Source organism: Calypte anna, chromosome 6 (assembly GCF_003957555.1).
Source record: "Calypte anna isolate BGI_N300 chromosome 6, bCalAnn1_v1.p, whole genome shotgun sequence".
Classification (NCBI taxonomy): domain Eukaryota; kingdom Metazoa; phylum Chordata; class Aves; order Apodiformes; family Trochilidae; genus Calypte; species Calypte anna.
Window position 1 is genome coordinate 28844276 of NC_044252.1, and position 61116 is coordinate 28905391.

At 42.3% G+C, this 61116-nt stretch overlaps 2 protein-coding genes across 2 annotated transcripts in view; both read left to right on the top strand.

Moving 5' to 3' along the window:
• KCNK18 (potassium two pore domain channel subfamily K member 18) overlaps window positions 1–730 on the top strand; it is a 5518-nt gene extending 4788 nt beyond the window's left edge. Inside the window, exon 3 of the mRNA XM_008490112.1 lies at window positions 1–730. This exon is cut by the window's left edge and continues 82 nt beyond it. Coding sequence (XP_008488334.1) covers window positions 1–730 — 730 coding nt within the window.
• Window positions 731–31526: 30796 nt separating this feature from the next.
• On the top strand, window positions 31527–58962 carry SLC18A2 (solute carrier family 18 member A2). The gene is made up of 15 exons (XM_008490111.2): window positions 31527–31647; window positions 33665–34016; window positions 40670–40728; window positions 41973–42056; window positions 44816–44908; window positions 45353–45442; window positions 45542–45585; window positions 45661–45721; window positions 50416–50511; window positions 53950–54028; window positions 54266–54317; window positions 54917–54980; window positions 55907–56026; window positions 56573–56706; window positions 58801–58962. The coding sequence occupies exons 1-15, from the start codon at window positions 31527–31529 to the stop codon at window positions 58903–58905; spliced, it is 1554 nt and encodes a 517-aa protein (XP_008488333.1). The 3' UTR covers window positions 58906–58962.
• The last annotated feature ends 2154 nt before the right edge of the window (window positions 58963–61116 follow it).

Sequence of the window (61116 nt, forward strand, 5' to 3'; positions counted from 1 at the left end):
CCTGGTCCTGACAGACATGGGAGACATCCTTGCCACTGTTTTATCCAAGTCATACAACCAGTTCAGAAAACTGCAGTCCAAAATTCTAGCCTCTAAACTCTGCTCTAGATTCACATGTAGAAAGGGAGATGAACTAAAATCCAGGGCACAATCTACAACAGCCATCAGTGAACGTTTGAATATTATGGAGGTGCTGAAAAATCAGCCAGGAGTTAAAGGGAAACCAATCAAATATCGCAATGCTGAAATCTTTGAAATGTTAATTGCCAGGGAAAATGAACACACGAGGCCAGCAAGAAATAAAAGCATTGAGAGATGGAGTTCATGTCCTGAACTAACCAGGGGAAAGACAATGTCCCAAGTAATCGAGAATTTTGACAAAATTGGGAAACAGTTAGAAAAATTGGATGTGCCCATTGTATTAATGGTGTTGGTTATCTTTGTGTACATCTCCTGTGCAGCTGCTATTCTTCCAAAGTGGGAAACCAGGATGGACTTTCAAGAAGCTTTTTATTTCTGCTTTATCACCTTGACAACTATTGGATTTGGAGATACGCAACTTGAACATCCCAAGTTTTTCTTGTTTTTTTCCCTCTATATTATTATTGGCATGGAAATTGTCTTCATTGCTTTCAAGCTGGGCCAAGACCGGTTAATTGGTTTGTATAAAAAGGTGATTTCATTTTGTGGGAAGAATAAGATGCCATCAAAGAAGGTGTATCCCAAATAAGAGCAGTCATTTCTCCTCCACTTGTAAGAACTGCCCACTGCAATGGTATGAAACTGTTCCTGTGCCTTTCTGCCTTGGGCTGGCAGGAGGCATATTTTATTCTCATTTCCTCTGAGAAGCTGCTGTAAAATGGCTGAAGACCTCAGGAGACACTTGCTGAAGTCATCTCCAGGGAGTACTTTCCATCTCCTAAATACCAGAAGAAGATGACACATGATGCAGAGGCAGGAGGCTCTTCCTGCTGCTGCTCCTGAGCATCTTTTGCAAAGCTCTGGCTTTCTTTCTGTCCTTTCTCCCACAGTCAGCCAGTTTAGGATTCTGTTTTTCAGGACTGGTCCAAGCAAGACCCAGATCATTGTCTCACCTTTGTCTGCAGCCAGGGACAGCGTGGTGGTGGCTGTCAATGCTGAACTATGACAACAGCCACAGGGTTCATCAGCAGAGAGCGGGGCAGAAGAAATGTGAACCCAGCTGCTCTTCTGCCACATAGGCCAAAAAAACTGTAAAATGAAAAGAAGGATACCCAATCTTCACCTTTTTTCTCTGTCTCCTGTCCAGAAATTAGTCAGGAAATTGCTCATCTCTCCAGGGCTGAAACCACTCCATTTGCATTGTGATTTACTGTACTTGTCCTCAGCCCAGATGTGTCTCCTGGTGGGTAGCTACAGATGTGCTCTTGGGATGGGGGAAGGCACCTAACAAACCTGAAGGTGACTCCAGCTGTGAACCACAGCTACATCTCTTTGCTGTTGGAGGAGTTTGATGGTCTGGGGACACCAACACCAAAAGAAATAACTCCTCACTCCTCATACAGGTTTTACTCTGCACAGACTGCTTGACTTCTGAGTGTTCCTTGGCCCTCTCTGCTTCACTGGGTTGTGGTGAGGATCCTGTACTCACGGAGCACATCAGTACGTGGTTTTGCTTATATTATTCATAATCTGAGTCAAGCTATCAACGAGAGATATTTTTTTTTTATGTCCAAACCTCCCAGCATACACACTCTATAAAAGAAATCACTGACTAATTAACTGCCTCTTACCTTGTAAATTATATGCGTGCCCACTGAACATGAGCAACATTTCTAGATATTAAAGCATGCTTAATTATGGCAGAATGTACAGTGTTCTCCATAGCAAATTTGCCATTCGAAGCTGAGATTTTTGGAATATTTACATGGCATCTTATCTCTCTTACACTCCATGTACATGGTAATGTGTATTCAGTCCTTGTTGATAATTAGTTGCAGTGATGATATGAAAACCAGATAATGACTGATGGTATCTAAGAAAGTGCTTTATAAGAATAACAATAAAAAATACTGTAGTCAGATGGAACTCTGGTTACATTTTTCATGTTTGCCATGACTTTGCCTTCACACAGAATTTCTCTCCATTCAGACTGCTCTTGTATTACTTTATTTTATGTTTTTGGATTAAAATCAGGGTACAACTTTAGACCCATGCCAGAGTTCTCAGATCTCCATGAAAACTCAGATTATTTAATGGGCTTTGGATCAGAGAACCACACTTCTTGCTCTTCAGCTTTTTTCCTTGTGATACACCTAATGCTGCCACTATTTGTAAGAACTGCTCTTTATACCATTTCCCTATCACTTTCATATCAGTGAGATCTTATTTATGCAGAGGGGTTAATCCCAAATCCATCCCCTATGGACTGCTCATTGATGTGGTACCTCCACACCTTCAAATCTCCTTTATGGATTTAGATAGGGAATTGTTGCTGGACTTGCAGTAAGTATTCTGCACTAGAACATTCAAGTGACAGCCAAGGGATGGCAGTAAACAGCTTTCTTTCATTTCTATCAGTTATGATGGATTAAAGTATATTTTATAGGAGACAGAACCCATCCCATCACCATGACCCTCTGTACAGTGACAGTGCACCTGCCTCCTTAACACAATGCACAGCTCTGGCCCTTCACCTCCCAAAAGATGTCTAAAATTGGAAAAACTTTATAGGCCAGGGAAAAGGATGAACCAAGATAGGGAACAACTTCCACCTGAGAAGAGTAGCTCCTTAGTCTGGAACGAGGTGAGAGGCAAAAGGAGAAGTGTGTAACATTATGAGAGCAGAGAGGAGGGAAATATGGAATGATGGAATGATTGTTAAATGCCTTTTCTTGTGAGAGATGGGGCTGCTGAATGAAACTAGCATATGGCAGGTTTCAGAAAAGAAACAAAAAGAAGAGAAAATGGTACTTTGCACAACATATAATTATGATGTAGTTGCTCCTTGTCATGTGAGCATGTGGTGTTTACAAGTTCACATTAGATCAATGGGAGATGGGACAAAACCATGAAAGAAAAACCTGACAAACAATGAAATAGAAAGACATCAGTTCTGGCTCAATAATCACTGAGTCCTAATTTGTCAGGTGAGGACTTAGAATACCAACAGACTTTCCTGTCCTTGTGTTCTTCGGACACCACTATCTCTCAGAACCAGATTATAGGTCTGCAGGATCTTGTTCTGACCTGGTTTCAGAGTCTGTAATGCATTGAAACAGATTGTTATATAGCTAAGAAAAATCTGCAGCAGGTCTGATTTCTACAGAAATGCTTAGTTTCACATTTGAGTCCAAGGTAAAATAAACCAGCATGCTCTGATCCTGCAAAACAGATCACACACACACATACAAAGGGATTTAGGAGACACAACCAGCAGCAAATGTAACATGGTCATTTTCACTGCATTGTGGGCCTTAAGGAAGGTGGAGAGCTGAATGCACCCTCAGATTTCAGTGACAAAAAAAAGGAGTATCTGGCCTTGATTTTCTTTGCTATTGAATTTGGAAAACAGTCTCTCAGGTGACAGAGATTGCAGCTTGTGCTGCCCATGATCATGGTGGATCTGCACCCAGCTCAGCAAATACAGCAATATCATTAATGATAATGAAACCAAGAGTGAGTGGTGCTCATTTAGTGAGCCTCAGGTGTAAATATTCATGAGCTGACTGCTCTTACCAGGGTCTAAATCCTAGAAGAATTCACAGTTGTTGCCCCCAGAACTTACTATTCAGCAGACTCACCATGGAAATCAGCTTTGTTGCATGAGAGCAACTCAAAATTCAGCTTTTCATAACTTCTTCCATCACATGCTGCATGAGGTGGTGGCTTTGCCATGTGAAGGGCTTCGTGGAAGAACTTTTCTATCAGGAAAGATGTGACAACTGGGGAAAGAGTTGCTTGATGTGCAACCCACAGAGGATGTGAATTATTATAGACCCAGCTGGAGAGCTTTATAGATCAAATGCATTTGGTGCTGCTGGATCAATCACTCCTGATTGGACCAAGATGGCAGCTGTCACGAATACTTAGGAGAGGAGAGTATTCCTGGTGTGGGAATTACATAGGGATGGATGGATGGATGGATAGATAGATAGATAGATAGATAGATAGATAGATAGAAGAAAATAATCAAATAATCTTTGGGCAGAAGTGTTAGAGGGAGAAAACTTCAGCCTCAGTAGAAGAAGGAGCTGGTTCATGTATAGACATCAATATGGTGAAGGAATCGGTGAGATACCCTCAAAATATGGTGAGGGTCTTTTCTTCTGGCTTGAGGAGGGTTTATGCAGTCAGCCCATGGCTGGCTAGGTGCTCAGCATGGTGGTCATGGTTTGTGGACTCCAGAGCAGGCTAGGGGAGGGCAGAAGAATCTGTGCAAAGAAGCCTCTTGAGAGATGAAACAGTGACAGAAAGAAGATAGAGGCACTGGACTGAAAGGCCATTAATGAAACCATCAGAAATATTCCTCTCATTCTCTCCTGTGTCATTTGAAGAGTGACAAACCCATTTAGAAACATCTTTTACATGAATAATACATCTGAGGACTCAGGAAATTCTTACTGGGATGTAGGACTTCTCATCTGTGTGCCAGTAGTTCAGATGCAGCCCATATTTTAGCAGACTAAGTGTTAATAACATCTGATAGCATTTGTGATGGGTTTTCTGCTTCTGCAACTCATCCCAGGTGGGGATGCACCCACATCACAAACCCATTCTCAGATAATGAATGCTAATAGCAGGGCTGGGGTCAGGCTCAGCAGAGGCAAAGGTTGGAACTCTAGCTGAGAGCAGTCCCCACAGTCTCCTTTGCTTCCAGGTTCCCAGTATATCTTGTGATCCTCATTTCCAGACCACAGGGTGCAGCAAATGGAGCACGTGTGGCTGTTGCATGCAATATGAATGCTTTGGGAACACAGAATGATGGGTCTGATTATTTTCCTTGGGTTTTGCAAATGTTATTGTTATTCTTTATAATATATATATTACATATATATATATGTATATATCATTATAATATTAATAATTATGAATCATTATTTAAAAGCGTCTTCACAGGATGTACTCAGCTGTCCTACAAACTTATGTTATATCCTAAGAGAAACTTAAAGTATTTCATTAGGCTACTTTTCTTCCTTATTCTTGCTCCACATGTCTGGTAGATAAAAGATCCAAAAAAAGAAAAAAAGAAAAAAAAAAAAAAAAAAAAGAAAAAGAAAAAGAAAAAAAAAAAAGACATCCAAAATGATGACCCAAATTACACACAGAGCAAGGGAGATCAAGTTTCTCAGGATGAAATTCAATTATCTTTGTTAAAGTCCGTAGGCACAGATGATGACAGAAACTCTAGGAGCTTGCTCCATCACTCATAGCAAGTTAGAGCTGGGTGTGGACAGCAGATCCCTCATACAGGAGGCCAATATTTTTGGGAAAGAGGCCCAAGGTCGAAGTGCAAAGCTTAATGGTCAATGGAGCCCCTGAATGCATCACTTGTGCGTGCCAAGAGCTGGTGGAGCTGCACGTGGAGCTCATTAGAGAGTTTTAGGAAGTGCCTGGATGAATGTGAGTTGGTTTTGTGTGCTCACTGCTTTGCATGTGACTGAGCACATTTTTTTTTTTTTGCTTTGAGTTAAAAATTCAGTCTCTCAGTAGATAAAATCTAATTCTTTTGAGGTTAGTTCAGACTTTTTTTTTTTTTTTCTCAAGCTGATGAAGCTCTCAGTGTCTTGGCACAGCCAGAATCCTCCTAGCACTGAATGTGTGCATAAGACTTCATGTCCCTGCTTTTTTAGGGTGTATCAAAGGCCAGAGAAAGTGGAAGGAAATGGGCAAGAAGAGAAGGAAAAGCAAAGCAAGACAAAGAGATTAGAGACCTGGCAGTGAAAGACTAATTGCTGTGTTAAGCATCTACTGATGAGAAATCAGAGTTACAACCTTGTCTAAAACATTCACACGTTCCATCAGCTGCTTCCATGGAGCCCTGTGTGAACAGGGAAGCTGTGAGAGAAGACACCACAAAATCAGTGTATGAAGCTGCCAGTGTATTTGATGCAGGGAGTTATTTGATCTGCTGGGTGATGCAGGCTGTCATCATGCTCCCAGCAGTGCCCTGCAGGGGAAAGCCACCCCTTTGCTGGTTTTTGTCACATGTGACAAAAAGATTTGAGGAGCAGTGCCTGAGCTGGAGCTTGGGGCTCTGGCTGGGGGCATAAGATGCCCAAGTGCTGCCATTTCCCCACTTTTCTTATAGAAAGCAGTAGAAGTTGCTGCTGCTAAAGGGGTTTGGGGAAATCAGTGTATGGATGAAGCCTTTTGCCCACCAGCTTGATGTAACTCTTGGTTTTGGCTTCTTTTTCTCTCACACATCCAGCCAAAGTCACAGGAGAACACTGCCTGTCTGGGTTTCACCAATGCTTAATGGATGGTTTTCCACATACACTTGGCAGCCCAAAGCACACAGTGATGCTGTGATTCCTGGGCACCAGATCTGGCTGATGCCTGGATGAAAACTTTTGATGACACTTCAAGGAAGATGGAAGAAAACAGAAGCTTTGGATATATCACAACAGCATTTTCACCAAATATTTTCAAAGCAAGCCTGAACTTGTAGGAGAACTTTCAGTTGAACAACACGCTGATGTTCCAAAGAGGATTGGTATAAAGTTTTTAGCAATTTCATCTCCCTAAGAGAAAACATTCATTTGAGAAGGGAAGGCCCTGAAAGATCAAGCTCTCTGTGATGCCCCATGCTGTGGCTATCACTCCAGATCCTCCCACAGAGGTGGTGATGTGTGAAGTCCCTGCTGATGAAAGAGGACTGCCTTTCTCCAGGGTTGGTTCCAAGTTTTTTCTATATATCCCAGGAGAAGAGCAAACTCTGTTATAATCCACTTCAAACAAGGCAACACTTGGTGTTCTTGTTAAAAGAGTTTAAATAGCCCTAAGTTCAGACAGCTTTGGAGTTACTGGGAAGAAAAAAGCAAATGAAGTCTCATGAACTTTGCTTGGAGTTTAAGAGCAGGGCATGATTTACTGTACTGAGATTTACTGTCTGGGCCTGTAAATAAGAAGTGAATGCTTGGGCTAACATTTGACAGCCAACAGCACTTCTTTCCTGTCTGCTCTGCAAGAGAAGTTATGGTGCCAAATGTACTTTACAACAATTTGCTATGCCAGCTGAACAAGTAGATTGTGTTCTCAAAGAGATTAAGGACTGGCCCATATATTTGTTTTAATTGTATTTAAAAAGCCACTTCTAAATGCTGCCTAAGAAACAGAGGGATGAATTCAGATCTTCTTGAAATCCATGTCAAGACTCACAGTGTCTTAAACAAAACCAGGTATGGAAACAACTGACAAAGAGACAATGTGTTGTCATTGATCCCTTTGATCCTGGTTTTAGGAGAGCTCTATCACTCCTAAACTGCCATCTCATGGAAAAGATTTTTGTACACACAAACTAGTGAAACTCCTGTTGGTTGTGGCTTGGCTTGGCTTTTTCCTATTAAAAGGGTGGGTATGTTTCTGCACTATCAGCACTGACTTGGAGGATCTGAAGGCAAATTCAAAATTCAAAATTCAAAATGAAATAAATACAAGGTTTTCTTGGTAAAGAAAAGGAAAACATTAGAATGTATCTTATACCTGCATCAAGCACTCTTGTGGTTATTAATTATTTTTCCTGTGGCCATGTTTTGTCTTTGTTTTGGGGCAATGGTCCCCATCCTGATAATGGCCCGTCATGTCCTTGGATCTCTAGACAGGACCTAAGACGTGTGGGGTGCTCCCTGGGACACTGAGGTGACCCCATGATGGGCCAGAGGTTCTCTTCTTCCTTGGAGAAGGATGGAAATTCCCTCCCTTGACCTTGTTTTCCATTAAAAGAGAACAGGGAAACAGAAGCACCAATATTAACCATGCAGTGAACAGAGCAGCTGAGGAAGGAGTTTAGCTCAGTCTCCAGGAGATTTTAAAGTAGATTTTTAGGGATGATATTTTGATTAACCCTGGAGCTTAATTGAAGCACGGTGTTTTGAAAATCAGACATTTTATTTTTATTTCATTTATAAGATTTATCTGATGGAAACAGGAAACCAAGTTAGAAACTGTTCTCAGTATTTTTGCTGTTTGGGAAAAGGGGTCGTAAAAACCATCGGGGAATCTGTTCCTGTAAAATTATCCAGCCTTCCACTTCAGACAGAAGGACTGGAAGTAGAGATGTTGGCAAAAGCTTCTTTGATCTAAAAATCTCACATGCTTTTTATTCAGAATAGCATCACTGAGGAGCGATGTTACAAATAAGGGGGAAGAAAAGATTTAAGCCCTGATTTAAGTTGCAGCAGTTTCAGAGGGAAGCAGTTCTGCCAAGCCAGCAAAGGCAGTAAATTACAAACCCAACACGGGATTAGGATCAGACTCCTTGAATTCTGTTAATAATTATTATTGCTGGAGTTTATTAATCTTATGACAGCAGTCCTTTGGAGCATCTCAGATGAGGATGTTCAGTAACCATCATCCCCTCTCAGAGAGCCTGGAGCCCCACGCCTGCTGCAGCACGCAGCTCCCTGGAACTGAAGCAGACCTTAGCACTTCCTGCCTCTGCTGGCTGAGCAAGAAAGAAAAAAGCTTTATGGCCAGCAGACAAATATGTGTCAGGGAGGTAATTGAGTAGATCTGTGAAGCAGCTGCAGTGTATTTCCAAAAGGAAGAAAAACCCCTAATGAACTCGGAGCCTCCTGCAACACAATGAAACCTCGTGACAAGGAGAGCATCTGCATTGCCTGGGTGTCCTCTTCCAGCTCTGCCACTTTGGTCCCACTCGTGGGCACTTGATCTGACCAATCAATCCTTTAGCTTTAGTGTCAGTGTTTATAAATACCTATTCTGAGCTCTGTGTGCACCTCTTGGGTCACCCCTCTGACCCTTGGGCAAAGCACGAGTGTTCAGCCTACAGATGTTCATTCAGTGTTCAGCAAGGAGCTGGTGGCTCTCATTCCAGGTGCTTCCAGCTGCCTGGAAAGCTGGAAGAGTGGGATGGTCCAACAGAGAACCAAATTTGACAAGTATGAAGTGTGTAGAACACTTGTCCTCCCTCCAGAATGGGGAAAGAGAAATGTGATGAACTTGCAAAATCCCAAATCATCGAGCACCTCTTATGAAACCATGATTATGAAAGAAGTGCTTATATAGAAGTGTTTATAGTTGTATTATCATATCACCAAGCTTATGGGCTTTATAGTAAGAGAATCTGTATTTAAGAATCTGTGAGTATCACTTGTGCACAGACAAGAGTTACTATTGAAGCAAGCTGGAAGAGGTGCAGAAAAGAGACCAGCCAGGAGAACAATCCCACTTAAATGCTTGCTGTTTGGTGAGAAGAGTTTGAGAGAGACTGATAGATCCTAAGGGGAGAAGATGTGGTTCAGTTCAGAGTCTGCCTAGCTCACTCTCTGGTAAGTATGTCAAAACTGTGCAGGAAGATGCTGAACTGGGAGAGATCTTCCCTCTAAGCCCCAGAGCCTTTTAAACCTAATAGACTCACACAAATCACAGAATGTTAAGGGTTGGAAGGGACCTCTGGAGGTCACCTGGTCCAACCTCCCTGCCAGAGCAGGTTCACCTAGAGCAGGTTGCACAGGATGGTGTGCAGGAAGGTTTTGAATATCTCCAGAAATGGAGAGTCCACAACCTCTCCAGGCAAACCTCTCTGGTTCTACCACCTCTCTACCTCCTCACTACCTCCCACTGGTGCCAGGTGCCTCTGATCTCTGCAATTTCTGTATCTATAGATATTAAGCATAAGCTCTATCCACTTTTATAGGTTTTGTCACTATAAGATTGGACATGTCTTCAGTTATTTATCAGTACCCTGTCCTCATGGGTGCAGGAACTCCTCTCAGTTCCATGGAGAGGAAAACGAGGAGCGGAGAGATGAAATCATCTTGCTTAGGGTTTGAACATAAATGTGCTGAGTGTTCATGGGGGCTTTTCCGTTGTGATTTCCCCCTTCTGAAAGAGAAACCTACACATGAAAAACCTCACATGAGTACCTGCAACTGGAGCTGGGGTCTTTGATGACAGGAGGATGCTCCCAGCCTTGCAGGTGAATTGCTGCCATGCCTTGCCATCATCCTCATCTTCATCAACTCCACCATTTCTCCTGCATCAGCCAGTTTAACTGCTATTCTTACAGCAAGAAAAGCTGAGGTGTCAGAAGGTGCTGTTGAGCTATTAAAACATTCTAGCAATGTCACATTCATTATTCTTTCAGCTGAGGGTTCTTAACTTCCATAGGGCAACCTTTAGGATCACAGTCAAAACATGGCAACTAGGACGTGTTTATGTTCCTAAAAAGGCTGAGTCAGGATGCACTCGTGCTCTGACATGATCAAAGGCTATTTGGAGTGAAAGATGCAATTAGCAAAGAACTCAGTCCAGGTGATTCATCAGGCCATGTGTCTGGTTTGCAAAATAAATGAAGTCGTAATTATTAATAAGCATCCTGAATCCTCACCTAACAAGTCTGTGTTGGGAACTACTTTTTTGAGCTCAGCTTTTTAGATTTTTTGTTTTTTTCTTTTTTTCTGGAACCAGAAGACTTTGGTGGAGGCATTCAATGAGGAAGAGCGGGCAGGTTCTTTGGGGTACCAACAGCTGTTTACAGACACCATTACTAATTTGATGGCTGCGCTTTGAAACTCATCCACATGTGGTCATCATGAAGATGCAAACCTCAGCTATTACATCTTCCCCCCTCTCCAAAAAAAACAACAAACCCAAAAAAACCCCCCAAAACAAAACAAAACAAAAAAACCAGAACAACTTCTTTTTGTCCTAAGGGATGCAACTTTTTTCCTAATAGCTGAAGCTTTACTTTATATATACACCATACTGTCTTGATGAATGAATTGTTAGCATTTAAGGAAGTCTATAGGCATTCATAATGTATAACCTGAAACTCCACAGACAAACACTTCTCTCAGTGTTCCCTGGATGCTTTACATCCTCTGCAGATGGATCTTCATGGTGAGAGGACAAGGTGCTTCATCACCCTGCTAAATTCCCAAACTTGGAGCAAAGCACTCCCCAGTTGCAAAACACTTTCTTCAGAGGAAAAACAAAGACCTTAAATTTGACCCTATCCCTGAATATTGCAGTTCCAGCCATTTTATCTGAAGTCCTGGGAGATGCCTCAGTGCATTTCAAACAAAATACTGCCATTCAAGCCAAGGGAGGTATTGACTCAGTAAAGCCTGTGGAGTCAAGGCCTTTAATTCTCTTCTTCTCTGCAATTATGTGTACAAAAGATTCCTGGTGATTCCCAGCTGTGGGCACATTTGCCTCAGTGGCCATTGAAACATTAACATGGAAAGTCACTCACCAGGAAATAATACATAACAGTAACACTTGATATTTCATACAAAGTCTAGAAAGAATGCTCTTTATTATTTGCTCCTAGATAAAATGTGTGCTCCCTTACCCTAGGCAAGGTTAAAGGGAAGAAAGGAGGGGGATGAGAAGTCATCTCCCATTGAGTTGACATAAGAGTAGTCTGGAAAGATGCAGGATGCTGGGAATTTGCTCGCTTCAAAGGAGAACAGTGCTCAAAGCCTTCATCCTTGTCTTCAATAGAAGGGACCCAAGCACCAGGTGCCTGAGTCTGGGTGTCACAGAGCTACCAACCATGAACAGGAACATCTCTGCTGTGGTGCAGGCAGCTTGTTCTCTGACTTCTCTTCCCTGGGCATCAGGTATGAATCCAAGTGAGAGAAGAAGCAGGGCAGGACTGTCCATCCTAAAGTTTGCTCTGCAACCTTGGGTCAGAGACCAAGCTGTCTCCTGCTGCCCAGGACTGTATTTTGGTATTTTGGCTTTGGCTATTTGTACCTCTCAGGGTTGGTGCTGCTACTAAATCTACCTCTTCACTGCTTCTCTTTGGTAGCACTGGCATAAGCAAAGGGTGAAGCAAGCACTGACATCAGTAAATATAGAAGTTTTTACACTGTGACAGCACATTTGGGATCGGTGAATGCCTCACATTTGTGCTGGGCACTTGCTTTTTATGTGGTGTCACAAGACAAGCTGTGTTGCCACAAGGGAGTAGGTGTAACACTCCCAACACAGCAGCAGGGTTTGATGGGGGAGAGCTGGGAATTTCCAAAATGCCTTGAGGAGTCTGGGAATGAACTCAGCCACTGAGAGGATGCATGGAGTGCTTCATCCTGCCACACAAAAACTCCTCTTACTGGCGTGGGGCTGGTCCAGGACCTGCTGAACATTGCAGAATTGTTATGCTCTGCCACGTGCCTCCTCCAGCTCATAATCTGCTTGTCTGAATAATGCTGAAGGTTTGGACTTTGGCCTGTGGAGCTTGCAGAAATAAGGAAGTCCTGGAGGTATTTACTTCTGGGAATACTTAGGAAAAAAAAATCAAATTATTTGTTCCCAACACAAGCCATTCTGGGTTTGGGCTATGTTTTTTCAGTATTATGGTTGCAACTTGAAAATAGTAAAAATGTATTTATGGACACTGAGCTTTTTCTTTAACATTTCTTCCTAGATACTTCCCTTTCTTCCTATTTGTCACTCAGTAAGAGTGACAAATTTTGCAGCATCCCTGTCACAGCTCTACTTCTCTCTGGAGGAAAGCAAAGCTGTTCTGAAGCAACTGCAAAATGAAGGATGTGTGATAACAGCTACAGTCTGACATCTCTAAGTAGAAGTGAGGCTGGACTGATGTCTTTTTGGTAATATTGAGGAAGAACAGTCAGTATTTTCTTACTCACAGGTTCTGCTTTTTGGTCCTTTAATGGTGATAATAGGAAATAAAAATTGACAGCAAGAGGAATTTATTATTTTAAAAAAATCATTAAATAATTATCATATTAGGTGAGTTCGCTTTTTCTACTTCCTGTATTCTCTTTGAGCTGCCTGTAGCTGCAAGTGCCTTGCCTCTATTTTTATTATTCAGGTTTTTTGGTGATTTGGGCTGCGAATAGAACACCCCTTGCACTTGATTACTTGAAGCCACTAGATGGTGACACCAGCCCTCCTTCCTGCGGGAGGCCAAGCACCAGCAGATGGCAGGGCTGAGGGCTCCGGGATGCAGGGATGTGGCTTCAGTCAAGCTTTCCATTTAATTCGATACCGAGAGCCCTTTGACACTGCCTCGGGCACTGGTCCTGCACTGCTGGGGTTCATCTGCTTGAGGAACCAGAGGATGACTCTTAGGATGTCCAGAGGATGCAATGTTAGGGACAAGTTTGTCTGAGTCAGAACAGTGACATTTGTAGGTGGAGACTTTAGAAAGAGTGGCAGATGAATAAAGTTTAGGAAGGAAAGGATAGCAAAATGCTTAAACCTTAATGGAAAAGTCCATCTGCTATTATTTTTTAAGTGAGACCACAGAGATCACTTAGGTGGATGCCCAATGCACAGAGAGAGCACAGACTGCAGGATGCTCCTCAATCAGTTCTTATTTTAACCTTCCTTTTAGACAAAAATACATAAATTGTATCAAAACTCCTCAAATTTCTTAACCAGGGCCATACAAATGGGTAAACTGAGGCACAGAAATCCTAAAGCTCAGGGTCAGACCAGGAACTGGGGCTGCTGACTGCAGGGCTGCTGTCCTGTCCCCTGCCCCAACCCTCCCCAGTTCCTCAGAAGGGGCAAAAAGAATTTCCACCAGAGGAAGTGCTGAAGGTCCTGTTCCTCAGCCAGCAGAACCCAGACCCCTGTGGGAGGCAGCCAAGGAAAATGGAAACCTTTGCAACCTTTTTTCCTGGATGAGGAAGGCTGGGAAGGGTTTTTCCACTGCCCACTGGCTGTGCCAGTCACTAGGGAGAACCACAAGCTGCTGGGATGAAAATGTGGTACAGGACTGGGCACTTACTGCTCTATTTTTCATTTCTTCATCACTTTCAATAAAAAAAACTAAAGCAAATTACAGCCTTCCTTGGCTTCATTTCCCCTCATCCATTGGTGTGTGGGGATAACATCTTTGAGGACTCTGGCAAGGCCTAATGTGTCTTTTTTTAATTAATACTGGAGGGGGGACTAGAAAATGATTCTTTGTTCTCAGAATTGATCTCTACAGGACTTTCTTGAGTTATAAAATGAACATATAAAACTTCTCAGACTGAAATATTTACTTTGAAGTTTTTCTGTCTTCAAGTGGCAAAAAGAAATCACTGGACACACACACACACAAGAAAACATAAAAAAGGCAAAACAGATGCCCACTCATTACACTAAAATTAAACTATCAGTCAGAACAAACCCTCACAGTCAGAACAATGTTGGATTCAGGGTGTGTTGAAAGAGAGGGGACCTCTGGGAAATCATGTCAGCAAGTGTAGAACTGGTGGTACAAGATTTATAATCACTTCAGAAGCTCAATTAAAGGTGTTATTCACTATTTCAGGAGTAGAAAATGAGCAAGAAAGAATAAATAATAGAATACTATTGGAGGCAAGATCCAGAAAGATGTCCTCTGAAGATGATTACAAATGGTGACAGTGACCCTACCTAACTGGAGTGCCTGGTGACAGACAGACACGCAGCCTGAGCCATGTCAAGACCTCCTTTGTGGTCAGGGAGGAGAATCAGGCATTTCCAGGCACCTTTTTAGCACTGGTGAAAGAAGGAACCCAGATGTCTTCTTTCTTCATGGGTAAAATCAAATGAGATATTTCTGTTGGACTCCAGCAACCACCTATGGTAAGGCTGTGATTTGGTGTTGTACAGTGAGCACTTGGTATCATGACACCTAAGGTCTGGTCTTTTCCTCCCTTTCCTTTCCATCCCCTGGTCCTTCCAGCCCACCCATGCCCAGCTGCTCATCACAGCACTTGTGGGGCAGAGCTGGGAGCCAGGTTAGGGCATGGAGCCAGTTGAATAGCATCCTGAAGTTTTCTTTTTAGACAGATCAGTTCCTCACACCATGCCCATGGAAACATCTGGGGATGGGGAGGATGCTCTCACAACGACCCCTTCAGCTGGTGTCACCACTGGGAATTTCTCAATGTCACATTGCAGCCTGAGGGTGAAATCTCCACTCAGACTTCACACTGAAATAGCATCCCCCTCAATGCACACAATGCCTTTTTTTTTTTTTTTTTTTTTTGCTCTGGAGTCCTGGTCTTTGTTGGAAGCCTCCAAATGTAATTTTTTTTGCTTTATAGGTTATCTCTGAAGCAAACTCAACCATTTCCACCCCACTGCAAGCAGTGATTTTCCTATTCTGTAGCTGGTCAATATTTGAATTGGCAAGAAGGTGGGTGTTTCAAAGGACAGATAATCTTTTGTTTGTTCTCTCCCAACCTTGCTCATGCTCAGCCCAGATTCCTGCTTATATGTCACTGTTTTCTCTTATTATTACTATTTTTAGTGGAATTTAAGTTGCAGTGGTAGAGGACATGGGGCCTGAATCCTTCCAGCAGGGCAGCATGGCTGACCATAACTGCAGGAGGCAGATCTGATGTAAATACACAAAATGTCAGCTCCTGCACCAAACCCCCATCACACTGCCCTTGCCACCCCTTTAGATGCTGCTTCGACCACTGAACTTTTCCTGCCCTGGGTGCAGGAGCAAATAAAAGGCATGGGGAGATACACAATGAATACACTCTGGGTGACTCCACGGAAACTGGGAAAGGAAAATGAGATGACAGGAGTGACAAGCTCCCTGGTGTCATTCCCAGATCATGGAGTTCAGTGTCCCTTTCTGAAAGGAGGAGGAAGAAGGGCAGATCCCTGCTGATGGCCCTGTGCTGCCTCCTTTGCCTCCCCCCTAGCCCTGAGTGTTTTTTCTGTGTTTGCTTTTGAAGAGGGGTGGGGATGGGGCAGGTGCTGAGGGTACAGAGCAAACACAGAGGCCACCGTGACCTCCCCATGCACCCGTCCTCCCCCCCTCTGTTTTTTCCCCTCTCCCTTCCCCCCACCTTCCCCTGAGGAAATCTCAGAGTCACACAGACAGAAATCCAGGCAGAAATGAGTGTTGCTGAGAGCAGGGTGAACTTGGCAGCAAATCCTTTGGAGAGAGACAGGGAGGGATGGAGACCAGGGCAGCTTGAGTGCCGTGCCCATCAGGATGCTGTGCAGGGCCAGGCTTCTGCAGAGGTGCTCAAAAGGGTGCAAACTGACCCAAAGTCACCTCCCTGACACCGGTTTAACCTTCTGGGCTTTGTCAATGTCCTCTCTTACGTTTGCACCAGCCATGCCTGTGAGTCCATGGCTTGGAGCTGCTGTGTTCTTCCCAGAGGTGGTTACTGCCAGATAAGGATCAGAGAAAGCAGAAGCAGAGCTCATAGACCGAGGGAGATGGTGGCTGTACCTGGATGGAAAATAACTATTGATTTTGCTATCTGCTCCTTCTGTTACAAAGGAATGACTGGAAATCACTAACACACTTAAGATTTATACCAGAGCAAGCAGATTATTTTGGTGAGCATTTGTTAACATTCATCAATTACTTTGCTTTGGACAAACACATATTTTAAAAAGAGTAAGATCTGTTCCATAAAGGTACCTTTTGAACATCTGTTATCAAGGCATCATGCTTGAAATAGTAGCATATATCAGGTATAGTAGATAATACCTGAAAAGGCTTACATGACACAGAAAGGGAAAGTTTAAGGTTTAAAAGATTTAATTTTTTCTGTTTATTGATCTCCCCTACACCCTTCAGAACTGGCTCTCTTTCTGGTTCTACACATTCTGTGTATAGAACTGACAAATAGAAACAGAAGGATGTTATCTGTGAAATCAAATAGAACTACATCACATGGAAAAGGTTTTCTAATATTATCAGCTGTTCGCAATGGATGGCTTGCTGTCTCATAAAGAAATTGAAATTAATATATTTACAAAATGCCCTCTGCTTGGGCAATATCCACAAGTTCTAATTACAAGACATTGCTTTTGTACACACTTTACATGTAGCACTGCCAAATGGTTAACAGAAGTGCTGTTTGGACCTGAGTGGTTCTGTTCAGTCTGTGGTGGAACCAGCTACTCAGTTGGGTGCTGTCTAATAGAGGGGTGTTGTTAATAGTGATGATAAAACCCTACTGATGTACTGGTATCTGTATGGAGATAGCGTGTTGTCCCAGTCCAGGGCTAGAAGCCCTTTCTGCTCTGAACTTCTTCAGTAAATAATAGAAATGAAATGCCTGCCCTGAGCAACATATAATCCACATCACATGGAAGGGAGAGGTGCACAAGGGGAGAAGGACATCACCTAAAGCTCAAGCAGGCAGCAATTTCTATCCTGCCAGCTGTCCGGCTGCTTGCCAAGATTTTTGTACCCACCCTGGGCTGAAGAAGAACAACAAAGTTCTTCTTCAGAGAATGCTTTTGCTGTCAAGGATAACAAAAGCAGAAGATATTTCTGAAAAACTTAACAAAGTCAGAGCATCAGCCAGGGAGCGGAAGCATCCTGGCAGCACAGTGGTGCCCAAGGACAGACCTTCAGCCAGGCTCACTGCCTGCTGGGAGCAGAGTGGTTTTACTTTGCTATTCATGGACATGGCCACTGCCCTTTCCAGCAGGTGCAGGAAATGCAATTAGTTGCTATGGATATGGAGCCTGCCTTTAGAAGAGTCTAACTTTGAAGTTGGTTTGGGTTATCAGAAAAACAAAGATGAAGCAGGATGCTTTGCCTTAACCGCCATTGCAAATCATTTCTTTTATCCTTGGTTTTCCCCTTCATTACTTTGTTTTCTCTCTTTTATTTATCCTTATGAAGAGAGGGGCTGTGCAAACAGTGTGATTGGAAAATACAGGCATGGAGGCAGAGTGCTGAAAGCTCCTTTCATGTAGATGCAGGCTCCAGCAGAACTAAATTATCTGTCATTTCTGCAGAGAGTGGAAGTTGGAATACCTGATTATTTGTGACTAATAAGCACATGGGAAGCAAAACAGAGTCTGTAAGGAGAGGTGGAATCAGAGAGATGCTCAAGCAACATTTGGATTCAGAGGGAGACAGGGAACAATCCAGATTTCAGAAGATGTCCTGCTATTAACAAAAGCAAGGCTGTTTACAAATGCCTAGATGTGAGTTTTGAATTTCCATAACTCCTGAAGATCACAGGAGCTTGATTCTCAGATCCTTGCTTTGGGTGTCCTGTGACAATCTAAGATGATTCAGGAAGATAATTAAGTTTCTAGAACAGAGTTACTCGTTAGGTTAATGGAAGAGAAGATGCAGTGTTCCCTGAGATAATTTTGCACCCAAAAGCCTCACAAAATTACCAGCCCTGCACTGAGTGACTGCAATCCAACCAAAATATTATTTCACTAGAGCCAGATGGCTGACAGTATTGCTTAATATTTAACCCAAAATATAGCAGAAGGATGTGAGGGCTCTTTCAGTTACAAAGACAGAAGGAAATTTCAGTATTTACCCCTAGCCTGATCTATCATCCTCCAGAAAAAGAGAAAAGCCTCTTCAGAAATGATGCAGTTTCAGGTTTTGTGTGCTGTAGGTCTGTAGTAGACAATTGCTGTTGTCCAACAGATAGAAAAATGAATAGGGGAATGCTGGAGATATAAACAAAGATGTGGGCAAAATATAAGCTACATTTTGAAAATCAATATGTAATTTTTGAAACTTATCAGTTGGAGTTATACTGTGTTGAACAACTGTGTTCTCTTCATGTTTTGATGCTTTGTATTTTTTTACCAGAAGCTTTTTCTTACCATGATTACAGCTTCCAGTGGAAGCTCATCGATTCCTCATGAAAAAGGCACAGATGGAAAAGGAAAATATTAATGCTCTGTCCAATTCCATTTAAATCCAGAGGATGCCCTCAAAATGGATGAAATAGGATTTGTGCTTGAAATCTGCACATCATTGTGGGAAACACCAATGAAGTCCAGAGTTCATGACATTATCAGCAGTTGTTTCTGAAAATGCAAAGCTCACTTTCTTTATGTTATCAGTTTATTTTGATAAAAACAAACAAATGTAGCCTGTAAGCCTGAAAGTGCTTATCTATAGAGCTATTCTTGTCCCTAAACTCCAGCATATGAAGGGGGACCCCTCCCCCAGAAGCTAAAAGTCAAGCACGTGCAAATATTCACCAGCACAGAGCCATAAAGCTCTGTAAAGGACCTGAAAGGTTGAAAGGGAGAGGTTATGAAAATGGTTCTCGTTTAACTTATCCAAATGAAGCAAACAAACCTTTGGAAAATGAAAATGAGGAAATCAGATAATGAATAACCATAAAGGCTCATTAGAACTTAGACGTGCTCCCCGCAAATATAATTACGCTTAATATGATTTCATCAAATGTCACTGAAGAGCTGGGTACTCATAATGATGAAACACTTTTCGCTCCTTCTGCCCTTCAGTGAGAAGGTTTCATCAGGCTTTATAAATATTGACAGTGACTGACTCTTCCTGCAGGGAAAATCTGGTGACTGGAAAATGTGGATGCTTAATCTAATACGCAGCATCATGCACCTAGGACAAGATCCATCCCTGGTTCCTGTGTCCCACACCTCTGCACAAAGCCACTACTGCTGCTTAGGTTGTGCTCCAGCATGGATGGGTTGGAAGTTGCCCAGCCCTACCTGAAACATGAGGTTTTGGACCCTCAGAGGGACCACGGTGCTGCCCTGTGCCTCTAGAAATGTGCTGCTGGCTGGCACTGAAGCAGGTGGGACCTTGGATGATGCTCAGAGGTGGGAAGGTTTGTCACCTCCACTCATATCTTGTGTGTCAAGATGTTCAATGTTTTTCAGACCTGAATATCAAACTGGAATATCCTGTATATATATATATATATTATATTGTAACCTGAATATCAAACTGGATTTTTCCCCCTTAAAACCTCTGAAGTAACCTGCAGTGGATCAAATCTGCAGTTGTGGTGAGCTGCCACGGAAAGTGAAGGAACTACAGCAATTTACAAGTATGGAAGAGATGGTCCCCAATATTTCATATGTGAGTGTCTTGTTCATGTAGGAAAACTGACAAGGAAAACTGTCAGAAAAACTATATAACTGAAATAAAATTATGTAAAGCCAGAACTGTGTGACAAAGAGGATATTTCAAGTCACAGAATCCTGATTTTACTTAACTTCTTTCTTTCCATTTAAGAAAGGTAGAAATGTTTAATACCTTTGATGTCACGCATAGAGGAATCCCTTCACTCCCTTTGTGGGAACACTCTCCCACTCCCAGGCTCATCCCTGGATAAAGATGGATGTACTGCAGGCTGATAAATGCAGTGTTCAGTAAATCACATTTTTCGATTTCATGGCGTCTGTGCTCTTATCCATCATGTAGCATTCTGCTATATTAAGGAAAAAAAACCTCCAGACACCAAAGCAAGCCTTCTCAAGGCTTTCAGGGAGAGCTTTGGGCTCAGCTTGGTTTTTACAGTTTATGGCTTTGCAGTTGGAACAAATGCATCTTTTGATTCAGCAGCAGCTTCATTATTTATAGTGATCTTCCCAAAATAAAAGGGGCTGAATCCCTCCCTTCCCTGGTTCTCTGAAGCTTGGTTCTGCTCCTTGGATTCCAAAGACTGAGGGAAACTCATCTGAGATGCTGCAAGCTTCCTTTCCAATGAGAGAAATCTGGGAGAACCCTTGCTCAGCTCTTTTCCCACCTGCCTTCAGGCTCATAACATTTTGCTCACTGATACCACCTGCTTCACACCCCCCTTCCCTACATGCCAGACACAACTAGTCAAGATTTCTTGCCATTATACCCATTAATTACTGGTTTGTTAACCACCTGACACCATGCCAGCTTCACTCCTCTGTTACTTTAGTATCAATATTTGAATACAATGGAAAAAAGAAAAAAAAAAAGGCATATAAGAAAGTACAAGTGTAAGAAAGCATTTTATTGAAGATCCATGGGAAATCCTCTAGCCCATGTACTATTCAGAGCTCATTTTAGGAGTCATGTGGCCCTGATAAGCTGGCACTGGCAGCAGATCTGACACCCTGGGCAAGGTTTGGTGCTTTAAAGAGGAATCCAACATGAAAATGTGCAGCAAGTTTGCCAATGGCCAGAAATATTTTGATTGCTTGGAGCCTTCTGGTTCATATCTGCTTTCTCTTTTACTGAATTCATTCAACACCACTTCTGCTCAGCTACAACCAGAGTTCACTGATACTTCTTCCTCTTTTTGTCCCCATGAAGAATATCTCTAAAGACATCAGGGAAAGCTCAGTCAAATATACTGCAACATAGATTTGCAGCTGCAATGCACGTGTTGTGTGAGGTTTCACATCTCCTGTTGGGTTGAAAACACAACTACAGAGAACACTTTATATATAATGTACCCACACATACATAGGTTTCTATGTAAAGATGACATTACCTGTCCATGCTCCTCGACCTCTATGCCAAACTACCTGTCACATTAGGACTGCACAAGGCTTACAAATGCTCAAAACACCAACAGGAAAAGGGAAGTGGCACAGTCAACTTTGATGGCTTCTGACACAAAGTATTTTGGCTTTTTTTAGCTTTTTGGCTGTGTCAGCAAAAGCCAGATGGCATGACCATGGGCAAACCCTGATATAACTAATGGGAATCTACACGTTAGCAGCAACAACTTGTTCTCTTTTGCCTATAGAATAATAAAGAAAGCAGGCTTTATGATAAGGGAAATGGAATTTTGAATATGAATGCATGGAATCTGTTTTAGGCAACGATCAGGGAAGAATAATTTGCTCAGAGTTTTGGGGGTCATTAGTCTGTAAGACAGCAGAGTGCATTCCAGCACAGTCTGTTTGCCAGAGATGGTTCTCTCACAGCATGGAATTAATTAGCTCCTCTGAAATTCCTGCTCAATCTCATGTGGATTTCTTTCTGAAAAACCTCAGAAATTCAATGTCAAACCCCCCAGTTAATGCTTATTTCATCCATTCAGTATTTTTCAGTGTAGGACCAGGAAGAGCATCACAGTCTTGAAGATTCACAGCTCATTACACTTTTAAACACAAACATCCTGATCTTTACTACTGCTGCCACTAATAAGAAAGGAAAAAAATAATGGCTTGGCCTGCTTATATTTCCTTTTGCTGCTGTCAGGGCTGAAGGGAGGAGGTTGTGTGAGGATCCCAACTTCTGTGCCTTCAGGCCCAGGCTGTAAGCCCCAAGCACATGTAAAAAATCTCAGACTCCCACACTGATTTTTGTAGCAGACAACCTGCTTTCTGCTCAGCTGAGTGGGACCATCAAACAGCTACAAAAAAAAAATTACAGGCTGGGAAATCTCTCTGTATTGTTCCCCCTGCTCGTGGTAAGGATCTGTCAGAGCTGGTTCCCTTCTGAATGGTGCCCAGGAATACTCCAGTGAACTCTGCTCTGAACAGCCACTGCTGGATTATTTGTAGGCATTAAAAAGATTTTCTTCAAACAAACACATTTAGGATTTTCTAATAGCAATTTAAACCTAATCTGAGAATGTCTGGAAGTGGAAAATGACTTCTACATGCTGGGGATAGTGTTCCATTACCAGTAATTTATTGTCTTTAAGAGCATCACTGGAACATTTATTGACACAACAAAACACAGACATTTCTGGTTTATTGTAAAATCTCATTGTACTCAGCCATTTGTGACTAAGCACAGCAGTGCAATTTATATTCTCAGTCAGGGCTTCCTATTTTTCCAAGTCAATTTTGACTTACACAAAGATTTTAGAATCCAAGGGATAAAAAAAAAAACAACAAAACTAAACAACCCTCCTGTGAAAACAAATGCAAAAACACAGACCCTCTTGGTAGGAGGAAACTGATTAAGATTTTTAAACAGGAATTTGACTGAGGAAATTTACTACAGCATTTCCAGAAGTGTATGCAGGTATCTAAGAGGTTATGACACGTTTGATGAAGCAAAGTATTTCAGTGATTCTAGATCATAAATAATGTTTCTCTGTGTTAAGAATTATAATTCAACAAGCTAAGATATAAACCTAGCTTCTGTCTATTTACTTTACTCTAGGACAGATATTCCAGAGAAATGTAATTACTCTTGAAAGAAAACATGTTTTTAAATACTTATTATTACTATTGATAAGTAATTTAGGATGCAGACCTGCAAAATCATATCTTAAGTCAAGGATTATATGTGTAACTGTGACTGTCGTAGTATTAGAGGAGAAATCTTCCTTAATTTTCATCCCTTAGCAATGGGGGAGGGAATAAGTCCATGGACATTTTTCAGTGACTTTGATCCCCTAAAACAGCAAAACTTTTGTTCCATGTGTTTAAGGAGGTCCTGAGTGAGTCACACATATAGAGGAGAGGCAGAGCTCATGCACCCCACAGTTCACTGGGGTCTTACTGCAATATCCAGAATGAGATTTTGCAGGAACTCAGAGCTGGACCGTGCCAGTTTTACCCTTCAGATCTTCACGTGGATGTATTTTTAATTCATTTATTTCTTGGTAGCTTTGGTGAATCTACCCTTCAACCTGACCTCCTCTCCAAAAGGAAACCCAGTGACTTCAAAGGTTTGCCTGGGAGAGCCACACTGCTCCTGCTTGCAGAGCTGCACCTCCCTTGGGTTTTTTCTGACATTCATTATAAATCTTTCTTTCAGTTTGTGGCCAGGTAAGTTTTAAATAAAGGAATAGAAGTTGACTATTCAATGATATCCTTCATGGAAGACTTGGAAACATAACTTACATCACATAAAAAGGCTGTGTGGGGCCACAGGAGATAATGTCACGAGTGTCACACATCTTATACCAAGGCAGCAAGGGAGAATGTCATTGCTGTGGGACTTGTCCCAAACCATAGGAGTTAGTGTAGAGAGAGGAACCTTCAGAGGGCAGTTCAGACTGTTTCAAAGGCAGCTGCCCCCTAAAAGCTTCCCTGAGCTCTCAGGGAGCCCAGAAAGAAGAGAGGTAAGTGGCACAAACCTCTCCTCTTCTGCCTCCTCACATTTCCCATCCAACCAGGGGATTTTATTTAAGTATTTGTGCTACTGCAAGACTACAGCCACATCCTCCAGAGCAGGCAGTGGGGATTTTTCATTGACTGCACTTTAATATAACATACTACATACAGCTCTGAAGAGATTTTATTTATACCAGCAATATAAATAAAGCCCCACAAAAGCTTTTCATCTCCTGGCTAATCGAATATCTTTGTTCCTGCACTACAGTTGTTTGTTTTCTGAAGGTTTCTTTGTGCTCTCATCCCCTAATTATTTCCTTAGGATCCATAAGGCTGTTGCATCAGCACAGCACATTCAGCCCAGGTGTTGCTAAAATTATAACCTATGGGAAGCAATCAGAGCATTCAGCAGCCTGCAGGTCACTCCTGCTCTGTGCAATTGGTTTGTTTTTCATTATGAATTTTCCACAGTGTTTAATCCATGATAATATATTTAGATGTGGGTCTGACAGGCAATTCAGGAGTGTGAGAGTGGATTCACTTTCCAGAACAGGTGGGATTTGCTCTTCAATGTTAATGAGGTAGGCCAAATTTTTTTTTGCACAAGCAGAAGCCAGCTGCTCTCAAGCTGTGTTAAAGAGCAAGGAAAGACTCCAGAAGAAGTCCCAGGCATCCCACTGATTGGGGTGGCAGCCCTGATGTGACTGCTGTGACCCTGGGATGTGATGTGCCACCAGGTGCCAACCCACCCACCACTTGGGAACTGGGGGTCCCTTTACAAGGGTACACGGATAGGTCCAATCCAGTCAGCTGGAGCTGTTCATCTGGGTCATGCTGGAGATTTTTTGCAATGAACAATGTGTCAGGGAGAAAAAAAAGCATGAAAATTCCAGACAGGAGAACCCCAACAAGCACCTTGTCAAAGGCTTTATTAAGCCAGGTCCCTGGTTTAGTGTTCAGGCTGTGATTTATCCAACAACTGAGTTGAACAGCAGCCAAGAGGTAGAAGTGCTTCTCACTACCTTTAACCCATCCTGCTCTCTTTGTGAAAGACGAAGTTGAATCCGCTTTTTGATGCTGAGTTATGCTGTGGCAAAGGGCTTAGGATGGTGTGGAGCTGGCTCATCTTTTACCCAGTCAGCACACGTTAAAGGTGCTCTGCTTCAACCAAACTGACCTTAAATCTTCCTCTACACTCCAAACTGCTGCACAGGCTGATATCTGGGATAAAAAAGCAGGAAGCTGTTTGCCTCTGAAGACCACTCACTGAAGGAAAAACTACTGATTCCTTTCCCCACAACCTGCTCACACTCTGCTTTGCCTCCAGATGTCCCAGGACGTGTGGCTTGTGCACCATTACCTGAGGCACTGATGCACAGAGGCACCTTAAAAGGTGCAAACACATATAAGGAGGCCCAGACACTTACACACAACCATTTCTCTGCATTCTTATTGCTAACCATATTTCTTAATATACAGCAGTCACAGTCTGTCCAGGGAGGGGACTGTGCTGTCTTGCAAAGCCACCTAAAATGCTCCAGCTTCAAAAGACACACAAGCAGTCAATATAAACACAATTTACATGCAGTGACTGAATTCCTCTAAGTTCCAGGGATAGGAAAGATTTTTTTTTCTTTTGTCTTTTGGGTGCTTTTCAGTTTCAGACAGATTTCTGAAGAAAATAATTAGGTTTGGAAAACTGAGGCCCAGAGCATGTCTTCCCATTGATCAGGGAGCTAACAGTGGGTTGCCCTCAGGGTTGTGTTCACTGCAAACACAATACCAGCTTGGAAAGAACAGATAAAACAAGATGTTATTTAGCCTGATTATTTTCCAGCTTTCAATGTACTTGGCAGAACCTCTTTTCTTGACAGAGCAATACAACTTGGCAGAGGTTGTCTGCATAACTAACCCGTGGCCAGCAATGCCAGAGTGGTGGGAAAAAGCCTGGAAAACACTAAAGGTACCTTCCCTGGCCAGCTTGCAGCATGCTGGCTCTCCTGACAGATCCCAAGGACAGTTTTCCATTTAATCCTCAGCATCATGCAGCTCTGGGTAGTGTTGATTCTTACTAAGGAAAAATATTAAGCCAGCAGAGAAATGATGATGTTCTGGGGTGGGGGGACAGGAGTGGATTGCCCATCCCTCCTCTCATGTCACAGCCAGACAACAGTAGCCTGGGGTGGCTGACAAGAGGAGAAATCAGGCTCAGGGCTGATATCTGACCTCCCTTACCCCAGTTTTGGGTTTCTTTAGATTAAATTTTCATGGTGAGGATGCACAACTGAGGCTTACCAGGAAACCTTTGCATTGACCAAGCATTACTGGTGTTCATTCTGCCATTACTTTAGCTCCTGTGTACCCACACACAGCTAAATATTGCCCCCTCTGTAGCTAAATACTGAATAGCAAGATGGTTTAATGAGGGAATTTCAGAGGAGACATGTTATGCTGTAGAATTACATTTCCTGCTTCTGAAAAACTGAACATTTCAAACCCCCATTGGAACTTTTACAGTGCTGTTTCCCACCCATATCAGCTTTTGGATCAGTGGGAATGATATGGAGAAACCCCAGGATGCCTGTACCCCAAACTGCTGCATCAGGACTGTGTGTAAACAAGATTTTAGAGTAAGTGCTCTAGCTTGAAAAACCTTCTTTTTTAACAGGTTAAATGATGTACTGCAGGGTAACAGCCTGTGCCCTGTTGTGGGCCAGGGCTTTCTCCATAACACACCTGTATCTCCTGAGGTCAATTACTTCCCATAAACTTCACAACAAAGCATTACCCATTTATCTTCAGATCTCTTTCTACTCTTCTCCAGCCTTCCTACATCTCTGAAAAATGTCTTGCACCTCATTTCACAGTTTCTTAGTGCATGGGGAAATGGCTTCCTCACTATTCCTCCAATAAAATGACAATGGGTGTTTCTGTGCAAAGGGGAACAAGTCATATTTTACTTCATTTTAGCAAACACACAAGCTCTGTGATAGCTCCTCTCCCCACATTCCCTCTTTCTCCAGCCTGAGCCTTTCTAGCTTTAAAGATGAACCCATCATAGTTACAGACCTGGCTGTCACCCCCACAGCTGCTCAGCTAAATAAATATTTAGAAGGACAGATTAATTGATAAGAGAACCTCTTAGAAGCAAAATTGCTTTTTTTTTAACCCCCTCTCTCCTCTGAACATTGCATGCCACAGTGATCAGGTATATAAATACATTCACACATCCCCTTACTATAGGTTATAGGCAGAAAATTAAAATACAATGCATATCCTCAATGCCTGGAGAAGAGGAGATGCTTTATTCAGTGGAATTTCCTACCACACAGTCTCACTACAGAGTAATTAGTAACATGGCTGTTGGGCATGAAGAGAAAAAGTCTTGAAAGAGCTACTAAGGTTTAAAAAGCTGACTAAGTATATTACTTCTTATTAGTAAAACATAAGCTGCCAGGTATGTCTTCCAACTTAAACTGGAGGAATTATTTATAGCATGAATTTTCCCCAGTAGCAATAACTGTAAATTATTAATTCATGCAGAAAGCTGAGATAATTATGAATTATTGCAAATTAAACTCCAAGCACTAAAAATAAGTGTAAATCTTAAAAAGAGACAGCTTTAAAAGGGATTACTTTTCCCAGAGAAGCCAGCAAGGTAGTGCATTTCTCAGCCTGGATGGTGAGAACCAGAAGTGTTTTTTTCCCTAAATTTCAGCATTTAAGGGACCTGTAGGCAAACCAGCAAAATGTCACTTCTCAAGAGTGCTTGTAGGATCATCACTCCACTCCCCATGGCAGCCCCCTGACCATCTTGTCACAGAAGAACTTTCAGCTGACAAAATATTGTCTGCTGTTGAGTACTCTTCTCCAGCATCCTTTCCAGGCTGATGATCATTTCCAGTATCATTGCCTGAGTGCTCAGGGCTGGTGTATTTCTCTTCAGAGCTCACTTGGCTACACAGGCTCTGTGGCAGCTCAGAGGGGATGCAGGAGAGGCTGCCCAAGCCTAGGAGTCAGATGCCACATGATAACATTTTTTCATCACCAGCTTTATGATGCTCCATGTCTTCAAGCCCATGCCCTAAAGGCTTAGAGGTGTTTCAATCAGAGGGGACTGTTTCTAAGTCCTCAAAATCTTGATTCCTACATAAATATATGCTTTTGGAACTGATTTCAGAGTTGATAATTATCTCTTATTAAAAAGCAATATATTGAAAATATTATTAAATCTGGTTAGAATAAGCACATGCATACTTTAAAGAATAGTTATAGCAAATAAAAGGTACAGACTTACCATACCCTTAAATTTTGCTCTGCTGCTCTGTTGAAAGCTGAAATAACAACTGGAAAAAAAATCCCCCAGCTCCTTCCCTCTATTTTGACCAATCTTAATTAACAATTATAAAATAGTAAAAATTTCAATAGGAACACCAAGGCATCAACAGCTTCCCCAAGGTAATTGCTGTTTTGGTTGTGGTCCCATTATTTTTCTGCTTGTTCTTCAGCAGAGCCAAAGATCAGGGAATAAGAACAAACAGGTGTTAGCAAAAGAATCATTATTTCCCTGAATACAGTTTACACCTGCAAGGCAGCAAACCACTTAGCAGGTGGTCACTTAGTGGTGGTGACCACAATTTCATCTGCTATATTAGTAAAGCAATAGTAACCATGCACCAGTAAGCATCTTGTCGAAAATAGTAATTCAAATCATGCAAATGGTCTCCTGCTTATCCATGCTAATAGTCCAGGCATGATTTTGCATATATATATATATATAAACATTATTTATCAAACAATCACTTGGCTGAGGGCAAAAGACAGTAGGAGCGTAGAAAAGGGGAGTGAGGTAAAGCCAAGGGGCCAGATGCTGTCAGTGTGAGTGCCAGCACTGCAACTAGGGATGGAGAGGAGAAATCTGGAAGAGAGGACTGGGAGGGGAAGTAAATGATAAATATAGAGAAACAAGTTGCTTCTGCAATCAGAAATGGCTGGAAAAACATCTTATCTCTCTCCACATCTGTTTTCTGACAGGTGACAGGAACATCAGCACCCCTGGCAGTAGAGGCTCCTGTGCACTGCTGGGAATACAAAATTCTCCAAGCCCTATTTGCCAGCTAGGATTTTGCTGTTGACATTTCCCTGACAAGCACCCCACACTAATGCTACATCCTACTGCACTCCCCACACATCCTGAACTCAATGATGGAATTTGCCAAGAGTCTTCAGGATCTGATACTTGGAAATTCTCCCCAGTCCAGTCCTGTAGTTCATGCTTTTCTATCTCCTCTGAGTACAGAAGCAGAAGCTCCATTTTGGGAAATCACCTTCAAACAGGAATGTGCCCAACGGCTGATTAAAAGAATTTGGAAGAGACAAAGCATTTATAAGCCATCATTCAAGAATCAATAGCTTATTAATAGCCTTGGTTGATGTTTTTCATGTACCAGCATAACAGTTCTCATATAAAAATAATACATGTGGGTGTGTCAAATAAAATCAAACCTACCTGCAGGCCAACACTAGAGAGATGTAGCATCTGTGTATCTTCTCCCATTTTTTACTATATAGAAAAGTCTGTATATGCCAAATAACACACTCTACTCAAGTTTTATTCCTGTTCCCAAGGCCTCTTAAACTTCACCCAGAGATGGCTTAGGACCTAAGAGAGCAACTTAAACCACAAATATGTATCTTCTGCTGTTAACTCACGCTGGCAAAATTCCACAGTGCAAATGCCTTTTGTTATTCCTGAAACTGAGTATTTGCAGCTTCAGTTTTGTGCACTGCTTCCTAAGAAACCCCCCTCAATAGTGAAATGACACTGCTTTGAAAGCAAGCATCTCTTGAATGGTTACCATACACAGCACAGCAGGCCATGTAGTTGAAGAAATAATGATCTGTGTGGTGATGATGCCATCAGTTTGATGTTTGGTCCTAGGACCATTAAACTCATGAAGACATTTCCCTCACACTTAGGAGTCTTTACAAAAGTGAAGCTTGGTGAAGCAAAGAAGAGTTCACAGAGCTCAGTGAAAGCAGTGTTATAGAATCCTAGAATAATTTAAGTTGGAAGGAACCTCTACAGGCCATCTAGTCCAGCTCCCCTGCAATAAGCAGGGACACCCTAGATCAGGATGCTCAGAGCCTTGTCAAGCCTCACCTTGAACATCTCCAGGGATGAGGCCTCAACCACCTCCCTGAGCAACCTGTTCCAATTTTCCACTACCCTCCTGGTAAAAAACTTTTTCCTAACATCCAATCTAAATCTACTTTTCTCCAATTTAAAACATTGTTTCTTGTCCTGTCACTACAGACAAGCTCTTGCAAATATTCCCTCTCCAGCCTTCCTGTAGGTCCCCTTCAGGTACTGGAAGGTCACTATTAGGTCTCTCCAGAGCCTTTTTTCTCCAGGCTGAACAACCCCAACTCTCTCAGCCTGTCTTTGTAGGAGAGGTGTTCCAGCCCCCTGATGATTTTTGTGGCCCTCCTCTAGACCCACTTCATCAGGTCCCTGTCCTTCCTGTGTTGTGGGCTCCTCAGCTGGATGCAGTAGTCCAGGTTATGGGATCTGAAAAATCAACATTTTTAACACATGCAAATCTCTTGTAAAACACATTTCCTGAGCAGTTCAGCACAGTTAATCTCTTTTCCAACATAGATTGAGAAGGAAAGAAATTCATAATGATGACAACAAAATGCCACAGGCTGGGTACAACGTTTGGAATACTGTGCAGAGGAGAAAAATGAGCCATTTAAATGCCAAATGGTGCGGATTCCAAATTTCAGGGGGGAAAAAGCCACAAAACCAAAAAACCAGTGGCACTACATGGATCTGGATGTCCAACGGGACACCCAGTTCACCTGCTCCAGCCTAGGAGCAGTGACTTTTTTCCTCCTCTGTCCCTGTTTCTGCACATTTCAGTTGCCACACAGAGGTTCTGGCATGGCCCGGAGGTGGGGGGGGAGTGAAGGAGAGGCCCCCCCTGCACCGCCTCCAGCGCTCCCGGGCTAACACGGGGACCAGAGGTGCCGCCTCCTCCTCCTCCTCTTCCTCCTCCTCCTCCTCCTCCTGGCTCGCAGCGTACGGCTGGACGGGAACCGGCACCGGGAGCTGGGACCGGGCCGGGCTGTCGGCAACCGGGTGCGGGGCTGGGGGTGAGCACTGGGAGGATGCGAGGCTGGGAAAGTGGGGGTGCTGAGCTGGAGGGTGCAGGGCTACGGGGGCTGAGGTGCGGAACTGCGGGGCTTGGAGGCTGTGGGTCTGGGGGGGTGCGGAGCTCGGGGGCTACAGGGACTGCGGGGCTCGGGGAGTGCGGGGCTGGGGGGCTACAGGGGCTGAGGGTGCGGGGCTGCGGGGCTGGGGGCTACAGGGGCTGCGGGCTACAGGGGCTTCGGGGCTCGGGGGGTGCGGGACTGTGGGGCTTCAGGCTGCGGAGCTTGGGGGCTGCGGGTCTGGGGGCTACAGGGGTTGCGGGTCTGCAGCTGGGGGGATACGTGTGCGGGGTTGCGGGGCTCTCGTCCCCGGGGCGGCATCTCCGCGACATCTCCCGATGGCCCCCGATGGCCCCTGATGGCCTCCGTGTCTGTGCAGCGGCTCGGGGACGGGGACGATGGCTTGGGGGGAGTTGAGCCTCCTGCGCTGGCTCCGGGAGAGCCGGCAATCCAGGAAACTCATCCTGCTGATCGTGTTCATCGCCCTGCTCCTGGACAACATGCTGCTGACGGTCGTCGGTAGGTAGGATGGGGTTTGGTTTGTTTTTTTTTTCCCCTCCAGGTTTATGACATCTAAATGTGACACATACCTAAAAGTCTGATGAATGCTCCCTAACAAAACATGTTCAAGCAGTGATTTTTTTTCTTCTTCTTTCTTCCTTTTCTTCTTCCTTTTCTTCTTCCTTTTCTTCCTTTTCTTCTTCCTTTTCTTCCTTTTCTTCTCCCTTTTCTTCCTTTTCTTCTTCTTCCTTTTCTTCATCTTCCTTTTCTTCTTTCTTTTCTTCTTCCTTTTCATCTTTCTCTTCTCTTCTCTCTTCTTCCTCTTCTTCCTCCTTCTTTTCTTTCTTTTCTTTCTTCTTTTTTTTTAAAGACATGAATGATACCCCAGGTATTGCAAACCCAATTCCACACACACTTTATTTCTGTCTCACTTTATTTCTGTGTTAATTGCAGAATAAGGAATGGTACATCAAGGTCTTCATAAGTCTTTTTTTCTTTTTCTATTAAACACCACTAATACTTCACAGGGCAACTGATATTGGTATTTTTAGTGCTTTTTTTTTTTCTTTTTCTTTTTTTCTTTTTTTTTTTTTTTTTCTTTCTCATCCTGTGGTCATGCAACTGAAACACCATGCCAGATAACAGTGGAGATGCCTGTTTCCTTGTGATAGTTCCTCTTGCCCCCACATTGGTCTTAAAATGATAGGTTAATGAGAAAACTATCTAAGTGGGTTTTAAGAAAAGAGCTTCCGTGAGTTAGTTTAGTAAATTAATCCAAGTTGTGATCAAAGTTGGAGATGTAACTTCTACCGACTTCAGAAGCATAATGTCAAGATTGAGGAATTTACTCAAATAAAACACTTGAATGTTTTTCACTGGTAGTTTCAGAAGTCCTCATATTCAAATCTTTACATGAATTTAAAGAGAAAGGTTCAGAGGAACAGGGTTCATGGCTGTGCACACACACACACAGATGCACACACTTCTCTCAGGCTGTGCAGAGCCAGCTCTCAGATGATGCTGCAGTGTCAGCTTCTGAATCAGATTCCTGAATTTCTTGGGTGACTTCAGCTTAAAAGTTGATGCTACAAGATAGACCTTAGCTAAAAAAACCCAAACAAGTAGGTTTTGGATTTTTTTTTTACATGAGTTTATGTAAAATCTTATGTTTTATAAGCTTTCTTTTAAGCTTATTAACATTTAATTACTTATTCAGAAGCACTAGAAAGTGTTATAGCCTGCAAACTTTTTGAAAGAGTGGGCATTTTCAGGAAGAGATGCAAGACAAGGAGGGGTGATTCCATCACTAGTGTTAAACTGAATGAACTTGACTTCCATTTTTACAAGTCCTGAAATGCTAATTTGTTAGATACATATTATTATTAATGCCATTAAATTGCAGCTAAGGTCCTAAAGCACATAAAGAAGGCCCCTTCTGGAAGATCTTTTCATTGTAAATTTGTAAAAGTAATGACATAGGCAAACAACACATCAGTTCTCATTAATTAATGGAGGAGTATTATGTTTCTTCTGTTGCTTATCATTTTTGTGTGGTTTATTTTGGAAAAGTATTTTATTACATTTTTTGTATTTTAGTTTAATAGTCGTGTCAATTCTTTTTTCACCTTTCACATTTTCACAACTTGATAATTAGATTTTTGCAGTCGTGCACAGCAGAGACTCTTCAGAAGTTCTTATATTTTATAAGAATTTTATTTATTCTTCTTATATTTTGCTTTCTGAATTAAATCTGTATAGGCCATTTTATACAACTAGAAACTGGTGAAAAAAATAAAGACTGACATAAAAGAACTTTTTGGTTTATCCTTCACTCCTGAGTTACAGGTGTGTTTTATCCCATGAGCAAACTACTATTTCAGTTCTGTGTTTCCACAGTTCAAAATCCTTATTAATGTGCTCTGTGGGAAAGCCTTGTGTCTCCTTACCAGTGGCAAAATGAACAAGAAAATCTGGTGATTCCATTTACAAATAACCTGACTAGTAAGATGCCAATATATTCTATTTGTTTTTCCAGTGCCAATAATTCCCAGTTACCTTTACAGCATCAGACATGAGAAAAATGCCACAGAAATCCAGACTTCTAAACCCAACACAGTCTCAACCATGACGGACAATTTTCAGAGCATCTTCTCCTACTATGACAACTCCACCATGCTTACTGGAAATGAATCTGATAAGACCCAACCAGGAGAATTGCATCAGACTCAGACAGAACAAATGATGGTAAATGTGACTCCTTCCCCAGCCGACTGCCCCAGGGAAGATAAGGACCTGCTGAATGAAAATGTTCAAGTTGGTCTCTTGTTTGCTTCAAAAGCAACAGTGCAGCTGATAACCAACCCCTTCATAGGCTCTCTGACAAACAGGTAAGTTATTCCTGCTGTCTTACTCAGGATTTCTTAGCCATGTTTTGATCCAGACCAGTAGTTGGAACAAAGTGGTTTTAATTTTACTGTGGCTCTGGCTTACTGGCCTTCTCATTGTAGCTGGAGGAGGATTTTAGTGAGACATGGATTTGGTGAACACTTATAAACACCTACATCCTCTCCAAAATAAACTGATAAGCTGCATGGGAGCCATCTGATATGTCCAGCATTGTACACTTTTCCTCCAGCTCTTGTAACCTCAGGTTTTTATGGAAACTGTGGCAGAAATGGTGTTGAAATGTCTTCAATACACCTGGATGGGGCCAAAAACCCCTAGAACACTGTGTTTACAAAGCACTGCTAAGTGATGCTAAATCCATTACACCTATGTTAGGTGAATGAGGTACTGAATCTATAGGCAGGGTGTAGGCAGGATCCTTCCCTTGCTGTCACAGAGAGGTGCAGCTCTTGGTGCAGTTCAGCATTCAATGATTTGGAGTCATCCTGAGGTAGAGAAGCAGTGGGAAATTTGAGTGGACTTCAGTAAAAAAAATAACCAGGGTCAAACTTTGGTCATCATGGTCAAACTTTGGTCAAACATGGTCATCACCAAGTGCAGTGGATCACAGGTTTCCATCAGTACCTGATCTAACCCAACCTTCACATCATTCTCTCTAAATTTTTGTGTATTCCTGATGTCTGGAATGAAATCTGTTTAAATAATACTTCATAGACAATCTCTTTGATCCAAGATCAAGGGTGTAAGCACTGGTATAAGTGCCTTCAATCAAAAAAATCTGAGCAATAATGCTGTTCTCATGGAAATTAAAAAGTACTTACAATATCATTTAGATTTTTTACATTGATAATTAATTTGATTTGATTGTTAGTGTTTTGTGTAACTGTTCCCCACAGAGGAAGCTGCAGAGAGTCTGAGATCAGTCCCTGCAGGAAATAAACTCCAAATTGTATTTAGTCGGGTCACTAATTTTCATATTTCTTATTTAAGCTGTTTTTATAGAGAAGAATTTTTCTTCTCAGAAAATAATATGCAACAGAAATGTGTCCTTGTAAAACACTTTTCTTTAAGTGGAAAATGCCTGTTGGATCTGACAATAACCAAACCAAGCAACACTCTTCAGATGTTTCAGGTTTTGAAGCTAAAAGTACTTTTCCCAGGCTTTCCAGCTTCTGTATGTATAGGTTTAATGTCAGTCTGATAGAGGAGCACCCAGCTGAGGGCTGAGCAGTGGTTAGGAGCTCAACACCCTGTATTCAATCAGGGAAACTGATCTAAACACAAAAGCTTTAAGTGAGACAGACAGTTTCATTTCTTTCTCATTTCACCTTGCCTTTGACTCCATACCACCTATGCAGATACAAGGATGCCATTGCAAAACAGCTTCTCCAAAAATATTGCTGCAAGTGGAGGAGGAAAATAGGTTTTTGTTACCTGTATTTTTGGTATTGTTTTGTGAGGACAGAGGAGCTCATCCACAGGCAATGCAACATCATGTCAATCAATATTTCCATAATAACCCTCTACATATTTTTCTAGATTTTCCTCAATGCCTAAATGATTACTGATAATTACTTTTCTCTCTGGGTATCATCATTTCCACAGCCTGCCAAACCAGGGGAAAGGCAATAGTACATTCCACATTGCCAATGGCTTGCTTAATGGTGCAGTTATGCCATGCTGTAGATAAAATCTTCACCCTTTTTTTTAATATACATCTACCTAAGTAAGAGGCTCTGTGTCCCTGCTGATGCCTTTCTTATTGTCTGAACATCTCAGGAGAGGATCCTGGTGCTGGAGCTGGCATCTGGGACACAGGTCCAGACTTAGATTTAGTGATGGGGCAGTAGATGTTCTTGTAGCAGCTCCCTTGGCTGTTGGTGTCACACTGGTGTGAACACTTTGTGAGCTGAGAATTCCCCCTGGAAACTTCCCACAGGGTTTTGCACAGGGCTGAGTGTGTGGCTGCAATCAGAAGGGCAGGTTTGCAGGCTTGGGTGCATAACCTGTGTGAGAAGAAAAATCAAGGAGCACATCACCCCAGTGTGCTGTGGGACAAGCTCTTCTCTCCCACAGCAGAAATCTGCATCTTAGAGTAGCCCTAAATTAAATTTAAGGATTACTGATTTTTTTTTATGCACTATTTGTATTGGTACCAGGATCTGCTTTTCTTCTGAGAAATGTTTAGTGGCAAATATCAGTTAACACATTTATCAATTAACTGTAAAAGTAATTGCGAAAAGAACCAAAAAAAACCACCCCTCAGTTTGCCATTTCCTAAGAACAATGTATGTGATCACAGAAATCTGAGTCATCATTATGAAGATACTTCCTTACCACTGGATAAGCTCTTTAGTGATAATTCTTATTGTCCTTATTACTTTTGCAAAATTTCAACACAATTGATGAAGATGATGTGTTCTTCAGATGAAGAATGTGTTCTTTAGTTCAAGGCTGGTGTGTACAGTTTAAGGTGCCAAATAAGTTTATTTTTTTAATAGGTTAGCACACTGTGTTCAAGGGTTTTATTTTTCAGTCAAATCTAGTTATTAATAGTGGTTTAGATTTTTAATGGAGTTCCAGGCTTTCAGTAGGCTCTGGCTTTGAGTGCTTGAGTTTGTACACAATGCAGTGAGATGTTCTATTCATGTGAGTCTGTGCCAGTGGTTACTTTATTTTAGGTTTTCTGGAAGTTTTTTAGGCTGTTTTTCCCCTTTTTCTAGAACTTCATTTTTTAAAAAATAATTTTCAAAATTGGCTTAATTCAAGAATTAAGTTCTGCTAAAAATATTTCTTATTTAAAGCCTCTTTCTGTCATAGGATGAGGGTAATGGTTTTAAAGTGAAAGAGGGTAGATATTAGGAAAAGATGTTCTACAGTGAGTGTGATGAGACACTGGAAGAGGTTGCCCAGAGAAGCTGTGGCTGCCCCATCCCTGGAAGTGTTCAAGGCCAGGTTGGATGGGGCTTGGAGCAACCTGGTTTAGTGAGAAGAGTGCAGGCCAGTGGCAGGAGGTCTGGAACTAGATGATCTTTAAGGTCCCTCCCAACACAAATCATTCTATTCTTCTAATATTATCATAATATTATAATTCCAATAATATCATTATTTTTTTCAAGCTCTGACTGAGTTCTCTGAATGAATCCAGCTGTGACAGCCTCACCATCCACCACAGTCAATGAATGTCTCCCCTGCCATGTGTCTCTCTCCCTTTATCTACCACTCTGAAATAATTTATATCTGTAATATTCTGTTTATCTATATTGGCCTCAAAAATAATTTAACAAATAGCAGATACTTTCATCATCATTTTTACACCAGCTTGACTATAGCTTTGAGCTTCTTTACATGCCAGAGGTTGTGGCTAGGACCATGATATGTTCACGACCAAGATATATGCAGAGGATGAATCAGAGAAATAAACAGCACTTGTAAATACCTAGTGACAGCCCATGTAAGTTTTGTTTTCAGCTTCTGGCAGGTGATGGAAAAGACCAATTAATTCTGAGGCATGAACAAAGCCTCTCTGGATAACCTGTGTGCTACAGCATGGAGTATGGAGGTGGGGAGTGCACAGACCACACTCCCTGTCCCTCCTGTCCCTTCATCTTCTTTCTTACCTTCACACACACACAGGGCTTCATTGGTTCATAACCTTAAGGAAAATATTCCTCATGCCCTACGTGCTCCCAGTCTTCACTGGCAATGAAGAAGGTAACCAGAAAAGACTTTGCAAGGGGTGCTCAGTGCCACATTGGTTGTAACTGTATAGTGAGAGGCTTGAAATCAGTGGATTTGCAGCACTGTAATGGATGGGTAATTAGGCTCTAATCACCTAATCTAAACAGCTGCTAACCTGGTCTGTGTAACTTTTATTTCACTGCTGCACAGGACCCATTGATCAGTTGCCTTACTGCAGGGCAACCTTATTAATGGGTATACGCCCCTTCCCAACAGTCCTGCAATCTGGGCTCAACATGGCCCTGAAACAGAGTAATGTAGGTGTGTTCTCCATCACTGGCAGCCTTTCCTCTCTCTCCAGCTAATGGCTTTGGCTTTTCCAGCAGTGAGAAATACCCAGAGGATGCACTTTGAGCTGCAGGTAGCCTTGGTGAAACATGCTGGACTTTGCTGCAGATTCTCTTGGAGTTTTTTGTTTTTTTAAATAGGTCCCTAAGAAAATGACATGCTTGATCATGGTAATGAGAAAGAAGAAGAGACAGGACAGGCTGTAATCCTCTTTTGCAGAGGAACAAAATGTAGAGGTTGCTGGGATGGAGCAAGTTGTGGCCAAGAAGTAGAATCTGCCTATTCACAGGTTTCACATGGGAAAAACATAAATGGCCCAGGACCAAGGGACACAAGCACTGAATTAGTGCTGCTATTTCACTGGGATTATGCAGAATCTGTGTACCTAGTGAAATGTCAGCTGGGTGTGGGTAACACTGTCCCCTGAGCAAGACAAACCACAACTTCTAGAGGTTCAGCAGTCTCATGCAGGAGCAGCCCACCAGAATCTTGTGTCCCCAAGTTGTGGGTGAAGCTCCAGGTGATTTTTAGTTTTCCAGAGGTTTATCATGACTTGTTTCATTCAGTTCAAATGCCTGTCCTGTGCTGACCTCTGTACCTTAGCATCATCCTGCATGATGGATCACTGGCAATGCAGACTTTGGCTACAAGGACTATCTGTGCCCACACAGAGCCTGGTCCTGAAATGATTCATTTTTGTGTGGAGGAAAAGGTACGTGTTAGACCTTGGTATGTGTGATAAAGCATCATGATCTGCTGGGTGGGGAGAGTGGAACTGAGCTCTGCTCCAGTTCTGCCCTCATCACCCTTTTCTATGTTGCTTCCCACCTTGCTGTGACTCTCTCCAAGATAAGAAATAAGATGTGCAGCAGCAACAATATGAATGATGCTTGAGCAGGAGTTCACTAAGCATGGAAAGGACTTCCAAAATACTTATTTTCTTAAAGCTTTCAACCAACAGAAACTTTTCAGGTGTGAGAAGCCAACTGGAAGACAAAACCTGATTTAACTTGCTAGAGGTTGATCCTTCCTCTAAGGTGGCAGAACTAGCCTGGTAGCCCTTCTCTTTGTTTTACTCACTGATGTTTAGGGAAGATCTCACAGCTCAGGTCTTCAATCCAGCCATGGAAAGATGAAAATGGGATCCACTTCAGGTGACATTTGTCTTTATGCAAATAACTGAATTATATTTCAGTGTGCTTGTAGCAGAAGCAAATTGCAGACTCTTTTGGCCCCTCTGTCAAGTCTAAGAGTTGCTGGATTATCTCTATTAAATTAGATTTCTTCTCCCACACTGTCCATCCTAGAAACCTCTGGGATGGCCTTGCCAGACACAGCATTCTTTACTTTGCAATGGAAAAAGGAAAAGGACATTCAACTTTTGCTTTCATAGTTCCACAGATAAAGACAATGTCACTCACCACCAGCAGTAGTTGTAATTGAAGTGTTTTTTAAAATCTGTATCTACAGAAATATTATTTAAAAATTCTATACCAAGAAAACAAAGCTCAGAGTAATTATTTTGGTTTACCTGTGTCATGGCTGCTGTTAATAAAAATTAAAAGGGTTGTTATGAACTCTTCCATTATTTGACAGACTTGCTCCAGCCAATACTACTGCCAAGATAAATGCCTGAGCCTGTCAACATCATTGGAACCTGAAGTCAACCAGTACTCCTTTGAAAAGCATCATCCATTGTGGAAGAATCTGGCCATTAAATAATGTGTTTGCAAATATATTTGAGATGCACAAAACTGAAAAAAAACCATGAATGAAATGTGCTAAGTAGACTATACATAGAATACAATAGGCTCTGGAGATTGTCTTCAGATCTACCTAGGTAGGGGTTTTGATTCTAGGATAGATTGCTCTAATGGCTTGAAAAAATAGAATATTGTGAATTTTTGTCAGAAATTCCATTTTAGCTGCTCAAAAGCTATAATTGCTTTCCAGACTGAAAATTCTTTATTTCCTGGAAACTTGAAATACTTAAAGCAACCAGGCATTTCTACAGGCTGTTTAGGGAGCTAATGAAGCAGGCTGATGAAGAAGGCTTTGATCAGCTCCATTCTTACTCCTAAATCCATGCCAAGAAAAATATATTATCCTCAGGCTCTCTGGGACTCTGCCAGTGCTCCTGGCTGAGGCAGAACTCCCAACAAAGCTGCTGATAAATTTTTCCAGGAAAGAAGCTGTTGGTTTGACCATGTCTCATTATAGTCATTGTCTCCCAAGGATAGAAACTGATGAGCCCTGAAACATTACTGGGGTATTTCAAAGCTCAGCATGCTCAGACAAATCTTTCCTTATCATGTTCTTGGCAACCCCATGGAGGGCCAGAAGGGCTTTATTGGGAACAATTATGGTGGAATGAGAACAGGACAATGAGATTCTAATGACAGAAGGATTTCTTCCAGGGGTTTCAAAGACAAAATCTGCTGTGTCAGATGAAAAGGTATTTGTAACATGGACAAATTTGATCATGTCATCCATAACATCAGTTTAAAGTCTACCAAATATCTACAGGTTGGGTTATCGTGGTGTAATTCAAAATTCATGTCAGTGAGACAATCCCAGCAATGTGAATGTTCATTTTGTTTTCCAGAATAGGCTACCAGATTCCACTCTTTGCTGGCTTCTGCATCATGTTTGTATCCACAATCAGTAAGTGTCCACATCTTTGCAACTTTTAAATAACTGATCTAATAATTAGCACTAGGAATTCTTCGTGTTGATGCAGGGCAAGTAAATACTCCAAGGAGGGAGTTGATGAGATTTGACAAGTGCTCTCTTATAAATCTGCTCTAAGGAATTCACCACCTCCCATCACACCTTGATGGGTCCCTTCCTCAGCTGAGTCTTTCTCTCAGGCTCTTGTAATCTGAAGGGGTGCTCAGACAATTTAAAAAAAAAATAAATAAATTTAAAAAATAATCCATTTTGCAGGGCCCTGAGCAGATAGCTGTCCTGAGGGCTTATCAAAAAGATTGAGGCTGCAGTGGCTCCTGAGTGGAATATGAATAAACAGTATCCCAGCATTGAGAGACATGGATGTGGGATGTGCAAACAGGAGCAAAGCCTGCAAGTAGTCAGCTGAGATAATTTCTCTGCTCTAATAGCATTGATAAGGCTTCAGCTGCTGTTTTATGTTCAGTTTTGGCATAGCACTTAAAGTTGTGGCACAGATGGGAAGAGGAGAACATCAAGGATCTTTAGAGGCACAGTGAGGAATGGGGAAAGAACTGGGCTTGCTTCAGAAGGCAGATGTAAGAGTCTATGACAGAAAAAAAAGAAGGGGATAGTTTTCTGTGCCCACTGTAAATAAGAGAAGGAAAAACAACCAGAAAACTCTTATCACCAAGGGGACTTAAGTGCTGGAGGTTACCTGGTCTCAGAGTCACTGACATCTCTGCATCGTGGGCTAAACAGCAACTATTCCAGAGTTGACCACACCAGGGTAAAACCTTTCCCCAGTTCTTCACTTACTGGAGGAAAACACCATGGGGTTAGTGTTAAATCCTACTAGCTCTGAATGCCTGGTCCAGCCTTACATAAAACAGCATGGAGAGGGGAAGAAAGGGTCTTGTTACTCCTGTGTGCAGCTGGATCAGAGCAGGATGTAATCAAATCCCAAGCAATTAGTTAAAACAGCTTGGGCCCTTGCATTGTGTGTTACCAGGAGGCTTCCACACCTGGGAGCAATTCAACACTGACACATCCAAATGCAATAAGAGAAAATAATGCAGTTAGCATTGAAAGTGGCACAAGTCTCTGTAAACATTTGACTGAATTGTGTGAAGTTTTTGTGATAGTTTCAAGAAATCTAACTTTTTAACCTAGTTAGAGTTAATCCAATTTTAAAAATTTGCCTTTGTTTTGTTGTTTTGTTTTTTTTTCTTTTTCTCTAGTGTTTGCCTTCTCTGGAAGTTACACGTTGCTGTTTATTGCCAGGTCCCTTCAAGGAGTGGGTTCTTCTTGTTCTTCTGTGGCAGGTAAGAGAAAATAGGTAAAATGTAGATCACAGATTCTGTTGTTCAAGTAATTTTCTGAATTTTATTTACAGTTGTGATTTTTTGTAATACTATATAACAGATGCAATATGATTTTCGTACCAATTAGTACAAAAATATTCAATCAAATAATGTCATGGGGTTTCTGTCCCTTTCATATGAAGGTGCTCAAAACCAAAAGTATTTTCAGGCTGCCTTGGTATTTGGGTTGCAGTAAGGTAGAGCAGTAAATGAACAACACGCTCTCCCTGGGATTTCTGTGTGGACTTCTTCACCATTTTAAATTCATTTTTTAGCCATTTTAAAGGTCATTGAGAACTTACATTGGTACTTATTACAGCAGGGACAGCAGCTCTGTCTGTTACTGAAATTTCTGCTATAAAATGTTGTTTTCAAGGACTGTCTGCCATGATGTCTTCTAGTTTGAGCTCAGGTTACCTGCACCAGATTTTAAATGAGGAGGTGAAATGGAGTAAGGGTTTTCAGCCCAAATTATTCAGCTGTTTCTCAGACTGGCACTGGAGAAAAAAATGCTTTGTTCATATTAGAACATTTTGAAAAAAACTCCTGTGATGGCAGCAGAAATACAAATTTGGCTCAGGAAGGGAAGGAAATACAGTATTTTGTCAAGAATCTGTCTTTTGGCTTCTGAGGAAGATTCCCCCCCCCCGGAGCTGGGTGGGTCTGTAAGCAGGGTTCACATGCATTCCATAGAAACTTAACAAGGGTTTGGAGCTGGAGTTGTCCCAGGTTCCTTTTGCAGGGATTTTTTGCCAGCCCACGTCTGGGCAGCTGGGGAGATGCAAAGCCCCAGACTGAGCATTGGAACTGGGAGCAAGAAGCACTTCATGCTTAAGCTGGGCTTGGAGCTGCAGGACAAGCTCTGATTAAGCAGAGATTTAATCCTGGATGGGTAATGGGAAGAGTAGGGATAAGGACTGGGATAAGGAGTCAAGGATGGGAAAGGCAGAGACAAGCAGGAGAGGTAAAGACAGGAAAATCCTTTTTTTCTCCTTGAAAAAGAGAAGCCAAGATTTCCATAGGGAAGCCATCCCAGGACCAAAATGATGGTTCAGCTTTACCTCTGTGCACTTTGAGGTATGGCTTTTGGGAGAGATGTGACTTTCTTTTTACAGACACCATACAAAGTTAGAGCAGAAAAGGCCAAGCAGGTATCTAGTTCACCCTCTTCCTGCAGGCAGGATGAGCTTTGCATCTGTCATTCCCATTGAACACTTGACTGGAATGTTCTCAGGAGCCTCCAGAAATGCCCTCAGCATCCAGCTTTGTGCTTCAGTACCTGTACCTTGTCAGGAAGCTTTTTCTGCTGTCTCATCTAAAGCCTCCTTACTGTTCTGTGAACCCATTTCTGCTTCCTGGACTTGAGAGAACATGAAGAGCAGTTTCTTTATCTTTGCAGCTCTTTTTCATATCACCAGATTATTATCACATCTTGCATCAGTTTTCTCCTCTCTGCTTTTAAATGGGAAGTGCTGCAGTTGTGCCTCCCAGATGTTTTTCTGAGCCTTTCTTCCTCCTCGTTGGGCTTCCCTGAGTAGTCTGCAGTCACCCACATCTTTCTTCTGTGCTGCACCAGAACTGGGCCCAGCATTCAGGAGAACCTCTGACTCCTTACATGGGCCAACAGCAGTTATATCTCTTGTATACACATCTCTTTTAGGCACAGAAAGCTTTCTGGAATTTTGCTGCCAATAAGTCATTTACAGCCCTGCATTTGTGCTTGTAATCTATCCCACCGAAGCACAAAACATTATGTTATCTTCTTAATATTACCTCCTTTTTTTTTTTTTCCCCCTTCCAGAAAATTTGTCCCAAGTTTCACAAGTGCCTTGTGAATTTTGGTCTCATTCTCTGACTTGTTCTTCAGCTGTTCATGCAAACAATTTCATGCTATCCACAATCTTCTAAGCATGTTCATCCACACAGGGCCTCTGGTCTTTTGATGCATATGATGTATTTGGTGCACACTATGTATTCACTTAATGCTCTATCATGCAATATTTTATTTTCTTTTTCCGGCTTGTTGTATATCTGTGCACCTATTTACTAAAACTGCTTAAACCTTGGTTTGAAAACAGAATTATTAATTTCTATGGAGGCTCTTCAGCAGCACTTACCTCTACGTTGTCTGAATGCTTCTCAGAAAACACCAATAAATCTGGCTGTGGGTTTGCTTTTGTGAAATGACAGCTTGTCATCAGCTGCAGAAGTGAGGCATTGAAAGTGAAGACACAGGTCAAAAAAATCCTTTAATTTTGGATGCTGAATGTGAAATACTTGTGTTCAAAGTCCTCCCCTTTGCACAGTCCCTCCTGACCAGAGCCCAGGCAGCACTGACCACCAGAGCTTTGTGTTGAGTACCTGGAGTATAAATAACAGGTAGTGATTACTTGCCAAGAGCTTTGTTTCACCTAGGTGAAAAACACCATCTACAAGCACTGTGAGAAAGATGTGGGCAAAGAATCTAGCAAATGAGGGCATCATTAAATTACCTGAGTAATACTGTATTAATAGAGACTGTTTACATTTCCCAAACATCCTCTTACTTCAAAGTGAATTTCATGTGGAGAGGCTATACCTATATATATATTTATGCAGAGAGAGATGCTCGCTGTCATGTTGCCATAATGTTTAGTAATGATGACCATAAACTATACTACACAGCTACCTATTGTGCTTTTTTTTTTTCTTTTTTCTAATTGAATTTTTAATTATTTTAGGGATGGGGATGCTTGCCAGTGTGTACACAGATGATGAAGAGAGAGGCAACGCAATGGGAATCGCCCTGGGAGGCCTTGCTATGGGAGTATTAGGTCTGTGAGACAGAGGTTCTGCTGGCAAGAGAAACCACCCCCAAATCACAAACTTGTGAGCTGTGCCAGTAGCAGCAGAGTCTCATCAAGTGCCCCATTATGGTGCTGCCTCCAGATGATATTCCTGGTGCATGTTAAGAAGAGTTTTTCCCACAGCAGCACATTTCTGAGGCAGATACCTGCATCAGGCAGTAACCTCTGAAGTGGTTGGGTTTTGTTTACAGCGAAGAGTTATTTTGGCACGTGAAGGATATGATTATTGCCATGGTCAATGAGCTTTGTGTTTCGTTTGCTTTTGTTGGAGTTTTTTTATAAATTGAGCTTTTTGGTCAGTGAGCTTCAAGAGCAGGATGCCCAAACACAAGCAGGATGCCCAAACGTGAGCAGGGGATGTTTGTTCAGATATTCAGCTTCACAACTGTGTCCTCTCTCTTTCCCTGGCAGTGGGCCCACCTTTTGGGAGTGTCATGTATGAGTTTGTGGGGAAGAGTTCTCCTTTCCTGGTGCTGGCAGCACTAGCCCTGCTAGATGGAGGTCAGTGAACACGAGGAGTCCATTCACCACGTGGCACATCCCTTTCACCTTCCCTTCATTTCCCTGAAGAAACCTTACAGTATTGATTTCTTTCCACAGCTGTTCAATTATTTGTTCTGCAGCCAGCCAGAGCACAAGCAGAAGTAAGTATTCAGGTAAAACACTCCAGGCAGTGGGTGACACTTGGCTTTATCTAATCCCAAGCTTTTGTTTTACAGAGTCAGAAGGGGACACCACTACTGACACTGCTGAAGGACCCGTACATCATTATTGCAGCAGGTACCCTTTTTTTTTTTTTTTTTCTCCTTTAAACCAACCCCTGGTGTTCTACCTGGCATCCTGGAATGCCCCAGCCTGAGCTGGTTTAACAATATTGTCATTGGCTGGTTTAATTTATATAAGCTCAGAGGAAAAAAAAATCTAAAAAACCCCCAAATATTTGGTAATAGAGGATGGCTATATCAGTAGAAGCAAACCAGGCAGATAAATTTAAACATTGGTGTCTTTCTAGCTGAGAAGACATTACAGGGTTGGGGTTGCTTGCTAAGGCCACAAAGATTTCCATGAGGCCATGGTTTTCAGAGGGAGGAGTGTAGGGAATAACACTGAACTTTGTTTCTGTTTGAAGAGGGAGTTTGTTCTCTAGGGTGTGGGTTGTATTTCAGAAAAGGTCTGGGTTGAATGGTGTTTGGTGTCACATGGATTGTTTGGCTAATGAGTGCATCTGTCTGGAGGGAAGTTTGCCTTTTTGCAGTGCAATTTGTTGAAGGTTTATTCTGAAGTCTGTAATTAAGCCTGGCCCTTTGTTGATAAAATACCTGGAAACAGATAATTATTTTCACAGCTTTTTTTTTTTCTTAGACTTCACCTGCTTGTCCAACAAAGCAAATCTTCCAGGCTTTTGTAGGGTTCTCTGTTTCTTGGGGATCTTAAGGAATTAACACAGGCATCAAGGACCATGTATCCCAGTATTTTCCCTGTGTCTATTGTCTGTTAAGAGCAGGGATGGACTGCATTCCAATTTTCTACCACATTTGCATGGTGTTCTTTTTCTGCAGCTATTCTCTTTTCTGAACCTGTTCCAGCTGGTGTTTTGGGGCTCTGTAAAGCAGTCACAGGGACAGGCAGCCTGGAATGAGGACAGTGTGTGTCTGACAGACCTTACCTTTACTGCCCTGCCTCTTTTTGGCTCTTGCTTCCCTCCACAAGCTTGCAGACTCTGCCAGTGCCTCTTTCCCAGGTGTACTGAGGGGTAGAACATAAAGACTGTTTTGTTCAGATCCCTCTTTCCAGCTGTGTGACCTGTCCTGCTCTCACCAGGCATCAGGAGATGAGAAAGTTCCTCCTATGGGTAACCAGCAGGGTTGGGTACAGCACCCAGGGCTCTGCCTCCTGGGACAGAGCCTGCCCAGCACTTGGACAATGGAGATGATCCTGGTGTTCTCTCACCTCAGCCTCCTGAGGTGTTTCCCTTGCAGAACAGCTTTGGTTTTGTCAGATCTGAATGTCAAATGCCAGCTAGAAGCATTCAGCCTTTTTGCACATCAGTCCAAATCCAGCTTGCACCAGGAATACTCTGCTTAAACCTTAATGGCTTCACTTCTGAAGCTGTTGCTTTTTTGCAGAGAAAAAGGGCTGAAAGTTTTGTTTGCTCTCCCTTAACCCAAGGAGTCTGGTTTTTTCCTTGCTTCATTTTCTAAGGTGGCAACTTCTGATCCTGATGCTACCAGGGAAGGGTGGGGAAGGGGTTGGTTGGGATGGCAGAGAGAGCTCCATGCTCTGACACCTTGGGGCAATCAGTCCCCACACCACATTTCTCTATAGCTGAGCCAGGATCCTGTGGTATCTGCTTCAGGACGATGCTGTGAAGGAAGATGCACACCCAGATATAATGATTGGAGAGGAGAGGATTGAAAGTCCCATAGGGTTTTCATAGCTCAGGGAGATGGGAGGTTTTTAAATGGCTTCTAAGACAGTTAACATCTCATTAACAAATCTCATTAACAAGTTGTCTGCATCCCTACTGGGCTGGCCTATTAACCACAAGTAAAAGGCAGGGACATTTCAGGCATGCTGCAGTTTGAGTGCTTCTTGATTAGGTACACTCATTTCATGGTGTAAATTCAGATTCAATCTCCAGAGAAGCATCACAGGCTTGAGTCATAATTGTTTGGATTCTCTGGGTGCAAGCACTTTCTGACCAATTTGGCTTTTCTGTAGCACACTGTTACTCTTTAACACAAGATGCCTGGAATTCAAGCATGGAGCTCTGTGCTTGCAGAAAACATCACTTTTCCCCATGAGAAACCCATGTTGCCCATGAGCTGGTAACACTGAATGTCACAACAGACAGGAGCCCAGTGCTCTCACCACTCACTGTATAGCTCAGCCAGTCCTGCCTGGTGGCCTTCAGTGCCAGCAAAAGCTTTTTCAGGGTGTGCTGTGGCCATTCCTGTGGAACACACTCTCCTAAATCCAGATGAGCATCACCCCCAAGATGTGAGCATCAGAGGAGCAGGACCAGGTGAAGCTTCAAAGTCAAAGTGCTCACTGGCTTGGGCAAAAGAAACATTGCTGACATATTTTGTCATTTCTGGAAGGAGCTCGGTGAGTGAAGTCAGTGCCATTCTTCCAGCCAAGCCTCCCCACCAGGGGTTAAGGGTGCATTTGGTGCTGTTGGCTGACAAAGTTTCACACCCAGACATGTCAGTTTAAACCATCAGATCCAAGAACCAGAGCTGAGACAACCATCATCATTTTCTATGATTCTATATTTAAAAAGAGACTGGATGTGGCACTCAGTGCCATGGTCTACTAACCGAAACAGTGGTTCAGGGGTTGGACTTGATGATCTCTGAGGTCCCTTCCAACCCAGCCAATTCTATGATTCTATGAGCACAGGGGTTCTTGAGGAGGTGTGCAGCAGCTTTTCACTGGGTGCTTGCTTTTTCACAGGAAAATACCAGGGATCTCTGTGGCATTCTGCCAAAAGTGGAGTGGGTTCTCAGCTCTGGAGGTGGGATCCAGCTAGAAGGTTGCCATTTCACACCCTCTGGCCAACACAGGATGTTTGGTCTGATTTAAAGAAAAAACAATGCAGGATTTATGGTCTGGAAGCATGGCCCTTTAAAGACAGATCAGCTCCATGCAAGATGGAGGGAAAAGAAATCACTGCCTTCTCCTGAGGCAGCTTTGCTGTGGTAGCATGGTCTGTATTGGGCTTATCCTTGAGTTTGCACAGAAGTGGCTCAGACTCCCTTTTCTCTTGGGTTACATCCTAAAGATCTGAAGTACTTTTTTCACCATACACCTGAGTGCTTTAGTGAGCTCTGGTGACATTTTCTGACCTAATGAGGAGCAGATGCCACACACATGTCCACTTCTGCTTCTCATTTCTCTGTGAAGTTTGTTAAGAGTAAAACGAGACCTTTGCTGTTTAAGCCACCTCTGTTAGAATGTCCCTGCTTCTTCTGCCTGCACTACATGTGGCCTGGAATTCCATTCCATTCCATTCTGGCCTGGAATGTTTTTTCCAGCATCCAGGAAGCTGCTTGAGCATGGTTGGGAAGAGGGCAGCCCAAGGTGTTTAGCTGGGGCTCCTTTCAGATGCTGCTGTACTGGGAGCTTTGCCACCAGCATGGAGAGATTGGCTTTAGCTCTAACCTTCTGTCTTTAGGGTAAAGCAGCAACTGAACTGGTACTCAGTTGCCCTGGGAAGGGAGTGAGCAAGTGAGCCTGCAAGTACACTTTAGGAGTTGTGGATATACAGACTAATAGATTGTGACAGGCTTGAGCAATGAATGACATGGGTGCTCATTTTAGTTTGAACTCTGTGAGGAAGAACTTGTTCCAGGAGAGATAAGGTTTCTCTGACCTTGGACAAATTCAGCTTTTTCCTTTTTAAATTTTTTTATTAAAAAAATAAAATAAAATTTGGGTGGTAAATGACTCTAAGACTCCAGAATATTTTCCTAAATTGCAGAGATTTGTAAATAGTAGGAAGAAAAGTGGGGACACAAGTTTGAGGTTGTCACTTCCAACAGTAACTTCTGAACTCCCTGGAAAGGCATTTTGTAAGAGTTGAGCAGAGGGGACGTGTCCTGCTGCCCTGCTCTGGGCTTTGACTGCCTCAGTGTCCTTTGTGTAGGTGAGAAAGGCATCTTGAATCCAAATAAATATTCCTGGGGTTGCTGATCCCTGCACCAAAGCTGAGGTGCAGTACTGAGGAGAGAAAGATGTGATACGAGTCCTCTGGGGTCTGGATCTTGGGTGGTGGCAGAGGGAAGAGCTTGGGGGGCAAGACTGAACCTGCACTTCCACCACTTGTTATCCTTCATGTCTAACTTACTAAAAGTCCAGAAATTTAAAAGAAATTTGGAAGCATTTGGAATTCATAGGGTTGGGCAAGCTCAGCCAAACCTGTGCTTTGCTGCCTGGACTTACTGGCTGCCATCTGTAGGATCTTGAAATCCTTTTTTTAGAAGGATAGACATCTGCAGGGTTGTCTCTTGGTATTTCCAGGGTGAGGACCTCTTCATCTTACTCCAGTCATTCCCAGCTGATGGAGGCACAGGGTCACAGTCTCTGCCTCTTACACAACAGGGCTCTGGATTTGCCCCAGGAGACCAGATAAAGACCAAAAGATTGCAGTTTTAGCTAATCATTTGTACACCACTCAGACCTCCTGAACTTTCAAAATGTCATCAAGCTCACTGCAAACTTTCACATTATGAAAACAGCTTAACCTTTATTGGAGAATTTCTAGGAGAATAGAAAGCCACAGAAAGTTTGTCTTTGGTTTTACATCCTGTTTCAGTTAACATTAATCAACAACTGATGCTTGACAAATAGGACTGTAAAAAGCACAGTGTTTTATGTAAAGTCATTCAGTCTTTCTGTGGCTTTTTGCTCATAGTCAAAAGAAATAATTACTGCTACTTTTTTCTTTTCTTTCCCCCCTTTTTTTCTCTCAGGATCGATCTGCTTTGCTAACATGGCTATTGCTATGCTTGAACCAGCTTTGCCCATCTGGATGATGGAGACCATGTGTTCCAAGAAATGGCAGCTTGGTAAAGTACAGTATATTATCTGCATCTCTGTTTTGTCAAATGACTGTCTCAGTTCTGGTCCTGTTAATATTGGTCACCTTATACGATTCAGGGGAGTAATTGTTTTTTTAAACTGTCTTTCAGTTGTCAGTGTTACACCTGCACAACTGCAAACACTGGTCTGCAAGAAAAACAGGGGAAACAAGGGGAAAATGCTGCAAGGAGAAATAGGTGCAGGCAGCCATGGCTCTGTGCTTATCCCAGATCCTTTGGGAGCCACAGCTGCACATCTGGCAGCAAATGTTGTCTGGGGCAGCTGCAAGAGGTCTGGTAAGCCACAGAGTCAGCCCAGTGGGGCAAACCCATGTGTTGTGGGGTTTTCCCAAAGGGAATCCTTCATCAATGCCCAGTTTGAATTGTAGGATCTGGCAGCCATGGAAATCTGCAGCAGGTGCAGAATGCTGGGTGCACATCAGGCCTGTGCCAATGCATGCTCCTTCCAGGATTGCTCCTGGCAGTGTGTGAAGGGTGGATTTCTCTTGAAATGTAGCCACCAAGGCCAGGCAGAACATTTTCTCTTACATCTGACAGATCTGACACCCTTTTAGTGGTTACTTGGTCATCCCATTCAACAGAAAGCAAAGGGAGAGCCCTAACTTGGGTCATCTTATAGCTTGAAGCACTGACACAGTCTTGGGAAAACAGAGTCCACAGGCAAACTGGGAATTTGTCCCATCTGCCAAGTTAGACTGGAGACCAAAACTGGGGCAGTTCCATCTCTTTTAGCTTAACAGGAAGAGGGGTTGTAGAAAAGTGGGCTAGCAGTGAGCTTCAAACTGCATGTGGGAGGTTAAGTTGAATGATCCTGTGAGGGTGCTGAGCCCCTGGCACAGGTTGCCCAAGGAAGTTGTGGCTGCCCCATCCCTGGAAGTGTTCACGTCCAGGTTGGATGGGGCTTGGAGCAACCTGGGCTGGTGGGAGGTGTCCCTGCCCATGCAGGGGGGGTGGAACTGGATGATCTTTAAGGTCCCTTCCAACCCAACCCATTCTATGATCTTGGGTGTAGGAAAGAGTTACCATTAAAACCCATTAAAAAAGTTTTGATAATGCTAACAAAGGTTCTGTGCTGCTGTGGCTTTTCATTAAGGTTTATTATTTGGTTTTTTTGTTGGTTTTTTTTTTTAGTAAATATTAATATCCAGCATTCAAAAGAAAAGGAAAAATCCTTTCTGCAAAGGATGTTCAGCCAAGCAGCTGATCAGTAGCCCTACTCTGCTTTAATGGGGGTGTCCCTGCACCCTATAGAAAGCACAAACCTTAGGTCTAATTAGTGCAAACTCAGATCTAGGGTGGGCAGAGGTATCAGTACTTAATGTGCTCTGTGCTGTCACACTTGGTAATGGTCCTAGTCTGTAAAACAGCAGAATAACCCACAAACTTAGGTATTTTGAGTCTCATGAAGAAAGATTGCTTATCTGCCTTCCTCACTAGAGTTTTGTGTTACTGGTGCAATGGAAATGAGATTTACAAATCTCTTAGTTGAACAGAGGTTCCTAGAAGCAAAATATCCACTTTAAATTAAGATTTATTTTACCTCTCCCTGATATAAGTAATGGACTCCATTACGTTTTGTCTGGTTTGGCAGCATGAATTAAAGTTTTTAAGCCTCTTAAATGCTATCTTGAACTGCAGGGTTTAAAGCAAATGATTGTCCTATGCAAATTTGGAGATCCAATGAATCTTTGAAGCATGATCTGAAGAAGCTATAAAACCCCCCTTTGATTTGATCAATTAACATTACTGTGCATAAAGCTTATTTAAAAAAAAAAAATTAAAAAATCACAATTCTGCTTCAATATACCACAGCTTACACCTCAACATGCAAGTATTATTTAACAAGCCTTTGCTGCAATTTTTATTTCTTGAGTTTGCAAAGTCTGCTTTGTGTGACCACTTGGTAGAAACAGCTCCAAGCAGCCGAGAGGTAGCTGTGGGTACACAGGTGAAAATGTTTCCCCAGCATCACCCTTATAATCCACCAGGGCTTTAATCACAGGATATTACTGTGTTAAAAATTACCTCTCCGTTTCTTGACTTCTTTTTATTATTATTTTTTTATTATTATCATTCTTATAAATATCAGAGAGATAGGAAGGAAGATGGATGGGCAGGAAATGAGAAAATCTGTGTTGCCTTGGTGAAAGCTGAGGAGCAGAGACACTTAGAGGGAGTGGTTGGATTTTGTACCCTAATGTCTCAGCTGCTGCCTCCATCCAGATTCCCTGATTTAGCAGTGCCCCAGCAGTGGGCTTCTTGTGGCAGGCACTGATTTATCAGGTTTCCCAGTTTTATTTTTCTTAAGAAGCCACAAAACAGGGACAGCAGCCAAAGACCTTGTTTCTTCCAAGCTGCATGAGCCATTCAGCACAAGGATCCAGCACCAGGCACAGCCACCCCATTTATTCCTCTGCCTCTCAGCTCTTTTCCCCACACAATTTCCTCCTCGGGGGCAATCCCTGCTCTCCCCCACACCTGCATCCTCTTCCCTGGTGCTCCCCAGGCACACCAAGCTCTGGTAGAGTTTCTTCCTTTGCCATTTCCCCTTTGGCTGGGAGAGGATGGATCCTCCAGCATGGGCTGTAGCTGCCTTGTACACCAGAGACATCTCTGGCCACCATGCAGCATCCATTCCAGGTGCTGTGGAAACCTCAAGAGAAGACAAATACTGCTGGTCCCAGTGGTGTGGGTTTTTTTCCAAATGGATGTGAGGGAGACGGAGGAGTCTGAGTGCCCTCCCCATCAGGGCTAGAAGGAATTTACTTGGGGAAATCTGCAAATCACTACAGATAATTAGGTTTTTCTAATTTAAACGCAACACTGTTTGGTTTTTGTTTTTTTTTTTTTTAACTTAAATGAACTCCTACTGTAACTATATTGATTAAGGAATTACAAAACCATGTTTTTAAAGCTTTTTTTCACCTTTAGATTGTTGATATATGAGGGAGGGGGACCATGACTTGCAAAGCCACAGCAGCCATCCTGCTGTCCCTTCCTCCAGGGAGGGATTTGCCCAGCCCTGACAGCTCTGGATTTGCTGCATGTGCTGAGCATCTGCTCCACAAGCATCTCATGAAAGAGATGCCTTCCCTGATCTATCCCCAAACTTATTGTAGCTGGATATAAAGTTCTTGTTGTTCCATCACCTCTCCTATAATCAGATCTTGTAGCTGATGCTGAAAAATTCTTATCAAAGGGGTCACATTGCTCCTGCATTTCATAGGTGATGCCCTTAGATTTCATCAGAAGGCTGCATCCAACCGGATATTTGATTCTCTGGGCTCTGCACAAAAACTCTATTAATGTGTTCAAATCAAAATTGCAGTGTCTGGAATTTATTAGTTTCTTTCTGACACTTCACTAACGTCCCTGCTGATAAAATATCTCATTCCTGTTTTTCAGGCGTTGCTTTTATTCCAGCTAGTATCTCCTATCTCATTGGGACCAATCTTTTTGGGATACTTGCACACAAAATGGGAAGGTATGCTTAATTTAAAAATACTAATAAACTTCTAGTCAGCTTGTGTACCATTTCCAGTGTTTCCCAGGGCACTTTATTGAGCATGGAAATTACTGAAGTTTGTTCTATAGTAGCAAAATCAAATACAATTTTTTTTTTTTTTACTGGTTGTGTAACTTGGCACTTCAGACATGACTTTGAAATGTTCAAGATCATCTCAGCATCCCCAGCCTCTGAGTGATGTTTCTTCTTTGATAGGTGGCTTTGTGCTTTACTTGGGATGCTGATCGTGGGAATAAGCATTTTGTGTGTAAGTAGAAGATTGTGGATCTTTGAAACCATCAGAATGTTCATGTGTTCATCTTCAGATAGGTGCTTGCTCCATGAGATTTTGCTGGAGATTGTGCTTTGGGCTGTGTTATTAAAGTGTGGTTAATAAGTTGCAGATCAAAGCTCTAAAAGCTTTTAAAGTTCAGAGCTTCTGTTATTTTAAGTGAGAAAGGCTCTGAAAGGAGGAGGAGGGGGATCTTGAGCTGTCAATCCACAGTTTATTCCTGCTTTTAACAGAAACTGTCAGTACTTTCATGGCCCAATTGTCTGAAATGGTAGCCCAGAACAAGGATAGAACTCTGACTCATATCTGTACAAAGCACCCTATAAGTACTTGGAGAATTAATTTTAAAGTGATAGGATAAGGGGTAATGGTTTTAAACTGAAAGAGGGTAGATTTAGGTTAGGTACTAGGAAAAAATTCTTTGCCATGAGGGTAGGAGGTTGCCTAGGAAGGTTGTTGATGCCCCTGGAACCCACTTAAGGTCCCTTTCAGCCCAAACCATTCTATGAAATTTCTCTGGACCTAATTGGGATGTGCAGAGGGACATAATTAATTGCCTGTAATTTCCTTTGTAGGTACCATTTGCTAAAAACATTTATGGGCTCATAGCACCAAATTTTGGAGTTGGATTTGCCATTGGTAAGAAAAATTTACAGTGACTTCTTACAGCCTGTTGTTTATGTAAAAATTATTTTATGTATTATAACAATATTTATTTATTTTTAATATTCATTATAAAAATTATTTTATTTATTACATGGAAATTTCTTATCTGGCAGAAGTGAAGCCTGAGCTGTGGCTCACTGGTAGGCAGACTAAAGGATGGTGCTTGGGAAGTCTGAACCAGTCTGTCCAGGATTTTTCTGTCTACCTAAGCAGATCTTTCAGACTGCCCATGAATGAAAACTTTGTCCTCAGAAATAAAGCCAGGCACTGCCCAAACCTCACAGACTTCCCTGTTGTGCAAAAGAATTTGTATAGAGAACTTCATAAAAGAAAAAATTAAAACATTTAAATTTTTGTTAATCCAATAGGAATTCCCAAGGCCATGTGGTTCTTCCAGAATTAAGTATGAACTTGGCTTCTGCTGGGCCACATGGACAGGCCAGAGTCCCTTGCTAGGGATGCAAGTGTGGCTCTAAAGAAGTGTTAAAACCACTGCAATAATTTAGATTGCCTGGAGGTTAATGCAAACTTTTAGGCCTACAGTAAATGTTGGATCTTTCCCCTAAACAAAGGGCACTTGGCTGCTAATGTGAGAGCAGAGCCTTTGCACTGACAGCTGCTGGGAAGCTGATACCTTCTAAGCTCCCATCTCTCATCCTTTGGCAAGTGTCACATGTACACATCTATACATGTCCAGATGTGTCCTTAGACATGGTAAATACCATGAGAAGCATGGATAATATAATATTTTTAAACAAATAGTTTGCATATTAAAGAATAAGCATCCTTTTAGTTGCTTTTGCGTCCCTCTTCAGCACAAGATGCTAAAAAAAAAATAAGGAAAAAAAAAGAAAACAGGAAGTGTTTTCCTAAAATATGTTTCTCTCCCTCCCAACCAGGCATGGTGGACTCCTCCATGATGCCAATCATGGGCTACCTCGTGGATCTGCGCCACGTTTCAGTCTATGGCAGTGTCTATGCAATTGCTGACGTTGCCTTTTGCATGGGCTTTGCCATAGGTAAGTCCAGCCTTTTCCTGACTACATGGCAAAGTTGAGGGAAGAGAAAATGCTGCAGTGCCTGGTGGGAATCCCAGTGGCTTTGGCAGGATTTATGAGCAGGGTTTTCTCGTTTCAAATCAAAGCAGAGGGAGTTGTGTTCTGCAGCTGCTCCCCTCCTCTGTCGGGATGCTGGGAGCATCGTTAGCTGAGAGGCTTGGATGTGCACACAAATAGCATATTCCTAGGGAAGTGGCCTTGGAAGATTTAAAACTGACACCACAGCTGTTCTCCTAATAGCCTGGGAGGGGGAATAACTCCCCACTGAACCCCTGCCTCCTCGAGTGCCTGAGCAAGCTGACCTTTGGAGCACCTCTTCATTTCTTCAGCTCATGTGGAATACAGAGCCAGGGGAGGCTCCTGTTCTAATTACAAACATGTCTTTCCATTCCTCAAGCCAGTTTGTAAAGCTGGGGGTTTGTAGATTAAAATTGCATGTCATTTAAAGTGCCTGCTGCTAATTTTGCCTCTGAGTGATCTTCAGAAAAGGGGTTTTGTTTGCCCAAGGTCCTTCTGCTGGTGGTGCCATCGCAAAGGCCATTGGCTTCCCATGGCTCATGACAATCATAGGGATCGTGGACATCCTCTTCGCTCCCCTCTGCTTCTTCCTTCGAAGTCCACCTGCCAAAGAGGAGAAAATGGTAACTGTATCATGGTTCTTTATCGGTTTTAGTATTGTTTGATTGCTCTCAGTGAAACTCTGTAACTTATTGTTTGCCTCTTTGCCTCTCACTTCCTCAAAAAGGGCCCAGCACTATTTATTTCGCCCTCCTGCACAATATTTGGCAGATTTATGATTCCCAAGGTGTATAAAGAAAAGCTTTTTCTCAGTGAGGTGTCCCAGAGTCACAAATTGGATTGTCACAGAACAGGGGCCAGCAGAAACTCATCTGCAAAAGCCCAGGCAGCTGGAGTCAGTATAAAAGGCAGTCTGGATTTCTTGAAGTGCCACAACTGTATTGACCATTTTTAGTTTATTCCTTTGTGGGCCTCAACCTGTTTTTTGTTGTCCTCTGCAGTTGCTTTTCTTACAGATCATGTTCAAAAGCCCTTTTGCTGCAGGAGGGGGATCCATTGCTTTCCTCACTTCTGCTCAGCTAGAAAATTTAGATTGAAACTTAGAATTTAAATAGAGAAAAAGGAGATTTAGATTGGATAGCAGGAAAACATTCTTTACCTGAGGGCAGTGAAAAATTGGAACAGGTTGCCCAGGGGGAGGTAGCTGAGGCCTCATCCCTGGAGATGTTCAAGGAGAGACTTTGAGCACCCTGATCTGGGTGAGGGTGTCCCTGATACTGCTGGGGGTTGGACTGGGTGACCTTGAGACATCCCTTCCAACCCAAACCATTCTATGATTCTATGGAAATGGGAAGCTCTCCAAAGAATTACAGGGCAGTGTAAGTAGGTGAAACAATCTTGGTTGTGATTCCAGGGCTGGGAAAATCCTGGAAAACAAGGAGCAATCCTTGGCTGCAACATCTGTCATCATCTGTAGGTGAAGCCCACCCACTGCCCCATCCTGGACAAATCTGGTGTGGGCCCAAAACGTAGCTGCTAGTTGTTTATTTGGGTAAAAAGGCATGACCCAAATTTGCACTGAATATTTTTTTGTTTTGTTTTTATTTTATTTAAGGCTGAGAAAAAAAAAGTTGTTTGCTAGAGATAGGAAGTTTGTCCTGTGCTTCAGGGTTTCATTGCTGAAGGGACAGGAGCTCTCCCCACAACTTAAACATCCCCCAGTGCCCATCCCCACCCTCCCATGCCTTTAAAAGCAAAGTGAATCCTGCTCCCAAAGTGGCTTCTGTTTCCTTTGGATTTGGAAACAGTCAAAAGGAGGGTCTCTACTTAATGCTCTTTGCATAATTAAAGCCTGACCTTAATCACCTTCAATGTGAAATATGTCACACAGCTGCTCCCTGTACAGCCTCCTATTGCCCTAGGAAAAATTCTTCCCAAAGAAGGTGATTTTATAGCTGGCCTCTCCCTGTGACAGTCACTTTTCTCTGATCCTGGGCATTCAGTGGCAGGACCCAGTGGGACCACCACATTCAGCAGGACCCAATTGGGCTCTTCTGGAGCTCCAGAGGAAAAGGGGTGGGAAAAGCTGGAAAGGATGATGCAGCTTGAGCCAGCCTCTTCTCCTTGGTGGTGTGACAAGACCTGAGGAAATAGATGCCAGCTACACCAGGGGAGGTTTTGGTTGGATAATAGAAAATATTTTTGGACTGAAAGGTTTGTCAGACATTGGAATAGTCTGACAAGCCAGTGGTGGAGTCACCAACCCTGGAGATATGTGGGCCTTGGGGACATGGTTTAGTGGTGACCTTACAGTGATGGCCAAAGGCCATCTGGATGGTCTTGAAGGTCTCTTACAACCAAAGACATTTGATGGTTCTGTGACTCCAGTTGCTCACTCATCCAGCTTTTATAGATGGAGATTCAATACAGAAGAGGTGAATTACTGCAACTGGAGAGCAGGTGGAGTTTCAATTTAACACAGGGGCTGCAATCCCAGTGCCAGTACAGTACCAGAAATTTGCTGGTGATGTCTTTAGGTCCAACATCCCCCTCGACAGAAATCTATGGACCTGATGGAATCTACTTGAAATCAGTTTGGGGTCTGCATTCAGAGGGGAGAGGTGAATCCCTGAGCAGTGGGATGGCTGCATGGTACAGTCAGCCCCAGAGGGATGCTGAGCAGAGCTGCTAACACTGAAACTCTTGTTTTCTTTTAGGCAATACTCATGGATCACAACTGCCCTGTGAAAACCAAAATGTACACCCAGAACAACATCCAGTCCTACCCCATAGGTGATGAAGAAGAATATGAAAGTGAATAATAACACAAAAAGCCATATGACATGTTTTGGTGTACAAAACACAGTGTTTCATGTGAAACATCCCATCCAGAAATAGGTTTTAGTTGTACTGTATATTTAATAGTGAAATGGTCAAAGAAACCAAAGGTATTTTATTCATTGCCCATGGTTATAAAGCAGACTGCTAACTGCCTTACAAGGAGGGGAAGAGCTTTTATAGAGGGTTTGTAAAGTGTTAATCTTTATTTTGTGTAATTTTATTGAATATTACACTATATTTTTTATTAAATGTGTAGTATAAATCTGTATAAATGTGAATTTTAACTTCATTTTTTTAAAGTAAATTCATTGACATAGAACATCTCATATTTTGTATGGAGTCATGAGTTACTGTCAAGAGCTTGGGTCTTTCTTATCTGATTGGAAGGAAAAAAAAAACCACCCCTAAAACCAAAGCTCAAAGAAAATTTATCTAATTTATATTCTTTCAAACTGTACTCTTGATAAGTACATGGAGAGGATGTGAAGGTGGGATTCAGAGGCAACATTGCTGTCACTTTTTTGATCTAGGTCATAAATTAGTAAAATAAAAGGCACAGCTTCTTTGTCAGTTTAAAAAATGAACTGTCCCAGCACCTGGAATGTTGGGGAAAACAGTATTTTAAACAAAGGATGTTTTGCTGTTAGTCAATACTATTTAGTTAAGTTTTAATTAGTCAGTTGTGTGATATTAAGTCCTCAAAACACACAACACCAGGTGAACAAGTAGATGTGAATGTGCTGTTTCTTTCACTTAAAGGAAATAAGAACAGCATGGAAATAATTTTTATATTTCTATCTTTTGAATCCTTTAAGCATATTTCAACTTTATTTTAGATGCATCTCAAGTGACTGGGTAGGAGAAGCTACAGTATCAAAGTATTTTGTCTTAGCATGTACTGAAAGTACGCTGGTAACTTCAGGAGGTCAAACAAAAACCTATTTTATGTCTTTGCATCCACACCTAGAAAAATCAATATAAATTTCTTTTAAAAAGAGTTAAAGTACCAACTATGCTAAAAATAATGAAGGAAAAAAAAATAAAAAAGACCAGTTTGTTGCCAATCTCTCAACATTTGGGGACAGTCTACTACAGGTCAAGTATTAGGCAGTGAGAAAAATCAGACTTGCAAAGAAAGCATTTTAAACCAATCCCAATGTCCTTCTCAACTGTGGTGTATCTTTTAATTTGTAAAATTAAAATCTTTATGTGCCTTCTTTTGTGTAATTGCAGATGTTTTATGTACTACAGCATAGATACTACGTTTACATCTAGTTTTGTAAAGTGTATATACTCTGGTCAGAAAATATGAAAAGATACAGTGGATCAACCCAAGTATTGCTTTGTCAATAATTATGCAGTCAGGTTGCATTAAAATAAAGTTACCTGAAAGAAGTTAATGATCTATCATAATAAAGTAAAAATGATTAAAAAAGAAAGAATCCCCCTCATGATTTGCCTTATGCATTGTGGTTGACTGTCTGCTATGGGGGAAAAAAAGCTGACAGATATTTCAGGTAGCATCCATTAGGACCAACATTTTCACTCCAGATTGACCATAAATACATGCAACTTGTTTAAGTAACTGCAATAGGTTCCATGATCAGTCTGGCATGTGGCTGCAGGGCTGAGATTTAACTTTTGGGAGGTGGATAAAGCCAAAATGTGCAGTACTGGGGGACACCCCTGCCTTTCTTTAAATAGGATTCTGAGAAAATATCCTAAGAGGCTTCAATGGTGTGAAAAGCCAAGCAGTATGTCTTTGGGTTGATTGGAAAAATCCCCTTGCAGGTTTTTGTAGTGGTAGCTTTTCAATTGCATTCATTTGAATATATGTAACAGATGAAAATTCTTCCTTCAAAGATCAGAGGAGATGGAGAGACCTCAGTACAGCACAAAGCAAGATTCCCTCTGCTGAGTACTTCACTGCCACTGAATAAGTAACAAATGTGCAGCTTGCTGAAGTTATTTTACTTAGCTTGCTGAACTCTTTTGGCCAATTGTTACCCCCCCAAAAATTTAAAACCAATGTACTGATGTTAGAATTCTAAATTATCCCAGAACATCCTCATTTATCAGCCAGCTGATCTGGCAAGGTGTTGTGCTTAAATTTTCAAGTATAAAAGTAATGAAACATACCCACTTCCTGTAAAAAGCTCCTAGAGTGGTTTATTTCATGGGTTGGTTTTGTA

Excerpts from the sequence above, each read along its gene's own strand:
- SLC18A2 (XM_008490111.2), top strand. The coding sequence starts at position 31,527 with ATGGCTTGGGGGGAGTTGAGCCTCCTGCGCTGGCTCCGGGAGAGCCGG. Across the intron at positions 40,729-41,972 it reads CATGTTTGTATCCACAATCA|TGTTTGCCTTCTCTGGAAGT; the intron begins GTAAGTGTCCAC and ends CTTTTTCTCTAG. Across the intron at positions 42,057-44,815 it reads TTCTTGTTCTTCTGTGGCAG|GGATGGGGATGCTTGCCAGT; the intron begins GTAAGAGAAAAT and ends TAATTATTTTAG.